The following is a 70,188-nucleotide window of genomic DNA, read 5'->3' as shown; positions in this document are numbered from 1 at the left end:
TACTTTTGGAGAAAATCAGCCACGTTTGCAAATTTCCCACCAGGAACGATGCAGATGGCCAGGGCGAGTGGCGTCAAACTGACCCCATTTTCCATGGGGAAAATGAAGTCATATCCCCAGGGTCTGGGTATCAATGAAAGGTGGCCTTTGGGGCTCCTAGGACTCGCAAGCTCCTAGTAGCTGGCAGATTTAGTTGTGGAGGAATCTAGCAGAGTGTAAAAATTTCTCACTGCGCACTGCCCTGTTGGCCAGGGCAAATGGCTGCAAAGAGAGGCCATTTTCCATGGGAAAAAGAAGTCACTGGCCCACGGTCTGCATATAAGATGAAAGGTGGCCTTTGGGGCTCTCAGGACGCGCAAGCTCCTAGTTCTGGCAGCTTTATTTTTGGAGGAATCTAGCAAAGTTTGCTAATTTCTCACTGGGCACTGCGCTGTTGGCTTGGGCAAAGCGCAGCAAAGAGAGGCCATTTTGCATGGAGAAAAAAAGTCCTTTCCCCAGGGTCTTGGTGTCAGATGAAAGTTGGCCTTTGGGGCCCTAAGGACTTCCAAGCTCCTAGTTGCTGGCAGCTTTAGTTGTGGAGGAATCCAGCAAAGTGTAAAACTTTATCACGGGGCTCTGCCCTGTTGGCCAGGGCAAATGGCTGCAAAGAGAGGCCATTATGCATGGGGAAAATCAAGTCATTGGCCCAGGGTCTGCGTATCACATGAAAGGTGCCATATGGGGCCCTAAGGATTTGCAGAGTCCTCGTTGCCGGCAGCTTTACTTTTGGAGAAAATCAGCCAAGTTTGAAAATTTCACACCGGGCTCGAGGCAGATCGCCAGGGCGAGTGGCCTCAAAATGCCCCCACTTTCCCTGGGGAAAATGAAGTCATGTCCCCAGCGACTGGGTGTCAGATGAAAGGTGGCCTTTGGGGCTCTAAGGACTTGCAAGCTCCTAGTTGCTGGCAGCTTTACTTGTGGAGGAATCCAGCAAAGCGTGAAACTTTCTCACTGGGCACTGCGCTGTTGGCTAGGGCAAATGGCTGCAAAGAGAGGCCTTTATGCATGGGGAAAATGAAGTCATTGGCCCAGGGTCTGGGTGTCAGATGAAAGGTGACCATGGGGCTCCAAGGACTTCCAGGGTCGTCGTTGCCAGCAGCTTTACTTTTGGAAAAAATCAGCCAAGTTTGAAAATTTCACACCGGGAACGATGCAGATGGCCAGGGCGAGTGGCCTCAAACTGACCCCACTTTACAAGGGGGAAATGAAGTCAGGTCCCCAAGCTCTGGGTATCAGATGAAGGCTGGCCTTTGGGGCTCTTAGGACTTGCAAGCTCCTAGTTGCTGGCAGCTTTAGTTGTGGTGAAATCCAGCAAAGTATGAAAATTTCTCACTGGGCACTGCCCTGTTGGTCAGGGCAAATGGCTGCAACTGGAGGCCATTTTCCATGGGAAACAGAAGTCCTTTCCCCAGGGTCTGGGTGTCAGATGAAAGATGGCCTTTGGGGCTCTAAGGACATCAGGGTACTACTTATTGGCAGCTTTAGATTTGGAGAAATCCAGCAAAGATTGCAAATTTCTTGCTGGGCAACACGCTATTGGTCAGGGCGAGAGGCCAGAAATGGAGCCCATTTTCCATGGGGAAAATGAAGGCATGTCTCCAGTGTCTGCGTATCAGATGAAAGGTGGCATCTGGGGCCCTAAGGAGATGCAGGGTCGTCGGTGCCAGCAGCTTTACTTTTGGAGAAAATCAGCCAAGTTTAAAAATTTCACACAGGGAATGAGGCACATGGCCAGGGCGAGTGGCCTCAAACTGACCCCATTTTCCAAGGGGAAAATGAAGTCATATCCCTAGGGTCTGGGTATCAGATGAAAGGTGGCCTTTGGGGCTGCTAGTACTCGCAAGCTCCTCGTTGCTGGCAGCTTTAGTTGTGGAGGAATCCAGCAAAGTTTGCAAATTTCTCACTGGGCACTGCGCTGTTGGCTAGCGCAAATGGCTGCAAAGAGAGGCCATTTTGCATGGGAAAAAGAAGTCATTCGCCCAGGGTCTGCGAATCAGATGAAATGTTGGCATCTGGGGCTCTAAGGACTTCCAGGGTCCTCATTGCCAGCAGCTTTACTTTTGGAGAAAATCAGCCAAGTTTGCAAATTTCACACCGGGAACGATGCAGATGGCCAGGGAGAGTGGCCTCAAACTGACCCCATTTTCCATGGGGAAAATGAAGTCATGTCCTCAGGGTCTGGGTGTCAGATGAAAGGTGGCCTTTGGGGCTCTAAGGACTTACAGGATCCTAGTTGCTGCCAGCTTTACTTTTAGAAAAATCCAGCAAAGTTTTGATAATTCTAGCTTGTCTCCCCTCTTTCTGCCAGGGTGAGTAGCTGCAAACGGAGGCCAGTTCCCATGGGTAAAAGAAGTCCTTTCCCCAGGGTCGGGGTGTCAGATGAAAGGTGGCCTTTGGGGCTCTAAGGACTTCCAGTGTGCTCGTTGCCAGCAGGTTTTCTTTTTGAGAAAATCAGCCAAGTTTGCAAATTTCACACCGGGCACGATGCAGATGGCCAGGGCTAGTGGCCTCAAACTGACCCCATTTTCCATGGGGAAAATGAAGTCCTTTCCCCAGGGTCTGGTTTTCAGATGAAAGGTGGCCTTTGGGGCTCTAAGGATTTGCAAGCTCCTCATTGCTGGCAGCTTTAGTTGTGGAGGAATCCCGCAAAGTGTAAAAATTTCTCACTGGGCACTGCCCTGTTGGCCAGGGCAAATGGCTGCAAAGAGAGGCCATTATGCATGGGGAAAATCAAGTCATTGGCCCAGGGTCTGCGTATCACATGAAAGGTGCCATATGGGGCCCTAAGGATTTGCAGAGTCCTCGTTGCCGGCAGCTTTACTTTTGGCGAAAATCAGCCAAGTTTGAAAATTTCACACCGGGCACGAGGCAGATCGCCAGGGCGAGTGGCCTCAAAATGCCCCCACTTTCCCTGGGGAAAATGAAGTCATGTCCCCAGCGACTGGGTGTCAGATGAAAGGTGGCCTTTGGGGCTCTAAGGACTTGCAAGCTCCTAGATTCTGGCAGATTTAGTTGTGGAGGAATCCAGCAAAGTGTAAAAATTTCTCACTGGGCACTGCCTGTTGGCCAGGGCAAATGGCTGCAAAGAGAGTTTTTTATGCATGGGAAAATGAAGTCCTTTCACCAGGGTCTGGGTGTCAGAAGAAAAGTGGCTATGGGGCTCTAAGGACTTCCAGGGTCCTCATTGCCAGCAGCTTTACTTTTGGAGAAAATCAGCCATGTTTGAAAATTTCACACCGGGAACAATGCAGATGGCCAGGGCGAGTGGCCTCAAACTGACCCCATTTTCCATGGGGAAAATGAAGTCATATCCCCAGGGTCTGGGTATCAATGAAAGGTGGCCTTTGGGGCTCCTAGGACTCGCAAGCTCCTAGTTGCTGGCAGCTTTAGTTGTGGAGCAATCCAGCAAAGTGTAAAAATTTCTCACTGGGCAGTGCCCTGTTGGCCAGGGCAAATGGCTGCAAATGGAGGCCATTTTCCATGGGAAACAGAAGTCCTTTCCCCAGGGTCTGGGGGTCAGATGAAAGGTGGCCTTTGGGGCTCTCAGGACTTGGAGGGTACTACTTATTGGCAGCTTTAGATTTGGAGAAATCCAGCAAAGATTGCAAATTTCTCACTCGGCAACACCCTATTGGCAGGGCGAGAGGCCAGAAATGGAGGCCATTTTCCATGGGGAAAATGAAGTCATTGGCCCAGCGTCTGCGTATCAGATGAAAGGTGGCATCTGGGGCCTTAAGGAGTTGCAGGGTCCTCGTTGACAGCAGCTTTAGTTTTGGAGAAAATCAGCCTAGGTTGAAAATTTCCCACCAGGAACGATGCAGATGGCCTGGGTGAGTGGCGTCAAATTGACCCCATTTTCCAAGGGGAAAATGAAGTCATATCCCCAGGGTCTGGGTATCAATGAAAGGTGGCCTTTGGGGCTCCTAGGACTCGCAAGCTCCTAGTTGCTGGCAGATTTAGTTGTGGAGGAATACAGCAAAGTTTGCAAATTTCTCACTGGGCACTGCGCTGTTGGCTAGGGCAAATGGCTGCAAAGAGAGGCCATTTTGCATGGGGTAAAGAAGTCCTTTCCCCAGGGTCTGGCTATCAGATGAAAGTTGGTATCTGGGGCTCTAAGGACGTGCATCATCCTAGTTGCTGGCAGCTTTTGTTTTGGAAGAATCCAGCAGAGTTTTCAAATGGCTGGCTTGGCACTGCCCTGCCTGCCAGGCCAAGTGGCCACAAATGAAGGCCATTTTCCATGGGAAAAATGTCCTTTACCCAGGGTCTCAGTACTATGTTCAAGGTGGCCTTTGAGGCTCTAAGTACTTACAGGATCCTAGTTGCTGCCAGCTTTACTTTTAGAAAAATCCAGCAAAGATTTGATAATTCTAGCTTGTCTCCCCTCTTTCTGCCAGGGTGAGTGGCTGCAAATGGAGGCCATTTCCCATGGGTAAAAGAAGTCCTTTCCCCAGGGTCTGCGTATCAGATGAAAGGTGGCCTTTGGGGCTCTAAGGACTTCCAGTGTGCTCGTTGCCAGCAGGTTTTCTTTTTGAGAAAATCAGCCAAGTTTGCAAATTTCACACCGGGAAGGATGCAGATGGCCAGGGCTAGTGGCCTCAAACTGACCCCATTTTCCATGGGGAAAATGAAGTCATGTCCCCAGGGTCTGGGTGTCAGATGAAAGGTGGCCTTTGGGGCTCCAAGGATTCGCAAGCTCTTTGTTGCTGGCAGCTTTAGTTGTGGAGGAATCCTGCAAAATTTGAAAATTTCCCACCGGGAACGATGCAGATGGCCAGGGCGAGTGGCCTCAAACTGACCCCATTTGCCATGGGGAAAATGAAGTCATGTCCCCAGGGTCTGGGTGTCAGATGAAAGCTGGCCTTTGGGGCTCTAAGGATTTGCAAGCTCCTCATTGCTGGCAGCTTTAATTGTGGAGGAATCCAGCAAAGTGTAAAAATTTCTCACTGGGCACTGCCCTGTTGGCCAGGGCAAATGGCTGCAAGTGGAGGCCATTTTCCATGGGAAACACAAGTCCTTTCCCCAGGGTCTGGGTGTCAGATGAAAGGTGGCCTTTGGGGCTCTAAGGACTTGCAGGATACTACTTATTGGCAGCTTTAGATTTGGAGAAATCCAGCAAAGATTGCAAATTTCTTACTGGGCAACACCCTATTGGCAGGGCGAGAGGCCAGAAATGGAGGCCATTTTCCATGGGGAAAATGAAGTCATTGGCCCAGCGTCTGCGTATCAGATGAAAGGTGGCATCTGGGGCCCTAAGGAGTTGCAGGGTCCTCGTTGACAGCAGCTTTACTTTTGGAGAAAATCAGCCACGTTTGCAAATTTCCCACCAGGAACGATGCAGATGGCCAGGGCGAGTGGCGTCAAACTGACCCCATTTTCCATGGGGAAAATGAAGTCATATCCCCAGGGTCTGGGTATCAATGAAAGGTGGCCTTTGGGGCTCCTAGGACTCGCAAGCTCCTAGTAGCTGGCAGATTTAGTTGTGGAGGAATCTAGCAGAGTGTAAAAATTTCTCACTGGGCACTGCCCTGTTGGCCAGGGCAAATGGCTGCAAAGAGAGGCCATTTTGCATGGGAAAAAGAAGTCACTGGCCCAAGGTCTGCATATAAGATGAAAGGTGGCCTTTGGGGCTCTAAGGACGCACAAGCTCCTAGTTCTGGCAGCTTTATTTTTGGAGGAATCTAGCAAAGTTTGCTAATTTCTCACTGGGCACTGCGCTGTTGGCTTGGGCAAAGCGCAGCAAAGAGAGGCCATTTTGCATGGAGAAAAAAAGTCCTTTCCCCAGGGTCTTGGTGTCAGATGAAAGTTGGCCTTTGGGGCCCTAAGGACTTCCAAGCTCCTAGTTGCTGGCAGCTTTAGTTGTGGAGGAATCCAGCAAAGTGTAAAACTTTATCACGGGGCTCTGCCCTGTTGGCCAGGGCAAATGGCTGCAAAGAGAGGCCATTATGCATGGGGAAAATCAAGTCATTGGCCCAGGGTCTGCGTATCACATGAAAGGTGCCATATGGGGCCCTAAGGATTTGCAGAGTCCTCGTTGCCGGCAGCTTTACTTTTGGAGAAAATCAGCCAAGTTTGAAAATTTCACACCGGGCACGAGGCAGATCGCCAGGGCGAGTGGCCTCAAAATGCCCCCACTTTCCCTGGGGAAAATGAAGTCATGTCCCCAGCGACTGGGTGTCAGATGAAAGGTGGCCTTTGGGGCTCTAAGGACTTGCAAGCTCCTAGATTCTGGCAGCTTTACTTGTGGAGGAATCCAGCAAAGCGTGAAACTTTCTCACTGGGCACTGCGCTGTTGGCTAGGGCAAATGGCTGCAAAGAGAGGCCTTTATGCATGGGGAAAATGAAGTCATTGGCCCAGGGTCTGGGTGTCAGATGAAAGGTGACCATGGGGCTCCAAGGACTTCCAGGGTCCTCGTTGCCAGCAGCTTTACTTTTGGAAAAAATCAGCCAAGTTTGAAAATTTCACACCGGGAACGATGCAGATGGCCAGGGCGAGTGGCCTCAAACTGACCCCAATTTACAAGGGGGAAATGAAGTCAGGTCCCCAAGCTCTGGGTATCAGATGAAGGCTGGCCTTTGGGGCTCTTAGGACTTGCAAGCTCCTAGTTGCTGGCAGCTTTAGTTGTGGTGAAATCCAGCAAAGTATGAAAATTTCTCACTGGGCACTGCCCTGTTGGTCAGGGCAAATGGCTGCAACTGGAGGCCATTTTCCATGGGAAACAGAAGTCCTTTCCCCAGGGTCTGGGTGTCAGATGAAAGATGGCCTTTGGGGCTCTAAGGACGTCAGGGTACTACTTATTGGCAGCTTTAGATTTGGAGAAATCCAGCAAAGATTGCAAATTTCTTGCTGGGCAACACGCTATTGGTCAGGGCGAGAGGCCAGAAATGGAGCCCATTTTCCATGGGGAAAATGAAGGCATGTCTCCAGTGTCTGCGTATCAGATGAAAGGTGGCATCTGGGGCCCTAAGGAGATGCAGGGTCGTCGGTGCCAGCAGCTTTACTTTTGGAGAAAATCAGCCAAGTTTAAAAATTTCACACAGGGAATGAGGCACATGGCCAGGGCGAGTGGCCTCAAACTGACCCCATTTTCCAAGGGGAAAATGAAGTCATATCCCTAGGGTCTGGGTATCAGATGAAAGGTGGCCTTTGGGGCTGCTAGTACTCGCAAGCTCCTCGTTGCTGGCAGCTTTAGTTGTGGAGGAATCCAGCAAAGTTTGCAAATTTCTCACTGGGCACTGCGCTGTTGGCTAGCGCAAATGGCTGCAAAGAGAGGCCATTTTGCATGGGAAAAAGAAGTCATTCGCCCAGGGTCTGTGAATCAGATGAAATGTTGCCTTTGCGGCTCTAAGGACTTCCAGGGTCCTCATTGCCAGCAGCTTTACTTTTGGAGAAAATCAGCCAAGTTTGAAAATTTCACACCGGGAACGATGCAGATGGCCAGGGCGAGTGGCCTCAAACTGACCCCATTTTCCATGGGGAAAATGAAGTCATGTCCTCAGGGTCTGGGTGTCAGATGAAAGGTGGCCTTTGGGGCTCTAAGGACTTGCAAGCTCCTCGTTGCCGGCAGCTTTAATTGTGGAGGAATCCAGCAATGTTTAAAAATTTCTCACTGCGCACTGCGCTGTTGGCCAGGGCAAATGGCTGCAAAGAGAGGCTATTTTGCATGGGAAAAAGAAGTCCTTTCCCCAGGGTCTGGGTGTCAGATGAAAGGTGGCCTTTGGGCCTCCAAGGACTCGCAAGCTCCTAGTTGCTGGCAGATTTAGTTGTGGAGGAATCCAGCAAAGTTTGCAAATTTCTCACTGGGCACTGCGCTGTTGGCTAGGGCAAATGGCTGCAAAGAGAGGCCATTTTGCATGGGGAAAAGAAGTCCTTTCCCCAGGGTCTGGCAATCAGATGAAAGTTGGCATCTGGGGCTCTAAGGACTTGCAAGCTCCTAGTTGCTGGCAGCTTTTGTTTTGGAAGAATCCAGAGAGTTTGCAAATGGCTGGCTTGGCACTGCCCTGCCTGCCAGGCCAAGTGGCCACAAATGAAGGCCATTTTCCATGGGAAAAATGTCCTTTACCCAGGGTCTCAGTACTATGTTCAAGGTGGCCTTTGAGGCTCTAAGTACTTACAGGATCCTAGTTGCTGCCAGCTTTACTTTTAGAAAAATCCAGCAAAGATTTGATAATTCTAGCTTGTCTCCCCTCTTTCTGCCAGGGTGAGTAGCTGCAAACGGAGGCCATTTCCCATGGGTAAAAGAAGTCCTTTCCCCAGGGTCGGGGTGTCAGATGAAAGGTGGCCTTTGGGGCTCTAAGGACTTCCAGTGTGCTCGTTGCCAGCAGGTTTTCTTTTTGAGAAAATCAGCCAAGTTTGCAAATTTCACACCGGGCACGATGCAGATGGCCAGGGCTAGTGGCCTCAAACTGACCCCATTTTCCATGGGGAAAATGAAGTCATGTCCCCAGGGTCTGGGTGTCAGATGAAAGGTGGCCTTTGGGGCTCCAAGGATTCGCAAGCTCCTTGTTGCTGGCAGCTTTAGTTGTGGAGGAATCCTGCAAAATTTGAAAATTTCCCACCGGGAACGATGCAGATGGCCAGGGCGAGTGGCCTCAAACTGACCCCATTTTTCATGGGGAAAAAGAAGTCCTTTCCCCAGGGTCTGGTTTTCAGATGAAAGGTGGCCTTTGGGGCTCTAAGGATTTGCAAGCTCCTCATTGCTGGCAGCTTTAGTTGTGGAGGAATCCAGCAAAGTGTAAAAATTTCTCACTGGGCACTGCCCTGTTGGCCAGGGCAAATGGCTGCAAAGAGAGGCCATTATGCATGGGGAAAATCAAGTCATTGGCCCAGGGTCTGCGTATCACATGAAAGGTGCCATATGGGGCCCTAAGGATTTGCAGAGTCCTCGTTGCCGGCAGCTTTACTTTTGGAGAAAATCAGCCAAGTTTGAAAATTTCACACTGGGCACGAGGCAGATCGCCAGGGCGAGTGGCCTCAAAATGCCCCCACTTTCCCTGGGGAAAATGAAGTCATGTCCCCAGCGACTGGGTGTCAGATGAAAGGTGGCCTTTGGGGCTCTAAGGACTTGCAAGCTCCTAGTTGCTGGCAGCTTTACTTGTGGAGGAATCCAGCAAAGCGTGAAACTTTCTCACTGGGCACTGCGCTGTTGGCTAGGGCAAATGGCTGCAAAGAGAGGCCTTTATGCATGGGGAAAATGAAGTCATTGGCCCAGGGTCTGGGTGTCAGATGAAAGGTGACCATGGGGCTCCAAGGACTTCCAGGGTCGTCGTTGCCAGCAGCTTTACTTTTGGAAAAAATCAGCCAAGTTTGAAAATTTCACACCGGGAACGATGCAGATGGCCAGGGCGAGTGGCCTCAAACTGACCCCACTTTACAAGGGGGAAATGAAGTCAGGTCCCCAAGCTCTGGGTATCAGATGAAGGCTGGCCTTTGGGGCTCTTAGGACTTGCAAGCTCCTAGTTGCTGGCAGCTTTAGTTGTGGTGAAATCCAGCAAAGTATGAAAATTTCTCACTGGGCACTGCCCTGTTGGTCAGGGCAAATGGCTGCAACTGGAGGCCATTTTCCATGGGAAACAGAAGTCCTTTCCCCAGGGTCTGGGTGTCAGATGAAAGGTGGCCTTTGGGGCTCTAAGGACGTCAGGGTACTACTTATTGGCAGCTTTAGATTTGGAGAAATCCAGCAAAGATTGCAAATTTCTTGCTGGGCAACACGCTATTGGTCAGGGCGAGAGGCCAGAAATGGAGCCCATTTTCCATGGGGAAAATGAAGGCATGTCTCCAGTGTCTGCGTATCAGATGAAAGGTGGCATCTGGGGCCCTAAGGAGATGCAGGGTCGTCAGTGCCAGCAGCTTTACTTTTGGAGAAAATCAGCCAAGTTTAAAAATTTCACACAGGGAATGAGGCACATGGCCAGGGCGAGTGGCCTCAAACTGACCCCATTTTCCAAGGGGAAAATGAAGTCATATCCCTAGGGTCTGGGTATCAGATGAAAGGTGGCCTTTGGGGCTGCTAGTACTCGCAAGCTCCTCGTTGCTGGCAGCTTTAGTTGTGGAGGAATCCAGCAAAGTTTGCAAATTTCTCACTGGGCACTGCGCTGTTGGCTAGCGCAAATGGCTGCAAAGAGAGGCCATTTTGCATGGGAAAAAGAAGTCATTCGCCCAGGGTCTGCGAATCAGATGAAATGTTGCCTTTGCGGCTCTAAGGACTTCCAGGGTCCTCATTGCCAGCAGCTTTACTTTTGGAGAAAATCAGCCAAGTTTGCAAATTTCACACCGGGAACGATGCAGATGGCCAGGGCGAGTGGCCTCAAACTGACCCCATTTTCCATGGGGAAAATGAAGTCATGTCCTCAGGGTCTGGGTGTCAGATGAAAGGTGGCCTTTGGGGCTCCTAGGACTTGCAAGCTCCTTGTTGCCGGCAGCTTTAATTGTGGAGGAATCCAGCAATGTTTAAAAATTTCTCACTGCGCACTGCGCTGTTGGCCAGGGCAAATGGCTGCAAAGAGAGGCCATTTTGCATGGGAAAAAGAAGTCCTTTCCCCAGGGTCTGGGTGTCAGATGAAAGGTGGCCTTTGGGGCTCCAAGGACTTCCAGGGTCCTAGTTGCCAACAGCGTTTGTTCTGCAGGAATCCAGCAATGTAAAAAATTTCTCACTTCGTACTGCGCTGTTGGCCAGGGCAAATGGCTGCAAAGAGAGGTTATTTTGCATGGGAAAAAGAAGTCCTTTCCCCAGGGTCTGGGTGTCAGATGAAAGGTGGCCTTTGGGGCTCCAAGGACTCGCAAGCTCCTAGTTGCTGGCAGATTTAGTTGTGGAGGAATCCAGCAAAGTTTGCAAATTTCTCACTGGGCACTGCGCTGTTGGCTAGGGCAAATGGCTGCAAAGAGAGGCCATTTTGCATGGGGAAAAGAAGTCCTTTCCCCAGTGTCGCTATAGGACACAAAGGAACACACGCTCACACCGTTCTCAAGGTGAACGAGAGCAAATGGCCGTTTATTTTCTGACTCCAACATTTATAATTTTCCAAAAGTGACAGTGGATTGGAGGGTGACAGTGGCACCTCTCCAATGCCACTGGTTAAACCAACAGTCCATCAACTCTCTCCTCCCCCATAGAGGAATGCAAAACAATAAGTTATTTACAGAAAGTGTGTGAGAAAATTCACTACAAGAATGTCAACATCAGAAGGCTTAGAGAATCTTAAAAACTCAGGGTGACATCTCACCCTTTTTCCATTTAAAAAGAAAAAGAAAAGTAAATGAACAATGTAAAAAGGAAAACATGAACAATGCTCAGTGTCCACTTGCGGATGAATCATCAGAGCGATCACTCCCGTCATCTGCATCTGAGTCATCACTCAATGATCTGCCCGCTTGATCCCTTTCAGGTTGGTCATGGTCTCCGTCTTGCTCATCGGCTGGGTTCTGCCTCTGCGGTCGCAGGTCAGGGCGAACACATTTCGAAGGTACCCAGCGTACCCCAGTATCTGTGGATACACAAGCATACCCGCGCCCCGAAGCGATAAGGTCGTAGGGACCTTCCCACTGTTTGGTGACTAAATTCCGCACCCGAACCTTCGCTCGAGGCTGATGTGCCTCGTCCGCAGCCTGCAATGAGAGATGGTGATTCAAAATGACAGGGTTATTCGAGTTCTGTGGCACAGTGAGATGATTGATTGTGTACAAAGCTTTTGCCAACCGACTGTGCGGGGTTTCACCCTGCATTCCCCGTTTTTGTTTTTGAAGAACCCGCTTCAGAGTACCATGAGCGCGTTCTACAATAGCTTGACCAGTTGGGGAATGAGGGATCCCGAACTTGTGCGAAACACCCCACAACCACAGGAACTGCCGCACCTTTTGGGATGCGTAAGCAGGACCATTGTCGGTTTTCACCGCAGAAGGTATGCCCAAAACGGCAAAGGCCTGCCTCCAGTGGGCAAGGACATCGCGGGCCTTCTCCCCAGTGTGAGCCGAAGCCCACATCGCAGAGGAGAACGTGTCCACAGTGACATGCACATACTTGAGCCGGCCAAACTCGGCAACCAGGGTGACATCGGTCTGCCAAAGCTCCAAGGCCCTAAGGCCTCTGGGGTTCACCCCTGCCGGCAAAGGCGGGGCAAGTGCATGGCAGTCATCACATGACTCAACAATGTCACGAGCCTCAGTTGGCGTCAGTTGAAACTGCTTCTGCAGGGTATGTGCATTTTGGTGGAAAAACCCATGCGATGCCTTGGCCTGCGCGAGTGTATCAGGCTGAGGCGCTACCCACGCTGGGTTAGCCAGCTTGTCAGCCCTCGCGTTACCTTCCACTATAAAGCCCGGCAAAGTGGTGTGACTCCTCACATGCAGAATATAGAATGGATGAACCCGGGCCTGAATGGCACACCACAAGGTCTTCAGTAAGTGAAACAAGGCAGGATTACTGACCTCCTTCAAGACCGAATGACCCAACCGCTGTGCGATATCAGCCACATAGGCGGAATCCGTGACCAAGTTGAAAGGCTCCTGAGAGAATCTTTCAAATGCCATGACAGCAGCCCTCAGTTCAACCAACTGGGCTGACCCATCCTGGCGGCCTTCCAGAACCTGCCACTCAGATCCATCCCTCCAGGTAACAATGGCCTTCCCAGTCCTCCCTGAACCATCAGTGAAGACAGTGGGTCCTTGCACGGGTTCCTGGCTATTTTTGGGCCGCAAAGAGATTTTTGTGGATTTTGCCATATGCAGTAGCCTATGGCTGGGCAGATGATAAGTGATCTGCCCGGAGAAATTTTCCAGAGCACTCTGCAGGGACACACTGTTTGCAAAGCTCCAGTCAAAATCCTCCCGTTGCACCGGGAGTATGATCTTTGCGGGATCCGCACCCATCAATTGCAAACACCGTTGCCGGCATTTGATTATCAAGCGAGCGATCAATTCAAACAACGCAGTTGCCGTCTTCTGCGGCTGATGGGGCAGGAAAACCCATTCCAAAATGTGCAAAGAATCAGACCAATTGTCACTCCACTGGCCAATGATACCTGTGGGATACGAATCTGGAGTGGTGACGAACACAGTGACATCAACGGAGGGATCAATGCGATAAACTTGGCAAGCCGAAACAGCTCGCTGAACCACCTCCAACGCCTTATGCGCCTCAGGGGTCAGTGTGCGAGGTGATTTTAGATCACCGTCTCCTTTCAACAAATCATACAGAGGAGACAGCTGCGCATCGGTTACTCCCAAATATGGACGCAACCAAGTGATGACACCCACCAATTTCTGAACATCATTCAGTGTCCTCACAGGATGCACAAATTGCACCTCCTGGTGACGGATGGTCCGTTCCAGAATTTTGACCCCCAAATACTTCCAAGGTGGTTGCTGTTGGACCTTCTCCGGAGCCACCTGCAGTCCCTGAGCATGCAAAGCATCAAGCAACCGAGGCTGAATCCTCAGCAGCTCATCCTGGGTGGACGCGGCCACCAAAATGTCGTCCATATAATGATACAGACGTGCATCAGGAAACTGCCTGCGAACTCCAGACAAGGCACGGGCCACATACCACTGGCATATGGCCGGAGAATTGCGCATGCCCTGAGGCAATGTCCTCCATTGATACCTCTGTGCAGGCTCAGCCTCGTTAATTGCTGGCACTGAGAAGGCAAACTTCGGTCTGTCATCGGGATGCAAAGGAATTGTAAAGAAACAATCCTTCAGATCCACAATGAGGACCGGCCAGTCTGCAGGAAGCATGGTAGGCGATGGCATGCCCGCCTGCAATGTTCCCATGCTTTCCATCACTGCATTAACCTTTCGGAGGTCTTGCAACAACCTCCATTTCCCAGACTTCTTTTTGATGCAGAAGACAGGGGTGTTCCAGGGGCTGGTGGAAGGCTCCAGATGACCCTGGTCCAACTGCTCCTGCACCAGATTCCGAAGGGCATTCAACTTCTCTTGAGGGAGGGGCCACTGCTTTTCCCATACAGGTTTGTCAACCAGCCACCGTATAGGAGGCGTCGGACACTCTGCGCCCTTCACTGCAGTGGCCCCCATCAAAAATCCGTCCCAATGCGCACCCCCCAAGCAGACAGAACATCCCTCCCCCAAAGGTTGGCAGGAGTAGAAGTAACATGAGGCCTAACCCAGGCCACCTGTCCCTCTGGGTTCGTGACCAACACAGGCCGTTGGCTCACATAACATTGCGCCGTCCCTCCCAGGCCAGCGACAGATGTCCCCACCGGATCCAAGGGCCACTCTGAGGGCCAGGTCACAAGGGAGAGAACCGTGACATCCGCACCGCTGTCGAGAAGCCCACGGACGCGGACTTCTGGCGGCGTTGCACCAGGAACAGACAGGGTGCACAGCATCTCGGGACGGTCCTTGGTCAGGACAGCAGTCCAGTGAACTTGAGGTGGCCCAGTGGAGCCAAAACCACCAGCTCCACGCGACTGATCAGCTGACCTGCAAACAGAGGACTTGAAAGGCACAAGTTGAGCAAGCCGCGTCCCTTTCGGGATTGTCACGGGGGGGGTGGGTGTGGAGACCATGGCACAAATCTGCCCCGTGAAATCTGCATCGATGAGCCCCAGGTGCACAATGATGCCCTGAAGGGTGGCACTAGACCTCCCCATAAGGAGAGCACTCATGCCCCCACCCAAGGGACCAAAGGCATCCAGGGGAACCTTGCATATCTGAGAAGACTCTAACACAACTGTTGCTGCGGTGCAGACATCCACTCCTGCTGATCCACGGGTGCTGGCTGCAAGCCGGCAAAGGAGACCTCCATCGGCACCGGGGTCTGGAGAGAAGCTTGTGTCCGCACGCGTCCCCCCTGCGCGCTCCGCTTGCCGTTTCCCGAGCCTGGCAAAGCTTGGCCATTAGCATGAACAGTCGCCTTGCACACATCAGACATATGATTCGGCCTACCACACCGACCACACAAGAACATGGGGAACTTCACCTTCTGCACTTTCTTCCCCTGCTTCTTGCCAGCCTGTGCACTCCCCCGCTGCGGCCGCTTGCCCTGCGGCGCCGCCCAAACCGGCTGCACAGTGGCAGCCACGGCAGCCAACTTCCGATCCTGGGGGACAATGTCCGCACAGGCCTCCGCCATCTCAGAGACAGTAGGATCACCAGGCAGAGCCACTATGACTTTCCTACAAGCAGCATTGCAATTGCACTTGATAAGGTTCGTAATCGTAACGCTCCTTGCCACAGGATCAGGCACCTGCCTCTCCACAGATGCAATCAGCCTTTCTGCAAACGTCATGAAAGGCTCGTCATCCCCCTGGACAATGGTCGGGAACGGCTGCCTCGGAGCAGCCATTTCCAGGGTCTGAACAATTGCAGCCATGCCCAGCGAGTGGCATTGTTTAAGCACAAGGGGATCAAATCCAACCTGCCCTTGAACATTCTCATAAGGCCCTGTTCCCAGCAGCATGTCAGCGACAACCAAACGCCTGGGGTCCTGCGGACCCAGCGTAGCATTCCGCAACACCGCGTGGGCCGCCAACCGAGCCCACTTGGTCTCAAAAACACCATACTGCACAGGGTCAAAAAGAGAACGTGCCACACGACGGAGATCGTAAGGCGTGAGCCTGTCTGAATCAACCCTCCGGAGAGTCCGCATAACCTCAGCGGACCCCAAACCATGCTGAGCAACTGCCTCACGGAGCTCCTTCTCCAGCTTATACGAAAGGGGTTCATAGGTGTTATGAGCAACACCCCCGAGCACAGGGAAAACCTGAGGATCCCCTGGCAAAGCCACCGCACCTGACGCTCCCTGGTCCTCAGGCCCAACAGGGGCAAAAGACGAAAGTCGCCTGGGAGCCAGGCCAACACCACTTGGCCCTGGGCCCCCCGCAGCACCGGCAGAGCCAAAAGAGCCCGCCCCGCGACCCTGCAGGTGCCGCGAGGAAACAGGCTCATTCATCTTGTCAGTCTTGATTTTCGCCTCTGGCCAAAAACGTTCGGGATGCCTGGGACGCACGGTCACCTGACAGGCAGGAAGCGTCCACAAGTTCGACGAGGAAGTGCCGTGGCCCCAGGCACCCACCGGCCTCCCGCTGGCCGTGTCAACAGGTGCGCTAAAGGTAAACACCCCAGCGCCCTGTCGTGTTACAGCTCCAGCAGGGGGCGCCCCGGTGGACGCAGGTACCGTCCCGGCCCGCAAATCCGGCGCGGGCCGGGACGAGACCGGCGCGGGGCCCCCGGCCCCCGACACAGGGGAGGGACGGGACGCCGAAAGAGACGCAGTCCGCACAGCTGCGTCGCTGCGGGATGGCACCAGGGAGCCCGGCAAGCCCCCTATGAGGGTCCGTCCCAAACCACAAGACTGCCCAGCGGGTACCGCCCCCACCGAGCAGAGAGGGGCGGGCTGCCCGCCCACCGGAGCGGGGCCGGACAGAACGCCGACCGACGCCCCGCCCCCGGCTGCGTCCACCGACTGCACACGCCCAGCGGGCTGCGCCGGCCCAGGGGCAGGTGACATCCCGCCCCCGGGTGCTTCCACCGACTGCGCATGCCCAGCAGGCTGCGCAGGTCCAGGGACGGGCGAAGTCGCCCCCCCCGCCGATGAGCCCGGCCCGGAGGTGGGCGACCCCGCCCCCGCCGTGGCCAGGGGGAACTTCGTGGAAACACCGCAATTCGGACACCAGGTCGTCACCGAACCAGACTCAAGCCGAGGCGGAGGCTGGCCCTCAAGAACCGGAAAGGCACAAAGAAAAGGCAACCCGTCCCCCACCCCACCGCCCATGCCGGGCGAAGCAGGACGAGGACGGCCCGCCGAATCCACAGAGCCCGCAGAAACCCACGGGGCTCCGCCCCCCAGCACACCGTCCGGAGGCGGGGAGGGGGACTCCACATCAGACAAAAATTCAAACTCCCCCTCCTCCACGTCCGAGGCAGAAGAGCTTCCCTGGGAGCTCCGAGGGGTACAAGAGCCAGACCTCTCCCAAAGCTCCACACATTTCTTCCACTGCACCAGCAGCGGTCCCGCATCTAGCGTGCAATCGTCAAAAAGGGCCTCCATGAGGCAGGTCCCCACACGAGACCACTCCTCCCTGGAGAACACCCTCTCAGGACCCGAAAGAAACCCTCGCTCCCGGGCCCACAGAAACAACCTCTCAAAGTCATCCCAGGAAACAGAAATCTGTTTCCACTCCAGGACCCCCCTCCAAAGATCCAAAAGGAGGAGATCCTCCTCAAAACCCACAGCGCTCGCCATTACCCCAAGAACCGCAGGCAAAGCACCAAAGAGAGGGGGGGGGAAAACCTCACCGCAATCTGCTGCAATACACACGTCAGGGTCACCAAATGTCGCTATAGGACACAAAGGAACACACGCTCACACCGTTCTCAAGGTGAACGAGAGAAAAGGACCGTTTATTTTCTGACTCCAACATTTATAATTTTCCAAAAGTGACAGTGGATTGGAGGGTGACAGTGGCACCTCTCCAATGCCACTGGTTAAACCAACAGTCCATCAACTCTCTCCTCCCCCATAGAGGAATGCAAAACAATAAGTTATTTACAGAAAGTGTGTGAGAAAATTCACTACAAGAATGTCAACATCAGAAGGCTTAGAGAATCTTAAAAACTCAGGGTGACACCCCAGGGTCTGGCAATCAGATGAAAGTTGGCATCTGGGGCTCTAAGGACTTGCAAGCTCCTAGTTGCTGGCAGCTTTTGTTTTGGAAGAATCCAGAGAGTTTGCAAATTGCTCGCTTGGCACTGCCCTGCCTGCCAGGCCAAGTGGCCACAAATGAAGGCCATTTTCCATGGGAAAAATGTCCTTTACCCAGGGTCTCAGTACTATGTTCAAGGTGGCCTTTGAGGCTCTAAGTACTTACAGGATCCTAGTTGCTGCCAGCTTTACTTTTAGAAAAATCCAGCAAAGATTTGATAATTCTAGCTTGTCTCCCCTCTTTCTGCCAGGGTGAGTAGCTGCAAACGGAGGCCATTTCCCATGGGTAAAAGAAGTCCTTTCCCCAGGGTCGGGGTGTCAGATGAAAGGTGGCCTTTGGGGCTCTAAGGACTTCCAGTGTGCTCGTTGCCAGCAGGTTTTCTTTTTGAGAAAATCAGCCAAGTTTGCAAATTTCACACCTGGCACGATGCAGATGGCCAGGGCTAGTGGCCTCAAACTGACCCCATTTTCCATGGGGAAAATGAAGTCATGTCCCCAGGGTCTGGGTGTCAGATGAAAGGTGGCCTTTGGGGCTCCAAGGATTCGCAAGCTCCTTGTTGCTGGCAGCTTTAGTTGTGGAGGAATCCTGCAAAATTTGAAAATTTCCCACCGGGAACGATGCAGATGGCCAGGGCGAGTGGCCTCAAACTGACCCCATTTTTCATGGGGAAAAAGAAGTCCTTTCCCCAGGGTCTGGGTGTCAGATGAAAGGTGGCCTTTGGGGCTCTAAGGATTTGCAAGCTCCTCATTGCTGGCAGCTTTAGTTGTGGAGGAATCCAGCAAAGTGTAAAAATTTCTCACTGGGCACTGCCCTGTTGGCCAGGGCAAATGGCTGCAAAGAGAGGCCATTATGCATGGGGAAAATCAAGTCATTGGCCCAGGGTCTGCGTATCACATGAAAGGTGCCATATGGGGCCCTAAGGATTTGCAGAGTCCTCGTTGCCGGCAGCTTTACTTTTGGAGAAAATCAGCCAAGTTTAAAAATTTCACACCGGGCACGAGGCAGATCGCCAGGGCGAGTGGCCTCAAAATGCCCCCACTTTCCCTGGGGAAAATGAAGTCATGTCCCCAGCGACTGGGTGTCAGATGAAAGGTGGCCTTTGGGGCTCTAAGGACTTGCAAGCTCCTAGTTGCTGGCAGCTTTACTTGTGGAGGAATCCAGCAAAGCGTGAAACTTTCTCACTGGGCACTGCGCTGTTGGCTAGGGCAAATGGCTGCAAAGAGAGGCCTTTATGCATGGGGAAAATGAAGTCATTGGCCCAGGGTCTGGGTGTCAGATGAAAGGTGACCATGGGGCTCCAAGGACTTCCAGGGTCCTCGTTGCCAGCAGCTTTACTTTTGGAGAAAATCAGCCAAGTTTGAAAATTTCACACCGGGAACGATGCAGATGGCCAGGGCGAGTGGCCTCAAACTGACCCCACTTTACAAGGGGGAAATGAAGTCAGGTCCCCAAGCTCTGGGTATCAGATGAAGGCTGGCCTTTGGGGCTCTTAGGACTTGCAAGCTCCTAGTTGCTGGCAGCTTTAGTTGTGGTGAAATCCAGCAAAGTATGAAAATTTCTCACTGGGCACTGCCCTGTTGGTCAGGGCAAATGGCTGCAACTGGAGGCCATTTTCCATGGGAAACAGAAGTCCTTTCCCCAGGGTCTGGGTGTCAGATGAAAGGTGGCCTTTGGGGCTCTAAGGACGTCAGGGTACTACTTATTGGCAGCTTTAGATTTGGAGAAATCCAGCAAAGATTGCAAATTTCTTGCTGGGCAACACGCTATTGGTCAGGGCGAGAGGCCAGAAATGGAGCCCATTTTCCATGGGGAAAATGAAGGCATGTCTCCAGTGTCTGCGTATCAGATGAAAGGTGGCATCTGGGGCCCTAAGGAGATGCAGGGTCGTCGGTGCCAGCAGCTTTACTTTTGGAGAAAATCAGCCAAGTTTAAAAATTTCACACAGGGAATGAGGCACATGGCCAGGGCGAGTGGCCTCAAACTGACCCCATTTTCCAAGGGGAAAATGAAGTCATATCCCTAGGGTCTGGGTATCAGATGAAAGGTGGCCTTTGGGGCTGCTAGTACTCGCAAGCTCCTCGTTGCTGGCAGCTTTAGTTGTGGAGGAATCCAGCAAAGTTTGCAAATTTCTCACTGGGCACTGCGCTGTTGGCTAGCGCAAATGGCTGCAAAGAGAGGCCATTTTGCATGGGAAAAAGAAGTCATTCGCCCAGGGTCTGCGAATCAGATGAAATGTTGCCTTTGCGGCTCTAAGGACTTCCAGGGTCCTAGTTGCCAACAGCGTTTGTTCTGCAGGAATCCAGCAATGTAAAAAATTTCTCACTTCGTACTGCGCTGTTGGCCAGGGCAAATGGCTGCAAAGAGAGGTTATTTTGCATGGGAAAAAGAAGTCCTTTCCCCAGGGTCTGGGTGTCAGATGAAAGGTGGCCTTTGGGGCTCCAAGGACTCGCAAGCTCCTAGTTGCTGGCAGATTTAGTTGTGGAGGAATCCAGCAAAGTTTGCAAATTTCTCACTGGGCACTGCGCTGTTGGCTAGGGCAAATGGCTGCAAAGAGAGGCCATTTTGCATGGGGAAAAGAAGTCCTTTCCCCGGGGTCTGGCAATCAGATGAAAGTTGGCATCTGGGGCTCTAAGGACTTGCAAGCTCCTAGTTGCTGGCAGCTTTTGTTTTGGAAGAATCCAGAGAGTTTGCAAATGGCTGGCTTGGCACTGCCCTGCCTGCCAGGCCAAGTGGCCACAAATGAAGGCCATTTTCCATGGGAAAAATGTCCTTTACCCAGGGTCTCAGTACTATGTTCAAGGTGGCCTTTGAGGCTCTAAGTACTTACAGGATCCTAGTTGCTGCCAGCTTTACTTTTAGAAAAATCCAGCAAAGACTTGATAATTCTAGCTTGTCTCCCCTCTTTCTGCCAGGGTGAGTAGCTGCAAACGGAGGCCATTTCCCATGGGTAAAAGAAGTCCTTTCCCCAGGGTCGGGGTGTCAGATGAAAGGTGGCCTTTGGGGCTCTAAGGACTTCCAGTGTGCTCGTTGCCAGCAGGTTTTCTTTTTGAGAAAATCAGCCAAGTTTGCAAATTTCACACCGGGCACGATGCAGATGGCCAGGGCTAGTGGCCTCAAACTGACCCCATTTTCCATGGGGAAAATGAAGTCATGTCCCCAGGGTCTGGGTGTCAGATGAAAGGTGGCCTTTGGGGCTCCAAGGATTCGCAAGCTCCTTGTTGCTGGCAGCTTTAGTTGTGGAGGAATCCTGCAAAATTTGAAAATTTCCCACCGGGAACGATGCAGATGGCCAGGGCGAGTGGCCTCAAACTGACCCCATTTTTCATGGGGAAAAAGAAGTCCTTTCCCCAGGGTCTGGTTTTCAGATGAAAGGTGGCCTTTGGGGCTCTAAGGATTTGCAAGCTCCTCATTGCTGGCAGCTTTAGTTGTGGAGGAATCCAGCAAAGTGTAAAAATTTCTCACTGGGCACTGCCCTGTTGGCCAGGGCAAATGGCTGCAAAGAGAGGCCATTATGCATGGGGAAAATCAAGTCATTGGCCCAGGGTCTGCGTATCACATGAAAGGTGCCATATGGGGCCCTAAGGATTTGCAGAGTCCTCGTTGCCGGCAGCTTTACTTTTGGAGAAAATCAGCCAAGTTTGAAAATTTCACACCGGGCACGAGGCAGATCGCCAGGGCGAGTGGCCTCAAAATGCCCCCACTTTCCCTGGGGAAAATGAAGTCATGTCCCCAGCGACTGGGTGTCAGATGAAAGGTGGCCTTTGGGGCTCTAAGGACTTGCAAGCTCCTAGTTGCTGGCAGCTTTACTTGTGGAGGAATCCAGCAAAGCGTGAAACTTTCTCACTGGGCACTGCGCTGTTGGCTAGGGCAAATGGCTGCAAAGAGAGGCCTTTATGCATGGGGAAAATGAAGTCATTGGCCCAGGGTCTGGGTGTCAGATGAAAGGTGACCATGGGGCTCCAAGGACTTCCAGGGTCCTCGTTGCCAGCAGCTTTACTTTTGGAAAAAATCAGCCAAGTTTGAAAATTTCACACCGGGAACGATGCAGATGGCCAGGGCGAGTGGCCTCAAACTGACCCCAATTTACAAGGGGGAAATGAAGTCAGGTCCCCAAGCTCTGGGTATCAGATGAAGGCTGGCCTTTGGGGCTCTTAGGACTTGCAAGCTCCTAGTTGCTGGCAGCTTTAGTTGTGGTGAAATCCAGCAAAGTATGAAAATTTCTCACTGGGCACTGCCCTGTTGGTCAGGGCAAATGGCTGCAACTGGAGGCCATTTTCCATGGGAAACAGAAGTCCTTTCCCCAGGGTCTGGGTGTCAGATGAAAGGTGGCCTTTGGGGCTCTAAGGACGTCAGGGTACTACTTATTGGCAGCTTTAGATTTGGAGAAATCCAGCAAAGATTGCAAATTTCTTGCTGGGCAACACGCTATTGGTCAGGGCGAGAGGCCAGAAATGGAGCCCATTTTCCATGGGGAAAATGAAGGCATGTCTCCAGTGTCTGCGTATCAGATGAAAGGTGGCATCTGGGGCCCTAAGGAGATGCAGGGTCGTCGGTGCCAGCAGCTTTACTTTTGGAGAAAATCAGCCAAGTATAAAAATTTCACACAGGGAATGAGGCACATGGCCAGGGCGAGTGGCCTCAAACTGACCCCATTTTCCAAGGGGAAAATGAAGTCATATCCCTAGGGTCTGGGTATCAGATGAAAGGTGGCCTTTGGGGCTGCTAGTACTCGCAAGCTCCTCGTTGCTGGCAGCTTTAGTTGTGGAGGAATCCAGCAAAGTTTGCAAATTTCTCACTGGGCACTGCGCTGTTGGCTAGCGCAAATGGCTGCAAAGAGAGGCCATTTTGCATGGGAAAAAGAAGTCATTCGCCCAGGGTCTGCGAATCAGATGAAATGTTGCCTTTGCGGCTCTAAGGACTTCCAGGGTCCTCATTGCCAGCAGCTTTACTTTTGGAGAAAATCAGCCAAGTTTGCAAATTTCACACCGGGAACGATGCAGATGGCCAGGGCGAGTGGCCTCAAACTGACCCCATTTTCCATGGGGAAAATGAAGTCATGTCCTCAGGGTCTGGGTGTCAGATGAAAGGTGGCCTTTGGGGCTCTAAGGACTTGCAAGCTCCTTGTTGCCGGCAGCTTTAATTGTGGAGGAATCCAGCAATGTTTAAAAATTTCTCACTGCGCACTGCGCTGTTGGCCAGGGCAAATGGCTGCAAAGAGAGGCCATTTTGCATGGGAAAAAGAAGTCCTTTCCCCAGGGTCTGGGTGTCAGATGAAAGGTGGCCTTTGGGGCTCCAAGGACTTCCAGGGTCCTAGTTGCCAACAGCGTTTGTTCTGCAGGAATCCAGCAATGTAAAAAATTTCTCACTTCGTACTGCGCTGTTGGCCAGGGCAAATGGCTGCAAAGAGAGGTTATTATGCATGGGAAAAAGAAGTCCTTTCACCAGGGTCTGGGTGTCAGAAGAAAGGTGGCCTTTGGGGCTCCAAGGACTCGCAAGCTCCTAGTTGCTGGCAGATTTAGTTGTGGAGGAATCCAGCAAAGTTTGCAAATTTCTCACTGGGCACTGCGCTGTTGGCTAGGGCAAATGGCTGCAAAGAGAGGCCATTTTGCATGGGGAAAAGAAGTCCTTTCCCCAGGGTCTGGCAATCAGATGAAAGTTGGCATCTGGGGCTCTAAGGACTTGCAAGCTCCTAGTTGCTGGCAGCTTTTGTTTTGGAAGAATCCAGAGAGTTTGCAAATTGCTCGCTTGGCACTGCCCTGCCTGCCAGGCCAAGTGGCCAAAAATGAAGGCCATTTTCCATGGGAAAAATGTCCTTTACCCAGGGTCTCAGTACTATGTTCAAGGTGGCCTTTGAGGCTCTAAGTACTTACAGGATCCTAGTTGCTGCCAGCTTTACTTTTAGAAAAATCCAGCAAAGATTTGATAATTCTAGCTTGTCTCCCCTCTTTCTGCCAGGGTGAGTAGCTGCAAACGGAGGCCATTTCCCATGGGTAAAAGAAGTCCTTTCCCCAGGGTCGGGGTGTCAGATGAAAGGTGGCCTTTGGGGCTCTAAGGACTTCCAGTGTGCTCGTTGCCAGCAGGTTTTCTTTTTGAGAAAATCAGCCAAGTTTGCAAATTTCACACCGGGCACGATGCAGATGGCCAGGGCTAGTGGCCTCAAACTGACCCCATTTTCCATGGGGAAAATGAAGTCATGTCCCCAGGGTCTGGGTGTCAGATGAAAGGTGGCCTTTGGGGCTCCAAGGATTCGCAAGCTCCTTGTTGCTGGCAGCTTTAGTTGTGGAGGAATCCTGCAAAATTTGAAAATTTCCCACCGGGAACGATGCAGATGGCCAGGGCGAGTGGCCTCAAACTGACCCCATTTTTCATGGGGAAAAAGAAGTCCTTTCCCCAGGGTCTGGTTTTCAGATGAAAGGTGGCCTTTGGGGCTCTAAGGATTTGCAAGCTCCTCATTGCTGGCAGCTTTAGTTGTGGAGGAATCCAGCAAAGTGTAAAAATTTCTCACTGGGCACTGCCCTGTTGGCCAGGGCAAATGGCTGCAAAGAGAGGCCATTATGCATGGGGAAAATCAAGTCATTGGCCCAGGGTCTGCGTATCACATGAAAGGTGCCATATGGGGCCCTAAGGATTTGCAGAGTCCTCGTTGCCGGCAGCTTTACTTTTGGAGAAAATCAGCCAAGTTTGAAAATTTCACACCGGGCACGAGGCAGATCGCCAGGGCGAGTGGCCTCAAAATGCCCCCACTTTCCCTGGGGAAAATGAAGTCATGTCCCCAGCGACTGGGTGTCAGATGAAAGGTGGCCTTTGGGGCTCTAAGGACTTGCAAGCTCCTAGATTCTGGCAGATTTAGTTGTGGAGGAATCCAGCAAAATTTGAAAATTTCCCACCGGGAACGATGCAGATGGCCAGGGCAAGTGGCCTCAAACTGACCCCAATTTTCCTGGGGAAAATGAAGTCATTGGCCCAGGGTCTGGCTGTCAGATGAAAGGTGGCCTTTGGTGCGGCTGCGCGGATGGCTGGAGTCCCGGCACTCCACAGCCCAGCTCGCAGTCCAGGTGCTTGCCCGACTCTGGGTCAGGTCCGCACTTGTGGATCCGCAGTCCACGGGAGGGCGAAAGCCACGAATGCGCGCGAGAAGAAAGGGAGGACTCAGGTAGCCGAGGGAAGTCAGATTTATTCGTCTGACAAGGCGGGTGCAGGACGGGGAGGGATAACCTGGGAGTGCCTGAGCTACCCGAGCCACAGAAAACTAGAGTGCAACAACTTATAAAGACAGGGGGCGGGTAGGGGTGTACACTTACAGCAACGAATAGGAACATCAATACTTAGATACATAATACAAGTGACAGGTTGAACCAACGAATCAAAGAAAAATTGAGGAGGGGCCCCAGCTCCTGCCCAATCACCCAACGCCCAGGAGAGAAGAATCTAGAAGAAAGGGATGGGCCGCTGGGTGACAGACAAGGGCCTGGGGCGGGGGAGAACTTGGATACATTGCGGGACCATGGCAACCTAGGTGGAGCAAATGGATTGACAGGAAACTGCCCAAGGCAGGGACAAACCACCGCCGCTCAGGGCAGGGGAGAACTGGGATGAACCAAAAACAGAACACCACATCTCCCCCTTTTTTGTTTAAAAAAAAGAGGAGAGGGGTGGGACAACAAAACCTTTTGGGCAACAAACTTAGTCTCTTAGAGAAACGGCTTCGGGATCAATTTCTTCGGAGGCGTCAGGGTCTTCGGGATCAGAATTTGCATCTGATCGAAAAGACGTGTCTTCCCACGAGTTCTCTTCAGGGAAATTGGTGGACTGAAGATGGAGGACTTCCGGTGGATGGGCTAACTTAAAGATGAGTCTCTGGACGCAGCCCCAAAGGATGGCTCCCGAAATCAAAATAACGATTAAAGTGAAACACACATACACAACGGATTTCAAAACAGACGCGACCCAGCCCGACAATCCCCACCCTGAAAACAGGTCCCCCAGCCAGTCTGCAGTTTGTTGTTTGATGTTTGAAATTAGTCCATGCATCTTGTCGATGGCGACTCTCGCATCTTCGGCTCGAGAGGACAAGTTCATGCAGCAAAGGCCCTCAAATTCTTCGCACTTATGGTTGTGGAGCAGCAACAGAAAATCTATTGCTGCCCTATTTTGCAAAGTCGCCTGCCGAGTCATTTTCTCATCATATAGGAGGTCTGACAGGGCGGCTGAAGTAAAGTTGGCTTGCTTCTCCACCCAACACTCTAGGCGGGCCAATTCGCCTAGAGATTTTGCGATAGACACCCACGGCAAAAAGATGGTGAGTGCTACGATTTTTGGCTTAGCCCAATGTTCAATGACTGAGTCACAGTCAGGATCAAGATCTTTTAGGTCTCTTTTCGCGCGGGCCGAATCAGAGGTCGAATTCAGGCTGTGACTCTTGTTTCTCCAATCATAAATTTGGGTGATGTTGGGGGTCAACAGCGACAGCCGACCAAATGCGCAAGGGCCTCCTATGTGGTGAGAGGGGATGCCTGCCCAAGCTCGGTCTCCGCAAATGAAAAAAATGCCCCTGGGGAGGGCCAACGGCTTCCCGCCCGGGGTGGAGGAGAGTGGGACCTTAATGGGTCTTTTGCACCACCGGGCGGCCTGATACCTGGGGTCAGATGGGTTCAGGACCGTGTACCCTTTCTCCCCGGGACGGGGGGTAAACCGAAACTGGATACAGACGGGAGCAACTGCGGAACCGAGCAAATGGAGCTCCTGGGGTTCGGAGTCTAAAGGAATAAGACCTCGGACTCCGTCTCTCCAGGCACTCCAAAAAGTTGCGATGGCATCGCGGGTGGTGGACAACGAAAAAGCGTAATTAAAAGGAGGGGGTAATTCCGAAGGGGGGAGAGGGATCCCCACAAGGCAGGACGACATCGGGTCCTTTGCTGCGCCGGTGTCCAGGCAGATGTGATCTTGCCCTAGGGCCTCCGCAAGAGTGCGCCAGACATTCGCTTTTGGCTGGGGGACGATCCACGCGTAGGTGACGAACTGCGCGGACCATAAGGTGGATGCAAGCAGGAGAAGGTGATTTCGGGTCCGGCCCATGTCTGCAAAAGAACTAAAAACACAGGAAGTCAGGCACAACAAGAGGTTAAAAGCAAGGGGATTCTGGGCCAAACAGGTAACGTATCTCAGGAAGGATGACAAGGAGGTCAGGGGGTCTCTTCTTCCGCCTCCAATGCGCCACCTGGACTTGCTCGACTGTTGTCTTGTGTTTCACCCCCTTTGGTACGTAAGGCCGTACCCATTTGGAGGGGACCCACTTGGGGCCTGAGGGAGTAGAAACACAGGCGTATCCTCTCCCCCAGGTCACAAGGTTGAAGGGCCCCTCTGTCTTCCAGGTCTCCGGATCCTTGACAAGGACCGGAGGCCTGGATTCAGGCTGCAGCTGGTTGTGTTTTCCAAAGTGCCTTACCATCGGAGGATTTAGGTTCTCGAACGAGCAGTTCAGGAAGTTGAGGGTGAACATTGCTCGTGCGAGACGGATGTGGGGGGGCTCAACCTTCATTGCCGCTTTCTGATGTTCGAGAACCTTTTTCAGGCTCTGGTGGGCCCTCTCCACCATGGCTTGGCCTGTCGGGGAATAGGGGATGCCGGTCTTATGCTCTATTCCCCATTGCTGCAGGAACTGGCGCAATTCCTTGGACGTGTACGCTGGCCCATTGTCAGTTTTAATGAGTTTGGGGATGCCCAGGACGGCGAATGCTTGAAGCAAGTGCTTCTCACAATCCGCCGCCCTCTCACCTGTGTGGGCGGAGGCGTAGATAGCACCGGAAAAGGTATCAATCGAAACATGCACAAAGCTCAACCGGCCGAAGGCGGGGATGTGTGTGACATCCATTTGCCACACCTCACAACTCGACAGACCACGAGGGTTTGTCCCCAGGCCCATAGATGGCATCTGGTGGGACTGACACTGGGGACATGTTGCCACAATCGCCCTGGCCTGTTCGCGGGTGAGGTGGAACTGGCGAACCAGGCCAGGAGCGTTCTGGTGGAACTGCTGGTGGCTAAGTTTGGCCTGCCCGAAAAGATCAGGGAGCGGGGCTACTTGAACAGGAGAGGCAAGAGCGTCTGCACGCCTATTGCCTTCCGCAATGTACCCCGGCAAATCCGTGTGGGACCGGACATGCATCACGTAAAAGGGTTGCTCTCGGTGGGAGACTAGAGTGACAAGTTTCGAGAGCAACTCGAAAAGTCGGATGTTTGAGACATCTTGGAGGATGGCACCTTCTGCTCTGGATACTACACCAGCAACATACGCTGAATCTGTGACCAGATTAAAAGGCTCGGAAAACCTCTCAAACGCCCTGACGACTGCATCTAACTCAGCTACCTGTGGTGAACCTTCAACCACTGTAATGTCTGCCTCCCACCGCTGAGTTTGAGGATCCCGCCAAGTCATCACTGACTTGTGGGATGCTCCAGATGCGTCTGTAAAAACTGTCAAGGCGTCAAGGGGAACTCTGCTTTGAACTGACTTGATTGTTAATGTAAATTCTTGATTGAACAATTTGTGGTCCGGCCGATTAACTGAAATTTGGCCGGTGTAACTATCCAGGGCTAATTGAAGCATTTCATTAGTTTCCAAAACGTTCTCAAACATCCTCATTTTGAGGTGGCCCGAATCAAATTTTATAGGGACGTGAATGCATTCCAGGTCCACACCTGCCAGCTCCCTGATCCGTGATCTTGCCTTCCGGATCAGGTCCGCCACCAGCTCAAGTGGCTGTGTCATTCTTTTGGACCTGTGATGGCTGAGGAACACCCACTCTATTATCAGGAGGGGGTCCCCCGAGCCCTGGTCCTTGCTCTTTTTGATGTTACTGTCCCATTGAAAGAGCAGCCCATGGAGGTGTGGCAATTTCCCCAACACTATGAATCGAAAGGGCAGGCCCGGTTGGTAACGATGGGCCTGCCTGGCCGCAATTGAACTTTGAATCTTTTCCAGCGCTGCCCGGGCCTCCGGGGTAAGGGTCCTGGGAGAACAGAGCTCCTCTCCCCCTTTCAACAAATTGAAAAGGGGGGCTAGGTCTTCGGTGGGGATGCCTAGCCAAGGCCTTACCCAATTTAATGACCCGCACAGCTGATGGACATCAGCCAAACTCTTGATATTTGTCTTAATTGCCAATTTTTGAGGAACAATGGTCCTCTTTGTGATCTCAAGGCCAAGGTACTTCCAAGGCGGCATCCGTTGAATTTTGTCTTGCGCCAATTCAAACCCTGCAGCAACCAACGCATTGGTTGTCAGGTCAAGAGCATGGGCTAGCAAGTCATCGGTCGGCGCACAAATCAGAATGTCATCCATATAATGATGAATGACGACGTTTTCCACCGCTGCACGGATCGGGGACAGCAGAGAAGCGACATACCACTGGCAGATCACAGGGCTGCATTTCATGCCCTGCGGAAGAACTGTCCAGTGGTAGCGCTTGCCTGGGGCTTCACGGTTGATGGAGGGAACCGTGAAGGCAAAACGTGGCGCGTCTTCCGGGTGTAGGGGAATTTGAAAGAAACAGTCTTTAATATCAACGATGGCCAGATTCCAATTTTGGGGGAGCATTGTTGGGGAGGGCATCCCTGGTTGAAGAGACCCCATATCTTTTATGATGGCATTGATTTGCCGGAGGTCGTGCAAGAGTCGCTACTTATCTTTGTTTGGCTTTTTGATCACGAAAACGGGGGAGTTCCATGGCGACATGGACTCCACCAGATGGCCTTTACGCACTTGTTCTTGCACGAGCTCATTGAGCGCCGCTAATTTTTGTTTATTGAGCGGCCACTGCGCCACCTGAACTGGTGTATCAGAAAGCCAATTCAGTTTCCAGGTGGGGCGCTCACCAGTGGCCGCCGCCCGAAAAACCTGGGGAGCCGCAGGTAGGTCAATTCTGGCTCCCCACTGGGCTAAAAGGTCTCTTCCCCACAGGGGCTCTGTGTAATCTAAGACAAATGGACGGACTGAGGCCAATTGTCCGTCAGGCCCCGTAATTTGTACAATGCTCTTTGATTGTTTCGCTAATTGAAGACCCCCTACACCTCGGATCTGCCCAGGAGCGTTTTGCAGATCCCAATGTGACGGCCACTCCCGAGAGGGAATGACCGTGACATCTGCCCCTGTGTCTAGCAGGCCGCACATTGCGACTCTCTCTCCTCCTTTAGAAAGTTGACACATTATTTTCGGCTTCTCTCGCCCGAGGGCTTGAGCCCAGGCCACCGAGTACTGCTGTGATGACTCAGGCTGAGCGCTTGATGAAGATGCTGTACTCGGGCTCAGCTCTGACACTCGGATGGCCTGTGCGATGACTTGCCCTTTGGGCATGAAAAGAGGAGGGCTGACACAGTGCAGCAGGAGTGGAAACTGCTCCGAGCCCGCCGATAGCAGACCCGGAACAATTTCTACTCCCGGTGGAGTCGTCTTTGTGTCTCCGAGTACGATATACTTGCAGCGCACCCGCTCCCAATCCTCCGGGCACTCCGGAAGTACAGCAACCTGATGAAAATCGGCGGAACGAAGATGGAGTGGCTCCGCGAGCTGCAGCCTGCAGGAGGAAACACAAGACAAGGTAGTTAATTCTGTCTGAGTTGGGCGAAAAGTCAAGTCCGGTGATGGTGGAGGCTGACTCCCTTCATTCCCCCCTTCTCCCCTAGGTGTTATGGTGCCAGGGTCTGCCTCCTTATTTTTGTCCTGGCGCAGGGGGGCACTGCGCTGGAAAATTAGTTTTTTTGAGGCGGCCTTTCTGGGGCCCCTTGCTGTGCCTTCTTGAATTCGTAAAACTGTTTCTTCAGTGGACACTGAGGCATCCAGTGCCCAACCTTGCCGCACAGATGGCAAGGTGCAGCTGTTTGGTTGGGAGCAGAGGCTGATGGTGGAGTTGGCCCCTTGAGGGCAGGACAACAGTCGGCAGGTGGAGTGGTCTCTTCAGCGGCAGCAGCGACGTGACGGGGAGGCGTCCTTTGGCGGTGGATGACGGCGGGAGGCGCTCCAGCGGGTGATGGAACTAAAACTTTTTTCCCACACACTTCCAGCATTTCACGTAGCGTGGGAGACGGCTCCAGGGGAAGGCTGTTGATGGCCTCGCGGCAGGCCGGGTTCGCGTTTAGAAACGCTACTTGCTTTAATAGTTCGGCCCGCACACTCTCGCCTTCCACTTGGCTGTTGATCGATTTCCGGAGTCGCTCAACAAACTCTAAGAATGGTTCTTCTGCGCCCTGAAACACTTGAGAGTATGGGATCTGAGGCGCTGCCGCCCGCAACCCCAGGAACGCTTTCTCTGCTGCTCGAGCAGTCTGCTGTAGTGCCTCCAAGGGGATGGCCCTCGCCTGGGAGTAGCCATCCGCCCAGTTCCCGGTCCCTAGAAGATGGTCTACTGAGAGCACTTCTCCCGACGTGCTAAGGCCAGAGCTCGGGCTGTCCCATAGGGACGGGAGCACCTTCAGGACTTCTTTTCTCCATGCTCCCTCCCAAAGCACCTGCTCGGTGGGGTTGAGGAGGCAGGAGAAAACTCTGCGAAGATTGGCCGGTGTTACTGCCGACTCCGACAGAGCTGCCTGAAGGAGTCCCCGAAAATACTCAGAGTCCCGCCCGAACTCTTTCTGGGCCTTGCACAGCTCCTTCATAGAGGAGTGGGAGAAGGGGACCCACTGCGCCAGCGTCGCACCCTCCCCCACAGGATGGAAAGCGACCGGGGCGGCTGACGGGACAACAGCCGGCTCCGTTCTCCGGCATCCCACGCCTCCTCCCCCCCCCCCCACGGAACCGTGGGAAACGGAAGGGGAGGCGTGGGAACCGGAAGTGGGAGAGGAGGAGGCGTGGCGTGGGAACTGGGTGGGAGGATCTACAACAGACTGCACGCCCTCATGGGAGGAGCTTGCCGACTCCAAAAGGAAGGCAGGAGGCGGAGGGAGGAGAGGAGAAGGGGGAGGAGTTGAGGGAGGAGACGGAGGCGGAGGAAGGGGAGGGGAAGAAGAGGGAGGGGCGGGAGCAGGGAAGGGAGATTTATGGGAAGAAGAAAGGGGGTTTCCCGCCACAACCATGCGGTCTCCGCCATCTTGTGGCTTAGTGGAGCCATTTTGATGGGGAGACTGAAAACGAACTTTGGACTTAACAGGGGTAGTGGGGGTAGGAGCGGAGGGTACTGGGTTAGGCTCCCCAGGAGACTGGCCAGGTCTTCTGGGGCGAGGAGTCCGAGCTGGGGGGAGCCCAGGGAATGGTGGACACCTGGCGCGGGGCTGGTGCGGGCTGCTCTCCTCCGGGACTCGGAGCGGGAAAGAGGGTTGCGGGAACGAGGGACAGGGGCAGAGGGACAGGGAGAACTGGGGCAGAACTGGGGATCCGGTGGCTGCCTTTTAGAATCAAATTTAGATTTTTGAGCAGACATTAAAAGAGAAATCCAATATAAGTGTCTCTCCAGCGAACGCTCCCCGGTCTGGATACCCTTTAGTAATTTAGATTGGACTCTCTTTAGAAAACTGGGGTCCAGAACCGCGGCTGGAGAAACGTCTGGAAAACTGGAGGTCAGCCACCGAATTAAGCATTTTATTTCTTTCTTATTAACTTTAGACTTCCCTCCCCCCAGGGATCCCACAACTTGGTAATAAATCCCTTTTTGAGTTGCGGACAGTTTAGCACCCATCCCGCGAAAATGGAAATTGGGGAAATCCGCAACTCAACTCAACCCAAATACTGCAGGGAAAGTTAAAGGAACCGAAATGAAAAGAGAAAAAGGGGAACCCAACCCGGCCCTTGCTCTAGAAAGAGAAGGAAAGAAAAGACGAAGAAAAGAGCAAGGTGGTGATGCCGCAAACGGCCCCAAGAAACTCACCCTGCCGGTGGGTCCAACGAAAGCTGCAGTACAGGGGAGGTCTCACGCGCAGGACAGTTCCTTGAGGTGCTGCAAGGAGGTGCTGTCCTTATCCCCCAGGAGCACCGCTCCTCTAAAACGAGGGCGTGCTGCACTAAGGGGCGGCTTGTCGCCCAGCAGGAAATTTATAATCCAAATTCGCAAGGCAGCAGGCTCCGGTCCCAGCCGACAGCTCTCCAGGGGGACTCCCCAGGTGACTCCTCGAAGCTGTGCTGGAACGGCGGCGTCCTATGGCTGCCCCACGTTGGGAGCCAAGCCTACGGCTGCGCGGATGGCTGGAGTCCCGGCACTCCACAGCCCAGCTCGCAGTCCAGGTGCTTGCCCGACTCTGGGTCAGGTCCGCACCTGTGGATCCGCAGTCCACGGGAGGGCGAAAGCCACGAATGCGCGCGAGAAGAAAGGGAGGACTCAGGTAGCCGAGGGAAGTCAGATTTATTCGTCTGACAAGGCGGGTGCAGGACGGGGAGGGATAACCTGGGAGTGCCTGAGCTACCCGAGCCACAGAAAACTAGAGTGCAACAACTTATAAAGACAGGGGGCGGGTAGGGGTGTACACTTACAGCAACGAATAGGAACATCAATACTTAGATACATAATACAAGTGACAGGTTGAACCAACGAATCAAAGAAAAATTGAGGAGGGGCCCCAGCTCCTGCCCAATCACCCAACGCCCAGGAGAGAAGAATCTAGAAGAAAGGGATGGGCCGCTGGGTGACAGACAAGGGCCTGGGGCGGGGGAGAACTTGGATACATTGCGGGACCATGGCAACCTAGGTGGACCAAATGGATTGACAGGAAACTGCCCAATGCAGGGACAAACCACCGCCGCTCAGGGCAGGGCAGAACTGGGATGAACCAAAAACAGAACACCACACTTTGGGGCTCTAAGGACTTGCAAGCTCCTAGTTGCTGGCAGCTTTGGTTGTGGAGGAATCCAGCAAAGTGTAAAAATTTCTCACTGGGCACTGCCTGTTGGCCAGGGCAAATGGCTGCAAAGAGAGTTTTTTATGCATGAGAAAATGAAGTCCTTTCACCAGGGTCTGGGTGTCAGAAGAAAAGTGGCTATGGGGCTCTAAGGACTTCCAGGGTCCTCATTGCCAGCAGCTTTACTTTTGGAGAAAATCAGCCATGTTTGAAAATTTCACACCAGGAACAATGCAGATGGCCAGGGCGAGTGGCCTCAAACTGACTCCATTTTCCATGGGGAAAATGAAGTCATATCCCCAGGGTCTGGGTATCAATGAAAGGTGGCCTTTGGGGCTCCTAGGACTCGCAAGCTCCTAGTTGCTGGCAGCTTTAGTTGTGGAGCAATCCAGCAAAGTGTAAAAATTTCTCACTGGGCACTGCCCTGTTGGCCAGGGCAAATGGCTGCAAATGGAGGCCATTTTCCATGGGAAAAACAAGTCCTTTCCCCAGGGTCTGGGTGTCAGATGAAAGGTGGCCTTTGGGGCTCTCAGGACTTGGAGGGTACTACTTATTGGCAGCTTGAGATTTGGAGAAATCCAGCAAAGATTGCAAATTTCTTACTGGGCAACACTCTATTGGCAGGGCGAGAGGCCAGAAATGGAGGCCATTTTCCATGGGGAAAATGAAGTCATTGGCCCAGGGTCTGCGTATCAGATGAAAGGTGGCATCTGGGGCCCTAAGGAGTTGCAGGGTCCTCATTGCCAGCAGCTTTACTTTTGGAGAAAATCAGCCACGTTTGCAAATTTCCCACCAGGAACGATGCAGATGGCCAGGGCGAGTGGCGTCAAACTGACCCCATTTTCCATGGGGAAAATGAAGTCATATCCCCAGGGTCTGGGTATCAATGAAAGGTGGCCTTTGGGGCTCCTAGGACTCGCAAGCTCCTAGTAGCTGGCAGATTTAGTTGTGGAGGAATCTAGCAGAGTGTAAAAATTTCTCACTGGGCACTGCCCTGTTGGCCAGGGCAAATGGCTGCAAAGAGAGGCCATTTTGCATGGGAAAAAGAAGTCACTGGCCCAAGGTCTGCATATAAGATGAAAGGTGGCCTTTGGGGCTCTAAGGATTCGCAAGCTCCTAGTTCTGGCAGCTTTATTTTTGGAGGAATCTAGCAAAGTCTGCTAATTTCTCACTGGGCACTGCGCTGTTGGCTTGGGCAAAGCGCAGCAAAGAGAGGCCATTTTGCATGGAGAAAAAAAGTCCTTTCCCCAGGGTCTTGGTGTCCGATGAAAGTTGGCCTTTGGGGCCCTAAGGACTTCCAAGCTCCTAGTTGCTGGCAGCTTTAGTTGTGGAGGAATCCAGCAAAGTGTAAAACTTTATCACGGGGCTCTGCCCTGTTGGCCAGGGCAAATGGCTGCAAAGAGAGGCCATTATGCATGGGGAAAATCAAGTCATTGGCCCAGGGTCTGCGTATCACATGAAAGGTGCCATATGGGGCCCTAAGGATTTGCAGAGTCCTCGTTGCCAGCAGCTTTACTTTTGGAGAAAATCAGCCAAGTTTGAAAATTTCACACCGGGCACGAGGCAGATCGCCAGGGCGAGTGGCCTCAAAATGCCCCCACTTTCCCTGGGGAAAATGAAGTCATGTCCCCAGGGTCTGGGTGTCAGATGAAAGGTGGCCTTTGGGGCTCCTAGGACTCGCAAGCTCCTAGATTCTGGCAGATTTAGTTGTGGAGGAATCCAGCAAAATTTGAAAATTTCCCACCGGGACGATGCAGATGGGCAGGGTGAGTGGCCTCAAACTGACCCGAATTTCCCTTGGGAAAAAGAAGTCCTTTCCCCAAGGTCTGGGTGTCAGTTGAAAGGTGGCCTTTGGGACTCTAAGGACATGCAAGCTCCTAGTTGCTGGCAGCTTTAGTTGTGGAGAAATACAGCAAAGTATGAAAATTTCTCACTGGGAACTGAACTGTTGGCCTGGGCAAATGGCTGCCAAGAGAGGTTATTATGCATGGGAAAAAGAAGTCCTTTCACCAGGGTCTGGGTGTCAGAAGAAAGGTGGCCTTTGGGGATCCAAGAACTTCCAGGGTCCTAATTACCAGCAGCTTTACTTTTGGAGAAAATCAGCTAAATTTTCAAATTTCATACCCGGAACGATGCAGATGGCCAGGGCGAGTGGCCTCAAACTGACCCCAATTTTCCTGGGGAAAATGAAGTCATGTCCCCAGGGTCTGGCAATCAGATGAAAGTTGGCATCTGGGGCTCTAAGGACTTGCAAGCTCCTAGTTGCTGGCAGCTTTTGTTTTGGAAGAATCCAGAGAGTTTGCAAATTGCTCGCTTGGCACTGCCCTGCCTGCCAGGCCAAGTGGCCACAAATGAAGGCCATTTTCCATGGGAAAAATGTCCTTTACCCAGGGTCTCAGTACTATGTTCAAGGTGGCCTTTGAGGCTCTAAGTACTTACAGGATCCTAGTTGCTGCCAGCTTTACTTTTAGAAAAATCCAGCAAAGATTTGATAATTCTAGCTTGTCTCCCCTCTTTCTGCCAGGGTGAGTAGCTGCAAACGGAGGCCATTTCCCATGGGTAAAAGAAGTCCTTTCCCCAGAGTCTGGCTATCAGATGAAAGTTGGTATCTGGGGCTCTAAGGACGTGCATCGTCCTAGTTGCTGGCAGCTTTTGTTTTGGAAGAATCCAGCAGAGTTTTCAAATGGCTGGCTTGGCACTGCCCTGCCTGCCAGGCCAAGTGGCCACAAATGAAGGCCATTTTCCATGGGAAAAATGTCCTTTACCCAGGGTCTCAGTACTATGTTCAAGGTGGCCTTTGAGGCTCTAAGTACTTACAGGATCCTAGTTGCTGCCAGCTTTACTTTTAGAAAAATCCAGCAAAGATTTGATAATTCTAGCTTGTCTCCCCTCTTTCTGCCAGGGTGAGTAGCTGCAAACGGAGGCCATTTCCCATGGGTAAAAGAAGTCCTTTCCCCAGGGTCGGGGTGTCAGATGAAAGGTGGCCTTTGGGGCTCCAAGGATTCGCAAGCTCCTTGTTGCTGGCAGCTTTAGTTGTGGAGGAATCCTGCAAAATTTGAAAATTTCACACCGGGAACGATGCAGATGGCCAGGGCTAGTGGCCTCAAACTGACCCCATTTTCCATGGGGAAAATGAAGTCATGTCCCCAGGGTCTGGGTGTCAGATGAAAGCTGGCCTTTGGGGCTCCTAGGACTTGCAAGCTCCTCATTGCTGGCAGCTTTAGTTGTGGAGGAATCCAGCAAAGTGTAAAAATTTCTCACTGGGCACTGCCCTATTGGCCAGGGCAAATGGCTGCAAATGGAGGCCATTTTCCATGGGAAACACAAGTCCTTTCCCCAGGGTCTGGGTGTCAGATGAAAGGTGGCCTTTGTGGCTCTAAGGACTTGCAGGGTACTACTTATTGGCAGCTTTAGATTTGGAGAAATCCAGCAAAGATTGCAAATTTCTTACTGGGCAACACCCTATTGGCAGGGTGAGAGGCCAGAAATGGAGGCCATTTTCCATGGGAAAAATGAAGTCATTGGCCCAGGGTCTGCGTATCAGATGAAAGGTGGCATCTGGGGCCCTAAGGAGTTGCAGGGTCCTCATTGCCAGCAGCTTTACTTTTGGAGAAAATCAGACACGTTTGCAAATTTCCCACCAGGAACGATGCAGATGGCCAGGGCGAGTGGCGTCAAACTGACCCCATTTTCCATGGGGAAAATGAAGTCATATCCCCAGGGTCTGGGTATCAATGAAAGGTGGCCTTTGGGGCTCCTAGGACTCGCAAGCTCCTAGTAGCTGGCAGATTTAGTTGTGGAGGAATCTAGCAGAGTGTAAAAATTTCTCACTGCGCACTGCCCTGTTGGCCAGGGCAAATGGCTGCAAAGAGAGGCCATTTTGCATGGGAAAAAGAAGTCACAGGCCCAAGGTCTGCATGTAAGATGAAAGGTGGCCTTTGGGGCTCTAAGGACGCGCAAGCTCCTAGTTCTGGCAGCTTTATTTTTGGAGGAATCTAGCAAAGTTTGCTAATTTCTCACTGGGCACTGTGCTGTTGGCTTGGGCAAAGCGCAGCAAAGAGAGACCATTTTGCATGGAGAAAAAAAGTCCTTTCCCCAGGGTCTTGGTGTCAGATGAAAGTTGGCCTTTGGGGCCCTAAGGACTTCCAAGCTCCTAGTTGCTGGCAGCTTTAGTTGTGGAGGAATCCAGCAAAGTGTAAAACTTTATCACGGGGCTCTGCCCTGTTGGCCAGGGCAAATGGCTGCAAAGAGAGGCCATTATGCATGGGGAAAATCAAGTCATTGGCCCAGGGTCTGCGTATCACATGAAAGGTGCCATATGGGGCCCTAAGGATTTGCAGAGTCCTCGTTGCCGGCAGCTTTACTTTTGGAGAAAATCAGCCAAGTTTGAAAATTTCACACCGGGCACGAGGCAGATCGCCAGGGCGAGTGGCCTCAAAATGCCCCCACTTTCCCTGGGGAAAATGAAGTCATGTCCCCAGGGTCTGGGTGTCAGATGAAAGGTGGCCTTTGGGGCTCCTAGGACTCGCAAGCTCCTAGATTCTGGCAGATTTAGTTGTGGAGGAATCCAGCAAAATTTGAAAATTTCCCACCGGGAACGATGCAGATGGCCAGGGCGAGTGGCCTCAAACTGACCCGAATTTCCCTTGGGAAAAAGAAGTCCTTTCCCCAAGGTCTGGGTGTCAGTTGAAAGGTGGCCTTTGGGACTCTAAGGACATGCAAGCTCCTAGTTGCTGGCAGCTTTAGTTGTGGAGAAATACAGCAAAGTATGAAAATTTCTCACTGGGAACTGAACTGTTGGCCAGGGCAAATGGCTGCCAAGAGAGGTTATTATGCATGGAAAAAGAAGTCCTTTCACCAGGGTCTGGGTGTCAGATGAAAGGTGGCCTTTGGGGATCCAAGAACTTCCAGGGTCCTAATTACCAGCAGCTTTACTTTTGGAGAAAATCAGCTAAATTTTCAAATTTCATACCCGGAACGATGCAGATGGCCAGGGCGAGTGGCCTCAAACTGACCCCAATTTCCTGGGGAAAATGAAGTCCTTTCCCCAGGGTCTGGGTGTCAGATGAAAGTTGGCATCTGGGGCTCTAAGGACTTGCAAGCTCCTAGTTGCTGGCAGCTTTTGTTTTGGAAGAATCCAGAGAGTTTGCAAATGGCTGGCTTGGCATTGCCCTGCCTGCCAGGCCAAGTGGCCACAAATGAAGGCCATTTTCCATGGGAAAAATGTCCTTTACCCAGGGTCTCAGTACTATGTTCAAGGTGGCCTTTGAGGCTCTAAGTACTTACAGGATCCTAGTTGCTGCCAGCTTTACTTTTAGAAAAATCCAGCAAAGATTTGATAATTCTAGCTTGTCTCCCCTCTTTCTGCCAGGGTGAGTAGCTGCAAACGGAGGCCATTTCCCATGGGTAAAAGAAGTCCTTTCCCCAGGGTCGGGGTGTCAGATGAAAGGTGGCCTTTGGGGCTCTAAGGACTTCCAGTGTGCTCGTTGCCAGCAGGTTTTCTTTTTGAGAAAATCAGCCAAGTTTGCAAATTTCACACCGGGCACGATGCAGATGGCCAGGGCTAGTGGCCTCAAACTGACCCCATTTTCCATGGGGAAAATGAAGTCATGTCCCCAGGGTCTGGGTGTCAGATGAAAGGTGGCCTTTGGGGCTCCAAGGATTTGCAAGCTTCTTGTTGCTGGCAGCTTTAGTTGTGGAGGAATCCTGCAAAATTTGAAAATTTCCCACCGGGAACGATGCAGATGGCCAGGGCGAGTGGCCTCAAACTGACCCCATTTTTCATGGGGAAAAAGAAGTCCTTTCCCCAGGGTCTGGTTTTCAGATGAAAGGTGGCCTTTGGGGCCCTAAGGATTTACAAGCTCCTCATTGCTGGCAGCTTTAGTTGAGGAGGAATCCAGCAAAGTGTAAAAATTTCTCACTGGGCACTGCCCTGTTGGCCATGGCAAATGGCTGCAAAATGAGGCCATTATGCATGGGGAAAATCAAGTCATTGGCCCAGGGTCTGCGTATCACATGAAAGGTGCCATATGGGGCCCTAAGGATTTGCAGAGTCCTCGTTGCCGGCAGCTTTACTTTTGGAGAAAATCAGCCAAGTTTGAAAATTTCACACCGGGCACGAGGCAGATCGCCAGGGCGAGTGGCCTCAAAATGCCCCCACTTTCCCTGGGGAAAATGAAGTCATGTCCCCAGCGACTGGGTGTCAGATGAAAGGTGGCCTTTGGGGCTCTAAGGACTTGCAAGCTCCTAGATTCTGGCAGCTTTACTTGTGGAGGAATCCAGCAAAGCGTGAAACTTTCTCACTGGGCACTGCGCTGTTGGCTAGGGCAAAAGGCTGCAAAGAGAGGCCTTTATGCATGGGGAAAATGAAGTCATTGGCCCAGGGTCTGGGTGTCAGATGAAAGGTGACCATGGGGCTCCAAGGACTTCCAGGGTCCTCGTTGCCCGCAGCGTTACTTTTGGAAAAAATCAGCCAAGTTTGAAAATTTCCCACCGGGAACGATGCAGATGGCCAGGGCGAGTGGCCTCAAACTGACCCCAATTTACAAGGGGGAAATGAAGTCAGGTCCCCAAGCTCTGGGTATCAGATGAAGGCTGGCCTTTGGGGCTCTTAGGACTTGCAAGCTCCTAGTTGCTGGCAGCTTTAGTTGTGGTGAAATCCAGCAAAGTATGAAAATTTCTCACTGGGCACTGCCCTGTTGGCCAGGGCAAATGGCTGCAACTGGAGGCCATTTTCCATGGGAAAAACAAGTCCTTTCCCCAGGGTCTGGGTGTCAGATGAAAGGTGGCCTTTGGGGCTCTAAGGACGTCAGGGTACTACTTATTGGCAGCTTTAGATTTGGAGAAATCCAGCAAAGATTGCAAATTTCTTGCTGGGCAACACGCTATTGGTCAGGGCGAGAGGCCAGAAATGGAGCCCATTTTCCATGGGGAAAATGAAGGCATGTCTCCAGGGTCTGCGTATCAGATGAAAGGTGGCATCTGGGGCCCTAAGGAGTTGCAGGGTCCTCATTGCCAGCAGCTTTACTTTTGGAGAAAATCAGACACGTTTGCAAATTTCCCACCAGGAACGATGCAGATGGCCAGGGCGAGTGGCGTCAAACTGACCCCATTTTCCATGGGGAAAATGAAGTCATATCCCCAGGGTCTGGGTATCAATGAAAGGTGGCCTTTGGGGCTCCTAGGACTCGCAAGCTCCTAGTAGCTGGCAGATTTAGTTGTGGAGGAATCTAGCAGAGTGTAAAAATTTCTCACTGCGCACTGCCCTGTTGGCCAGGGCAAATGGCTGCAAAGAGAGGCCATTTTGCATGGGAAAAAGAAGTCACAGGCCCAAGGTCTGCATGTAAGATGAAAGGTGGCCTTTGGGGCTCTAAGGACGCGCAAGCTCCTAGTTCTGGCAGCTTTATTTTTGGAGGAATCTAGCAAAGTTTGCTAATTTCTCACTGGGCACTGTGCTGTTGGCTTGGGCAAAGCGCAGCAAAGAGAGACCATTTTGCATGGAGAAAAAAAGTCCTTTCCCCAGGGTCTTGGTGTCAGATGAAAGTTGGCCTTTGGGGCCCTAAGGACTTCCAAGCTCCTAGTTGCTGGCAGCTTTAGTTGTGGAGGAATCCAGCAAAGTGTAAAACTTTATCACGGGGCTCTGCCCTGTTGGCCAGGGCAAATGGCTGCAAAGAGAGGCCATTATGCATGGGGAAAATCAAGTCATTGGCCCAGGGTCTGCGTATCACATGAAAGGTGCCATATGGGGCCCTAAGGATTTGCAGAGTCCTCGTTGCCGGCAGCTTTACTTTTGGAGAAAATCAGCCAAGTTTGAAAATTTCACACCGGGCACGAGGCAGATCGCCAGGGCGAGTGGCCTCAAAATGCCCCCACTTTCCCTGGGGAAAATGAAGTCATGTCCCCAGGGTCTGGGTGTCAGATGAAAGGTGGCCTTTGGGGCTCCTAGGACTCGCAAGCTCCTAGATTCTGGCAGATTTAGTTGTGGAGGAATCCAGCAAAATTTGAAAATTTCCCACCGGGAACGATGCAGATGGCCAGGGCGAGTGGCCTCAAACTGACCCGAATTTCCCTTGGGAAAAAGAAGTCCTTTCCCCAAGGTCTGGGTGTCAGTTGAAAGGTGGCCTTTGGGACTCTAAGGACATGCAAGCTCCTAGTTGCTGGCAGCTTTAGTTGTGGAGAAATACAGCAAAGTATGAAAATTTCTCACTGGGAACTGAACTGTTGGCCAGGGCAAATGGCTGCCAAGAGAGGTTATTATGCATGGAAAAAGAAGTCCTTTCACCAGGGTCTGGGTGTCAGATGAAAGGTGGCCTTTGGGGATCCAAGAACTTCCAGGGTCCTAATTACCAGCAGCTTTACTTTTGGAGAAAATCAGCTAAATTTTCAAATTTCATACCCGGAACGATGCAGATGGCCAGGGCGAGTGGCCTCAAACTGACCCCAATTTCCTGGGGAAAATGAAGTCCTTTCCCCAGGGTCTGGGTGTCAGATGAAAGTTGGCATCTGGGGCTCTAAGGACTTGCAAGCTCCTAGTTGCTGGCAGCTTTTGTTTTGGAAGAATCCAGAGAGTTTGCAAATGGCTGGCTTGGCATTGCCCTGCCTGCCAGGCCAAGTGGCCACAAATGAAGGCCATTTTCCATGGGAAAAATGTCCTTTACCCAGGGTCTCAGTACTATGTTCAAGGTGGCCTTTGAGGCTCTAAGTACTTACAGGATCCTAGTTGCTGCCAGCTTTACTTTTAGAAAAATCCAGCAAAGATTTGATAATTCTAGCTTGTCTCCCCTCTTTCTGCCAGGGTGAGTAGCTGCAAACGGAGGCCATTTCCCATGGGTAAAAGAAGTCCTTTCCCCAGGGTCGGGGTGTCAGATGAAAGGTGGCCTTTGGGGCTCTAAGGACTTCCAGTGTGCTCGTTGCCAGCAGGTTTTCTTTTTGAGAAAATCAGCCAAGTTTGCAAATTTCACACCGGGCACGATGCAGATGGCCAGGGCTAGTGGCCTCAAACTGACCCCATTTTCCATGGGGAAAATGAAGTCATGTCCCCAGGGTCTGGGTGTCAGATGAAAGGTGGCCTTTGGGGCTCCAAGGATTTGCAAGCTTCTTGTTGCTGGCAGCTTTAGTTGTGGAGGAATCCTGCAAAATTTGAAAATTTCCCACCGGGAACGATGCAGATGGCCAGGGCGAGTGGCCTCAAACTGACCCCATTTTTCATGGGGAAAAAGAAGTCCTTTCCCCAGGGTCTGGTTTTCAGATGAAAGCTGGCCTTTGGGGCCCTAAGGATTTACAAGCTCCTCATTGCTGGCAGCTTTAGTTGAGGAGGAATCCAGCAAAGTGTAAAAATTTCTCACTGGGCACTGCCCTGTTGGCCATGGCAAATGGCTGCAAAATGAGGCCATTATGCATGGGGAAAATCAAGTCATTGGCCCAGGGTCTGCGTATCACATGAAAGGTGCCATATGGGGCCCTAAGGATTTGCAGAGTCCTCGTTGCCGGCAGCTTTACTTTTGGAGAAAATCAGCCAAGTTTGAAAATTTCACACCGGGCACGAGGCAGATCGCCAGGGCGAGTGGCCTCAAAATGCCCCCACTTTCCCTGGGGAAAATGAAGTCATGTCCCCAGCGACTGGGTGTCAGATGAAAGGTGGCCTTTGGGGCTCTAAGGACTTGCAAGCTCCTAGATTCTGGCAGCTTTACTTGTGGAGGAATCCAGCAAAGCGTGAAACTTTCTCACTGGGCACTGCGCTGTTGGCTAGGGCAAAAGGCTGCAAAGAGAGGCCTTTATGCATGGGGAAAATGAAGTCATTGGCCCAGGGTCTGGGTGTCAGATGAAAGGTGACCATGGGGCTCCAAGGACTTCCAGGGTCCTCGTTGCCCGCAGCGTTACTTTTGGAAAAAATCAGCCAAGTTTGAAAATTTCCCACCGGGAACGATGCAGATGGCCAGGGCGAGTGGCCTCAAACTGACCCCAATTTACAAGGGGGAAATGAAGTCAGGTCCCCAAGCTCTGGGTATCAGATGAAGGCTGGCCTTTGGGGCTCTTAGGACTTGCAAGCTCCTAGTTGCTGGCAGCTTTAGTTGTGGTGAAATCCAGCAAAGTATGAAAATTTCTCACTGGGCACTGCCCTGTTGGCCAGGGCAAATGGCTGCAACTGGAGGCCATTTTCCATGGGAAAAACAAGTCCTTTCCCCAGGGTCTGGGTGTCAGATGAAAGGTGGCCTTTGGGGCTCTAAGGACGTCAGGGTACTACTTATTGGCAGCTTTAGATTTGGAGAAATCCAGCAAAGATTGCAAATTTCTTGCTGGGCAACACGCTATTGGTCAGGGCGAGAGGCCAGAAATGGAGCCCATTTTCCATGGGGAAAATGAAGGCATGTCTCCAGGGTCTGCGTATCAGATGAAAGGTGGCATCTGGGGCCCTAAGGAGTTGCAGGGTCCTCATTGCCAGCAGCTTTACTTTTGGAGAAAATCAGACACGTTTGCAAATTTCCCACCAGGAACGATGCAGATGGCCAGGGCGAGTGGCGTCAAACTGACCCCATTTTCCATGGGGAAAATGAAGTCATATCCCCAGGGTCTGGGTATCAATGAAAGGTGGCCTTTGGGGCTCCTAGGACTCGCAAGCTCCTAGTAGCTGGCAGATTTAGTTGTGGAGGAATCTAGCAGAGTGTAAAAATTTCTCACTGCGCACTGCCCTGTTGGCCAGGGCAAATGGCTGCAAAGAGAGGCCATTTTGCATGGGAAAAAGAAGTCACAGGCCCAAGGTCTGCATGTAAGATGAAAGGTGGCCTTTGGGGCTCTAAGGACGCGCAAGCTCCTAGTTCTGGCAGCTTTATTTTTGGAGGAATCTAGCAAAGTTTGCTAATTTCTCACTGGGCACTGTGCTGTTGGCTTGGGCAAAGCGCAGCAAAGAGAGACCATTTTGCATGGAGAAAAAAAGTCCTTTCCCCAGGGTCTTGGTGTCAGATGAAAGTTGGCCTTTGGGGCCCTAAGGACTTCCAAGCTCCTAGTTGCTGGCAGCTTTAGTTGTGGAGGAATCCAGCAAAGTGTAAAACTTTATCACGGGGCTCTGCCCTGTTGGCCAGGGCAAATGGCTGCAAAGAGAGGCCATTATGCATGGGGAAAATCAAGTCATTGGCCCAGGGTCTGCGTATCACATGAAAGGTGCCATATGGGGCCCTAAGGATTTGCAGAGTCCTCGTTGCCGGCAGCTTTACTTTTGGAGAAAATCAGCCAAGTTTGAAAATTTCACACCGGGCACGAGGCAGATCGCCAGGGCGAGTGGCCTCAAAATGCCCCCACTTTCCCTGGGGAAAATGAAGTCATGTCCCCAGGGTCTGGGTGTCAGATGAAAGGTGGCCTTTGGGGCTCCTAGGACTCGCAAGCTCCTAGATTCTGGCAGATTTAGTTGTGGAGGAATCCAGCAAAATTTGAAAATTTCCCACCGGGAACGATGCAGATGGCCAGGGCGAGTGGCCTCAAACTGACCCGAATTTCCCTTGGGAAAAAGAAGTCCTTTCCCCAAGGTCTGGGTGTCAGTTGAAAGGTGGCCTTTGGGACTCTAAGGACATGCAAGCTCCTAGTTGCTGGCAGCTTTAGTTGTGGAGAAATACAGCAAAGTATGAAAATTTCTCACTGGGAACTGAACTGTTGGCCAGGGCAAATGGCTGCCAAGAGAGGTTATTATGCATGGAAAAAGAAGTCCTTTCACCAGGGTCTGGGTGTCAGATGAAAGGTGGCCTTTGGGGATCCAAGAACTTCCAGGGTCCTAATTACCAGCAGCTTTACTTTTGGAGAAAATCAGCTAAATTTTCAAATTTCATACCCGGAACGATGCAGATGGCCAGGGCGAGTGGCCTCAAACTGACCCCAATTTCCTGGGGAAAATGAAGTCCTTTCCCCAGGGTCTGGGTGTCAGATGAAAGTTGGCATCTGGGGCTCTAAGGACTTGCAAGCTCCTAGTTGCTGGCAGCTTTTGTTTTGGAAGAATCCAGAGAGTTTGCAAATGGCTGGCTTGGCATTGCCCTGCCTGCCAGGCCAAGTGGCCACAAATGAAGGCCATTTTCCATGGGAAAAATGTCCTTTACCCAGGGTCTCAGTACTATGTTCAAGGTGGCCTTTGAGGCTCTAAGTACTTACAGGATCCTAGTTGCTGCCAGCTTTACTTTTAGAAAAATCCAGCAAAGATTTGATAATTCTAGCTTGTCTCCCCTCTTTCTGCCAGGGTGAGTAGCTGCAAACGGAGGCCATTTCCCATGGGTAAAAGAAGTCCTTTCCCCAGGGTCGGGGTGTCAGATGAAAGGTGGCCTTTGGGGCTCTAAGGACTTCCAGTGTGCTCGTTGCCAGCAGGTTTTCTTTTTGAGAAAATCAGCCAAGTTTGCAAATTTCACACCGGGCACGATGCAGATGGCCAGGGCTAGTGGCCTCAAACTGACCCCATTTTCCATGGGGAAAATGAAGTCATGTCCCCAGGGTCTGGGTGTCAGATGAAAGGTGGCCTTTGGGGCTCCAAGGATTTGCAAGCTTCTTGTTGCTGGCAGCTTTAGTTGTGGAGGAATCCTGCAAAATTTGAAAATTTCCCACCGGGAACGATGCAGATGGCCAGGGCGAGTGGCCTCAAACTGACCCCATTTTTCATGGGGAAAAAGAAGTCCTTTCCCCAGGGTCTGGTTTTCAGATGAAAGCTGGCCTTTGGGGCCCTAAGGATTTACAAGCTCCTCATTGCTGGCAGCTTTAGTTGAGGAGGAATCCAGCAAAGTGTAAAAATTTCTCACTGGGCACTGCCCTGTTGGCCATGGCAAATGGCTGCAAAATGAGGCCATTATGCATGGGGAAAATCAAGTCATTGGCCCAGGGTCTGCGTATCACATGAAAGGTGCCATATGGGGCCCTAAGGATTTGCAGAGTCCTCGTTGCCGGCAGCTTTACTTTTGGAGAAAATCAGCCAAGTTTGAAAATTTCACACCGGGCACGAGGCAGATCGCCAGGGCGAGTGGCCTCAAAATGCCCCCACTTTCCCTGGGGAAAATGAAGTCATGTCCCCAGCGACTGGGTGTCAGATGAAAGGTGGCCTTTGGGGCTCTAAGGACTTGCAAGCTCCTAGATTCTGGCAGCTTTACTTGTGGAGGAATCCAGCAAAGCGTGAAACTTTCTCACTGGGCACTGCGCTGTTGGCTAGGGCAAAAGGCTGCAAAGAGAGGCCTTTATGCATGGGGAAAATGAAGTCATTGGCCCAGGGTCTGGGTGTCAGATGAAAGGTGACCATGGGGCTCCAAGGACTTCCAGGGTCCTCGTTGCCCGCAGCGTTACTTTTGGAAAAAATCAGCCAAGTTTGAAAATTTCCCACCGGGAACGATGCAGATGGCCAGGGCGAGTGGCCTCAAACTGACCCCAATTTACAAGGGGGAAATGAAGTCAGGTCCCCAAGCTCTGGGTATCAGATGAAGGCTGGCCTTTGGGGCTCTTAGGACTTGCAAGCTCCTAGTTGCTGGCAGCTTTAGTTGTGGTGAAATCCAGCAAAGTATGAAAATTTCTCACTGGGCACTGCCCTGTTGGCCAGGGCAAATGGCTGCAACTGGAGGCCATTTTCCATGGGAAAAACAAGTCCTTTCCCCAGGGTCTGGGTGTCAGATGAAAGGTGGCCTTTGGGGCTCTAAGGACGTCAGGGTACTACTTATTGGCAGCTTTAGATTTGGAGAAATCCAGCAAAGATTGCAAATTTCTTGCTGGGCAACACGCTATTGGTCAGGGCGAGAGGCCAGAAATGGAGCCCATTTTCCATGGGGAAAATGAAGGCATGTCTCCAGGGTCTGCGTATCAGATGAAAGGTGGCATCTGGGGCCCTAAGGAGTTGCAGGGTCCTCATTGCCAGCAGCTTTACTTTTGGAGAAAATCAGACACGTTTGCAAATTTCCCACCAGGAACGATGCAGATGGCCAGGGCGAGTGGCGTCAAACTGACCCCATTTTCCATGGGGAAAATGAAGTCATATCCCCAGGGTCTGGGTATCAATGAAAGGTGGCCTTTGGGGCTCCTAGGACTCGCAAGCTCCTAGTAGCTGGCAGATTTAGTTGTGGAGGAATCTAGCAGAGTGTAAAAATTTCTCACTGCGCACTGCCCTGTTGGCCAGGGCAAATGGCTGCAAAGAGAGGCCATTTTGCATGGGAAAAAGAAGTCACAGGCCCAAGGTCTGCATGTAAGATGAAAGGTGGCCTTTGGGGCTCTAAGGACGCGCAAGCTCCTAGTTCTGGCAGCTTTATTTTTGGAGGAATCTAGCAAAGTTTGCTAATTTCTCACTGGGCACTGTGCTGTTGGCTTGGGCAAAGCGCAGCAAAGAGAGACCATTTTGCATGGAGAAAAAAAGTCCTTTCCCCAGGGTCTTGGTGTCAGATGAAAGTTGGCCTTTGGGGCCCTAAGGACTTCCAAGCTCCTAGTTGCTGGCAGCTTTAGTTGTGGAGGAATCCAGCAAAGTGTAAAACTTTATCACGGGGCTCTGCCCTGTTGGCCAGGGCAAATGGCTGCAAAGAGAGGCCATTATGCATGGGGAAAATCAAGTCATTGGCCCAGGGTCTGCGTATCACATGAAAGGTGCCATATGGGGCCCTAAGGATTTGCAGAGTCCTCGTTGCCGGCAGCTTTACTTTTGGAGAAAATCAGCCAAGTTTGAAAATTTCACACCGGGCACGAGGCAGATCGCCAGGGCGAGTGGCCTCAAAATGCCCCCACTTTCCCTGGGGAAAATGAAGTCATGTCCCCAGGGTCTGGGTGTCAGATGAAAGGTGGCCTTTGGGGCTCCTAGGACTCGCAAGCTCCTAGATTCTGGCAGATTTAGTTGTGGAGGAATCCAGCAAAATTTGAAAATTTCCCACCGGGAACGATGCAGATGGCCAGGGCGAGTGGCCTCAAACTGACCCGAATTTCCCTTGGGAAAAAGAAGTCCTTTCCCCAAGGTCTGGGTGTCAGTTGAAAGGTGGCCTTTGGGACTCTAAGGACATGCAAGCTCCTAGTTGCTGGCAGCTTTAGTTGTGGAGAAATACAGCAAAGTATGAAAATTTCTCACTGGGAACTGAACTGTTGGCCAGGGCAAATGGCTGCCAAGAGAGGTTATTATGCATGGAAAAAGAAGTCCTTTCACCAGGGTCTGGGTGTCAGATGAAAGGTGGCCTTTGGGGATCCAAGAACTTCCAGCGTCCTAATTACCAGCAGCTTTACTTTTGGAGAAAATCAGCTAAATTTTCAAATTTCATACCCGGAACGATGCAGATGGCCAGGGCGAGTGGCCTCAAACTGACCCCAATTTCCTGGGGAAAATGAAGTCCTTTCCCCAGGGTCTGGGTGTCAGATGAAAGTTGGCATATGGGGCTCTAAGGACTTGCAAGCTCCTAGTTGCTGGCAGCTTTTGTTTTGGAAGAATCCAGAGAGTTTGCAAATGGCTGGCTTGGCATTGCCCTGCCTGCCAGGCCAAGTGGCCACAAATGAAGGCCATTTTCCATGGGAAAAATGTCCTTTACCCAGGGTCTCAGTACTATGTTCAAGGTGGCCTTTGAGGCTCTAAGTACTTACAGGATCCTAGTTGCTGCCAGCTTTACTTTTAGAAAAATCCAGCAAAGATTTGATAATTCTAGCTTGTCTCCCCTCTTTCTGCCAGGGTGAGTAGCTGCAAACGGAGGCCATTTCCCATGGGTAAAAGAAGTCCTTTCCCCAGGGTCTGGGTGTCAGATGAAAGGTGGCCTTTGGGGCTCTAAGGACTTCCAGTGTGCTCGTTGCCAGCAGGTTTTCTTTTTGAGAAAATCAGCCAAGTTTGCAAATTTCACACCGGGCACGATGCAGATGGCCAGGGCTAGTGGCCTCAAACTGACCCCATTTTCCATGGGGAAAATGAAGTCATGTCCCCAGGGTCTGGGTGTCAGATGAAAGGTGGCCTTTGGGGCTCCAAGGATTTGCAAGCTTCTTGTTGCTGGCAGCTTTAGTTGTGGAGGAATCCTGCAAAATTTGAAAATTTCCCACCGGGAACGATGCAGATGGCCAGGGCGAGTGGCCTCAAACTGACCCCATTTTTCATGGGGAAAAAGAAGTCCTTTCCCCAGGGTCTGGTTTTCAGATGAAAGCTGGCCTTTGGGGCCCTAAGGATTTACAAGCTCCTCATTGCTGGCAGCTTTAGTTGAGGAGGAATCCAGCAAAGTGTAAAAATTTCTCACTGGGCACTGCCCTGTTGGCCATGGCAAATGGCTGCAAAATGAGGCCATTATGCATGGGGAAAATCAAGTCATTGGCCCAGGGTCTGCGTATCACATGAAAGGTGCCATATGGGGCCCTAAGGATTTGCAGAGTCCTCGTTGCCGGCAGCTTTACTTTTGGAGAAAATCAGCCAAGTTTGAAAATTTCACACCGGGCACGAGGCAGATCGCCAGGGCGAGTGGCCTCAAAATGCCCCCACTTTCCCTGGGGAAAATGAAGTCATGTCCCCAGCGACTGGGTGTCAGATGAAAGGTGGCCTTTGGGGCTCTAAGGACTTGCAAGCTCCTAGATTCTGGCAGCTTTACTTGTGGAGGAATCCAGCAAAGCGTGAAACTTTCTCACTGGGCACTGCGCTGTTGGCTAGGGCAAAAGGCTGCAAAGAGAGGCCTTTATGCATGGGGAAAATGAAGTCATTGGCCCAGGGTCTGGGTGTCAGATGAAAGGTGACCATGGGGCTCCAAGGACTTCCAGGGTCCTCGTTGCCCGCAGCGTTACTTTTGGAAAAAATCAGCCAAGTTTGAAAATTTCCCACCGGGAACGATGCAGATGGCCAGGGCGAGTGGCCTCAAACTGACCCCAATTTACAAGGGGGAAATGAAGTCAGGTCCCCAAGCTCTGGGTATCAGATGAAGGCTGGCCTTTGGGGCTCTTAGGACTTGCAAGCTCCTAGTTGCTGGCAGCTTTAGTTGTGGTGAAATCCAGCAAAGTATGAAAATTTCTCACTGGGCACTGCCCTGTTGGCCAGGGCAAATGGCTGCAACTGGAGGCCATTTTCCATGGGAAAAACAAGTCCTTTCCCCAGGGTCTGGGTGTCAGATGAAAGGTGGCCTTTGGGGCTCTAAGGACGTCAGGGTACTACTTATTGGCAGCTTTAGATTTGGAGAAATCCAGCAAAGATTGCAAATTTCTTGCTGGGCAACACGCTATTGGTCAGGGCGAGAGGCCAGAAATGGAGCCCATTTTCCATGGGGAAAATGAAGGCATGTCTCCAGGGTCTGCGTATCAGATGAAAGGTGGCATCTGGGGCCCTAAGGAGTTGCAGGGTCCTCATTGCCAGCAGCTTTACTTTTGGAGAAAATCAGACACGTTTGCAAATTTCCCACCAGGAACGATGCAGATGGCCAGGGCGAGTGGCGTCAAACTGACCCCATTTTCCATGGGGAAAATGAAGTCATATCCCCAGGGTCTGGGTATCAATGAAAGGTGGCCTTTGGGGCTCCTAGGACTCGCAAGCTCCTAGTAGCTGGCAGATTTAGTTGTGGAGGAATCTAGCAGAGTGTAAAAATTTCTCACTGCGCACTGCCCTGTTGGCCAGGGCAAATGGCTGCAAGGAGAGGCCATTTTGCATGGGAAAAAGAAGTCACAGGCCCAAGGTCTGCATGTAAGATGAAAGGTGGCCTTTGGGGCTCTAAGGACGCGCAAGCTCCTAGTTCTGGCAGCTTTATTTTTGGAGGAATCTAGCAAAGTTTGCTAATTTCTCACTGGGCACTGTGCTGTTGGCTTGGGCAAAGCGCAGCAAAGAGAGACCATTTTGCATGGAGAAAAAAAGTCCTTTCCCCAGGGTCTTGGTGTCAGATGAAAGTTGGCCTTTGGGGCCCTAAGGACTTCCAAGCTCCTAGTTGCTGGCAGCTTTAGTTGTGGAGGAATCCAGCAAAGTGTAAAACTTTATCACGGGGCTCTGCCCTGTTGGCCAGGGCAAATGGCTGCAAAGAGAGGCCATTATGCATGGGGAAAATCAAGTCATTGGCCCAGGGTCTGCGTATCACATGAAAGGTGCCATATGGGGCCCTAAGGATTTGCAGAGTCCTCGTTGCCGGCAGCTTTACTTTTGGAGAAAATCAGCCAAGTTTGAAAATTTCACACCGGGCACGAGGCAGATCGCCAGGGCGAGTGGCCTCAAAATGCCCCCACTTTCCCTGGGGAAAATGAAGTCATGTCCCCAGGGTCTGGGTGTCAGATGAAAGGTGGCCTTTGGGGCTCCTAGGACTCGCAAGCTCCTAGATTCTGGCAGATTTAGTTGTGGAGGAATCCAGCAAAATTTGAAAATTTCCCACCGGGAACGATGCAGATGGCCAGGGCGAGTGGCCTCAAACTGACCCGAATTTCCCTTGGGAAAAAGAAGTCCTTTCCCCAAGGTCTGGGTGTCAGTTGAAAGGTGGCCTTTGGGACTCTAAGGACATGCAAGCTCCTAGTTGCTGGCAGCTTTAGTTGTGGAGAAATACAGCAAAGTATGAAAATTTCTCACTGGGAACTGAACTGTTGGCCAGGGCAAATGGCTGCCAAGAGAGGTTATTATGCATGGAAAAAGAAGTCCTTTCACCAGGGTCTGGGTGTCAGATGAAAGGTGGCCTTTGGGGATCCAAGAACTTCCAGGGTCCTAATTACCAGCAGCTTTACTTTTGGAGAAAATCAGCTAAATTTTCAAATTTCATACCCGGAACGATGCAGATGGCCAGGGCGAGTGGCCTCAAACTGACCCCAATTTCCTGGGGAAAATGAAGTCCTTTCCCCAGGGTCTGGGTGTCAGATGAAAGTTGGCATCTGGGGCTCTAAGGACTTGCAAGCTCCTAGTTGCTGGCAGCTTTTGTTTTGGAAGAATCCAGAGAGTTTGCAAATGGCTGGCTTGGCATTGCCCTGCCTGCCAGGCCAAGTGGCCACAAATGAAGGCCATTTTCCATGGGAAAAATGTCCTTTACCCAGGGTCTCAGTACTATGTTCAAGGTGGCCTTTGAGGCTCTAAGTACTTACAGGATCCTAGTTGCTGCCAGCTTTACTTTTAGAAAAATCCAGCAAAGATTTGATAATTCTAGCTTGTCTCCCCTCTTTCTGCCAGGGTGAGTAGCTGCAAACGGAGGCCATTTCCCATGGGTAAAAGAAGTCCTTTCCCCAGGGTCGGGGTGTCAGATGAAAGGTGGCCTTTGGGGCTCTAAGGACTTCCAGTGTGCTCGTTGCCAGCAGGTTTTCTTTTTGAGAAAATCAGCCAAGTTTGCAAATTTCACACCGGGCACGATGCAGATGGCCAGGGCTAGTGGCCTCAAACTGACCCCATTTTCCATGGGGAAAATGAAGTCATGTCCCCAGGGTCTGGGTGTCAGATGAAAGGTGGCCTTTGGGGCTCCAAGGATTTGCAAGCTTCTTGTTGCTGGCAGCTTTAGTTGTGGAGGAATCCTGCAAAATTTGAAAATTTCCCACCGGGAACGATGCAGATGGCCAGGGCGAGTGGCCTCAAACTGACCCCATTTTTCATGGGGAAAAAGAAGTCCTTTCCCCAGGGTCTGGTTTTCAGATGAAAGCTGGCCTTTGGGGCCCTAAGGATTTACAAGCTCCTCATTGCTGGCAGCTTTAGTTGAGGAGGAATCCAGCAAAGTGTAAAAATTTCTCACTGGGCACTGCCCTGTTGGCCATGGCAAATGGCTGCAAAATGAGGCCATTATGCATGGGGAAAATCAAGTCATTGGCCCAGGGTCTGCGTATCACATGAAAGGTGCCATATGGGGCCCTAAGGATTTGCAGAGTCCTCGTTGCCGGCAGCTTTACTTTTGGAGAAAATCAGCCAAGTTTGAAAATTTCACACCGGGCACGAGGCAGATCGCCAGGGCGAGTGGCCTCAAAATGCCCCCACTTTCCCTGGGGAAAATGAAGTCATGTCCCCAGCGACTGGGTGTCAGATGAAAGGTGGCCTTTGGGGCTCTAAGGACTTGCAAGCTCCTAGATTCTGGCAGCTTTACTTGTGGAGGAATCCAGCAAAGCGTGAAACTTTCTCACTGGGCACTGCGCTGTTGGCTAGGGCAAAAGGCTGCAAAGAGAGGCCTTTATGCATGGGGAAAATGAAGTCATTGGCCCAGGGTCTGGGTGTCAGATGAAAGGTGACCATGGGGCTCCAAGGACTTCCAGGGTCCTCGTTGCCCGCAGCGTTACTTTTGGAAAAAATCAGCCAAGTTTGAAAATTTCCCACCGGGAACGATGCAGATGGCCAGGGCGAGTGGCCTCAAACTGACCCCAATTTACAAGGGGGAAATGAAGTCAGGTCCCCAAGCTCTGGGTATCAGATGAAGGCTGGCCTTTGGGGCTCTTAGGACTTGCAAGCTCCTAGTTGCTGGCAGCTTTAGTTGTGGTGAAATCCAGCAAAGTATGAAAATTTCTCACTGGGCACTGCCCTGTTGGCCAGGGCAAATGGCTGCAACTGGAGGCCATTTTCCATGGGAAAAACAAGTCCTTTCCCCAGGGTCTGGGTGTCAGATGAAAGGTGGCCTTTGGGGCTCTAAGGACGTCAGGGTACTACTTATTGGCAGCTTTAGATTTGGAGAAATCCAGCAAAGATTGCAAATTTCTTGCTGGGCAACACGCTATTGGTCAGGGCGAGAGGCCAGAAATGGAGCCCATTTTCCATGGGGAAAATGAAGGCATGTCTCCAGTGTCTGCGTATCAGATGAAAGGTGGCATCTGGGGCCCTAAGGAGATGCAGGGTCGTCGGTGCCAGCAGCTTTACTTTTGGAGAAAATCAGCCAAGTTTAAAAATTTCACACAGGGACTGAGGCACATGGCCAGGGCGAGTGGCCTCAAACTGACCCCATTTTCCAAGGGGAAAATGAAGTCATATCCCTAGGGTCTGGGTATCAGATGAAAGGTGGCCTTTGGGGCTGCTAGTACTCGCAAGCTCCTCGTTGCTGGCAGCTTTAGTTGTGGAGGAATCCAGCAAAGTTTGCAAATTTCTCACTGGGCACTGCGCTGTTGGCTAGCGCAAATGGCTGCAAAGAGAGGCCATTTTGCATGGGAAAAAGAAGTCATTCGCCCAGGGTCTGCGAATCAGATGAAATGTTGCCTTTGCGGCTCTAAGGACTTCCAGGGTCCTCATTGCCAGCAGCTTTACTTTTGGAGAAAATCAGCCAAGTTTGCAAATTTCACACCGGGAACGATGCAGATGGCCAGGGCGAGTGGCCTCAAACTGACCCCATTTTCCATGGGGAAAATGAAGTCATGTCCTCAGGGTCTGGGTGTCAGATGAAAGGTGGCCTTTGGGGCTCTAAGGACTTACAGGATCCTAGTTGCTGCCAGCTTTACTTTTAGAAAAATCCAGCAAAGATTTGATAATTCTAGCTTGTCTCCCCTCTTTCTGCCAGGGTGAGTAGCTGCAAACGGAGGCCATTTCCCATGGGTAAAAGAAGTCCTTTCCCCAGGGTCGGGGTGTCAGATGAAAGGTGGCCTTTGGGGCTCTAAGGACTTCCAGTGTGCTCGTTGCCAGCAGGTTTTCTTTTTGAGAAAATCAGCCAAGTTTGCAAATTTCACACCGGGCACGATGCAGATGGCCAGGGCTAGTGGCCTCAAACTGACCCTATTTTCCATGGGGAAAATGAAGTCATGTCCCCAGGGTCTGGGTGTCAGATGAAAGGTGGCCTTTGGCGTTCCAAGGATTCGCAAGCTCCTTGTTGCTGGCAGCTTTAGTTGTGGAGGAATCCTGCAAAATTTGAAAATTTCCCACCGGGAACGATGCAGATGGCCAGGGCGAGTAGCCTCAAACTGACCCCATTTTTCATGGGGAAAAAGAAGTCCTTTCCCCAGGGTCTGGTTTTCAGATGAAAGCTGGCCTTTGGGGCTCTAAGGATTTGCAAGCTCCTCATTGCTGGCAGCTTTAGTTGTGGAGGAATCCAGCAAAGTGTAAAAATTTCTCACTGGGCACTGCCCTGTTGGCCAGGGCAAATGGCTGCAAAGAGAGGCCATTATGCATGGGGAAAATCAAGTCATTGGCCCAGGGTCTGCGTATCACATGAAAGGTGCCATATGGGGCCCTAAGGATTTGCAGAGTCCTCGTTGCCGGCAGCTTTACTTTTGGAGAAAATCAGCCAAGTTTGAAAATTTCACACCGGGCACGAGGCAGATCGCCAGGGCGAGTGGCCTCAAAATGCCCCCACTTTCCCTGGGGAAAATGAAGTCATGTCCCCAGCGACTGGGTGTCAGATGAAAGGTGGCCTTTGGGGCTCTAAGGACTTGCAAGCTCCTAGATTCTGGCAGATTTAGTTGTGGAGGAATCCAGCAAAATTTGAAAATTTCCCACCGGGAACGATGCAGATGGCTAGGGCAAGTGGCCTCAAACTGACCCCAATTTTCCTGGGGAAAATGAAGTCATGTCCCCAGGGTCTGGGTGTCAGATGAAAGGTGGCCTTTGGGGCTCTAAGGACTTGCAAGCTCCTAGTTGCTGGCAGCTTTAGTTGTGGAGGAATACAGCAAAGTGTAAAAATTTCTCACTGGGCACTGCCTGTTGGCCAGGGCAAATGGCTGCAAAGACAGTTTTTTATGCATGGGAAAATGAAGTCCTTTCACCAGGGTCTGGGTGTCAGAAGAAAAGTGGCTATGGGGCTCTAAGGACTTCCAGGGTCCTCATTGCCAGCAGCTTTACTTTTGGAGAAAATCAGCCATGTTTGAAAATTTCCCACCGGGAACAATGCAGATGGCCAGGGCGAGTGGCCTCAAACTGACCCCATTTTCCATGGGGAAAAAGAAGTCATATCCCCAGGGTCTGGGTATCAATGAAAGGTGGCCTTTGGGGCTCCTAGGACTCGCAAGCTCCTAGTTGCTGGCAGCTTTAGTTGTGGAGCAATCCAGCAAAGTGTAAAAATTTCTCACTGGGCAGTGCCCTGTTGGCCAGGGCAAATGGCTGCAAATGGAGGCCATTTTCCATGGGAAAAACAAGTCCTTTCCCCAGGGTCTGGGGGTCAGATGAAAGGTGGCCTTTGGGGCTCTCAGGACTTGGAGGGTACTACTTATTGGCAGCTTTAGATTTGGAGAAATCCAGCAAAGATTGCAAATTTCTCACTGGGCAACACCCTATTGGCAGGGTGAGAGGCCAGAAATGGAGGCCATTTTCCATGGGGAAAATGAAGTCATTGGCCCAGCGTCTGCGTATCAGATGAAAGGTGGCATCTGGGGCCTTAAGGAGTTGCAGGGTCCTCGTTGACAGCAGCTTTAGTTTTGGAGAAAATCAGCCTAGGTTGAAAATTTCCCACCAGGAACGATGCAGATGGCCTGGGTGAGTGGCGTCAAATTGACCCCATTTTCCAAGGGGAAAATGAAGTCATATCCCCAGGGTCTGGGTATCAATGAAAGGTGGCCTTTGGGGCTCCTAGGACTCGCAAGCTCCTAGTTGCTGGCAGATTTAGTTGTGGAGGAATACAGCAAAGTTTGCAAATTTCTCACTGGGCACTGCGCTGTTGGCTAGGGCAAATGGCTGCAAAGAGAGGCAATTTTGCATGGGGTAAAGAAGTCCTTTCCCCAGGGTCTGGCTATCAGATGAAATTTGGTATCTGGGGCTCTAAGGACGTGCATCGTCCTAGTTGCTGGCAGCTTTTGTTTTGGAAGAATCCAGCAGAGTTTTCAAATGGCTGGCTTGGCACTGCCCTGCCTGCCAGGCCAAGTGGCCACAAATGAAGGCCATTTTCCATGGGAAAAATGTCCTTTACCCAGGGTCTCAGTACTATGTTCAAGGTGGCCTTTGAGGCTCTAAGTACTTACAGGATCCTAGTTGCTGCCAGCTTTACTTTTAGAAAAATCCAGCAAAGATTTGATAATTCTAGCTTGTCTCCCCTCTTTCTGCCAGGGTGAGTGGCTGCAAATGGAGGCCATTTCCCATGGGTAAAAGAAGTCCTTTCCCCAGGGTCTGCGTATCAGATGAAAGGTTGCCTTTGGGGCTCTAAGGACTTCCAGTGTGCTCGTTGCCAGCAGGTTTTCTTTTTGAGAAAATCAGCCAAGTTTGCAAATTTCACACCGGGAACGATGCAGATGGCCAGGGCTAGTGGCCTCAAACTGACCCCATTTTCCATGGGGAAAATGAAGTCATGTCGCCAGGGTCTGGGTGTCAGATGAAAGGTGGCCTTTGGGGCTCCAAGGATTCGCAAGCTCCTTGTTGCTGGCAGCTTTAGTTGTGGAGGAATCCTGCAAAATTTAAAAATTTCCCACCGGGAACGATGCAGATGGCCAGGGCGAGTGGCCTCAAACTGACCCCATTTGCCATGGGGAAAATGAAGTCATGTCCCCAGGGTCTGGGTGTCAGATGAAAGCTGGCCTTTGGGGCTCCTAGGACTTGCAAGCTCCTCATTGCTGGCAGCTTTAGTTGTGGAGGAATCCAGCAAAGTGTAAAAATTTCTCACTGGGCACTGCCCTGTTGGTCAGGGCAAATGGCTGCAACTGGAGGCCATTTTCCATGGGAAACACAAGTCCTTTCCCCAGGGTCTGGGTGTCAGATGAAAGGTGGCCTTTGGGGCTCTAAGGACTTGCAGGGTACTACTTATTGGCAGCTTTAGATTTGGAGAAATCCAGCAAAGATTGCAAATTTCTTACTGGGCAACACCCTATTGGCAGGGCGAGAGGCCAGAAATGGAGCCCATTTTCCATGGGGAAAATGAAGTCATTGGCCCAGGGTCTGCGTATCAGATGAAAGGTGGCATCTGGGGCCCTAAGGAGTTGCAGGGTCCTCATTGCCAGCAGCTTTACTTTTGGAGAAAATCAGCCACGTTTACAAATTTCCCACCAGGAACGATGCAGATGGCCAGGGCGAGTGGTGTCAAACTGACCCCATTTTCCATGGGGAAAATGAAGTCATATCCCCAGGGTCTGGGTATCAATGAAAGGTGGCCTTTGGGGCTCCTAGGACTCGCAAGCTCCTAGTAGCTGGCAGATTTAGTTGTGGAGGAATCTAGCAGAGTGTAAAAATTTCTCACTGGGCACTGCCCTGTTGTCCAGGGCAAATGGCTGCAAAGAGAGGCCATTTTGCATGGGAAAAAGAAGTCACTGGCCCAAGGTCTGCATATAAGATGAAAGGTGGCCTTTGGGGCTCTAAGGACGCGCAAGCTCCTAGTTCTGGCAGCTTTATTTTTGGAGGAATCTAGCAAAGTCTGCTAATTTCTCACTGGGCACTGCGCTGTTGGCTTGGGCAAAGCGCAGCAAAGAAAGGCCATTTTGCATGGAGAAAAAAAGTCCTTTCCCCAGGGTCTTGGTGTCAGATGAAAGTTGGCCTTTGGGGCCCTAAGGACTTCCAAGCTCCTAGTTGCTGGCAGCTTTAGTTGTGGAGGAATCCAGCAAAGTGTAAAACTTTATCACGGGGCTCTGCCCTGCTGGCCAGGGCAAATGGCTGCAAAGAGAGGCCATTATGCATGGGGAAAATCAAGTCATTGGCCCAGGGTCTGCGTATCACATGAAAGGTGCCATATGGGGCCCTAAGGATTTGCAGAGTCCTCGTTGCCAGCAGCTTTACTTTTGGAGAAAATCAGCCAAGTTTGAAAATTTCACACCGGGCACGAGGCAGATCGCCAGGGCGAGTGGCCTCAAAATGCCCCCACTTTCCCTGGGGAAAATGAAGTCATGTCCCCAGGGTCTGGGTGTCAGATGAAAGGTGGCCTTTGGGGCTCCTAGGACTCGCAAGCTCCTAGATTCTGGCAGATTTAGTTGTGGAGGAATCCAGCAAAATTTGAAAATTTCCCACCGGGACGATGCAGATGGGCAGGGTGAGTGGCCTCAAACTGACCCGAATTTCCCTTGGGAAAAAGAAGTCCTTTCCCCAAGGTCTGGGTGTCAGTTGAAAGGTGGCCTTTGGGACTCTAAGGACATGCAAGCTCCTAGTTGCTGGCAGCTTTAGTTGTGGAGAAATACAGCAAAGTATGAAAATTTCTCACTGGGAACTGAACTGTTGGCCTGGGCAAATGGCTGCCAAGAGAGGTTATTATGCATGGGAAAAAGAAGTCCTTTCACCAGGGTCTGGGTGTCAGAAGAAAGGTGGCCTTTGGGGATCCAAGAACTTCCAGGGTCCTAATTACCAGCAGCTTTACTTTTGGAGAAAATCAGCTAAATTTTCAAATTTCATACCCGGAACGATGCAGATGGCCAGGGCGAGTGGCCTCAAACTGACCCCAATTTTCCTGGGGAAAATGAAGTCATGTCCCCAGGGTCTGGCAATCAGATGAAAGTTGGCATCTGGGGCTCTAAGGACTTGCAAGCTCCTAGTTGCTGGCAGCTTTTGTTTTGGAAGAATCCAGAGAGTTTGCAAATTGCTCGCTTGGCACTGCCCTGCCTGCCAGGCCAAGTGGCCACAAATGAAGGCCATTTTCCATGGGAAAAATGTCCTTTACCCAGGGTCTCAGTACTATGTTCAAGGTGGCCTTTGAGGCTCTAAGTACTTACAGGATCCTAGTTGCTGCCAGCTTTACTTTTAGAAAAATCCAGCAAAGATTTGATAATTCTAGCTTGTCTCCCCTCTTTCTGCCAGGGTGAGTAGCTGCAAACGGAGGCCATTTCCCATGGGTAAAAGAAGTCCTTTCCCCAGAGTCTGGCTATCAGATCAATGTTGGTATCTGGGGCTCTAAGGACGTGCATCGTCCTAGTTGCTGGCAGCTTTTGTTTTGGAAGAATCCAGCAGAGTTTTCAAATGGCTGGCTTGGCACTGCCCTGCCTGCCAGGCCAAGTGGCCACAAATGAAGGCCATTTTCCATGGGAAAAATGTCCTTTACCCAGGGTCTCAGTACTATGTTCAAGGTGGCCTTTGAGGCTCTAAGTACTTACAGGATCCTAGTTGCTGCCAGCTTTACTTTTAGAAAAATCCAGCAAAGATTTGATAATTCTAGCTTGTCTCCCCTCTTTCTGCCAGGGTGAGTAGCTGCAAACGGAGGCCATTTCCCATGGGTAAAAGAAGTCCTTTCCCCAGGGTCGGGGTGTCAGATGAAAGGTGGCCTTTGGGGCTCCAAGGATTCGCAAGCTCCTTGTTGCTGGCAGCTTTAGTTGTGGAGGAATCCTCCAAAATTTGAAAATTTCCCACCGGGAACGATGCAGATGGCCAGGGCGAGTGGCCTCAAACTGAGCCCATTTGCCATGGGGAAAATGAAGTCATGTCCCCAGGGTCTGGGTGTCAGATGAAAGCTGGCCTTTGGGGCTCCTAGGACTTGCAAGCTCCTCATTGCTGGCAGCTTTAGTTGTGGAGGAATCCAGCAAAGTGTAAAAATTTCTCACTGGGCACTGCCCTATTGGCCAGGGCAAATGGCTGCAAGTGGAGGCCATTTTCCATGGGAAACACAAGTCCTTTCCCCAGGGTCTGGGTGTCAGATGAAAGGTGGCCTTTGGGGCTCTAAGGACTTGGAGGGTACTACTTATTGGCAGCTTGAGATTTGGAGAAATCCAGCAAAGATTGCAAATTTCTTACTGGGCAACACCCTATTGGCAGGGTGAGAGGCCAGAAATGGAGGCCATTTTCCATGGGGAAAATGAAGTCATTGGCCCAGCGTCTGCGTATCAGATGAAAGGTGGCATCTGGGGCCCTAAGGAGTTGCAGGGTCCTCATTGCCAGCAGCTTTACTTTTGGAGAAAATCAGACACGTTTGCAAATTTCCCACCAGGAACGATGCAGATGGCCAGGGCGAGTGGCGTCAAACTGACCCCATTTTCCATGGGGAAAATGAAGTCATATCCCCAGGGTCTGGGTATCAATGAAAGGTGGCCTTTGGGGCTCCTAGGACTCGCAAGCTCCTAGTAGCTGGCAGATTTAGTTGTGGAGGAATCTAGCAGAGTGTAAAAATTTCTCACTGCGCACTGCCCTGTTGGCCAGGGCAAATGGCTGCAAAGAGAGGCCATTTTGCATGGGAAAAAGAAGTCACAGGCCCAAGGTCTGCATGTAAGATGAAAGGTGGCCTTTGGGGCTCTAAGGACGCGCAAGCTCCTAGTTCTGGCAGCTTTATTTTTGGAGGAATCTAGCAAAGTTTGCTAATTTCTCACTGGGCACTGTGCTGTTGGCTTGGGCAAAGCGCAGCAAAGAGAGACCATTTTGCATGGAGAAAAAAAGTCCTTTCCCCAGGGTCTTGGTGTCAGATGAAAGTTGGCCTTTGGGGCCCTAAGGACTTCCAAGCTCCTAGTTGCTGGCAGCTTTAGTTGTGGAGGAATCCAGCAAAGTGTAAAACTTTATCACGGGGCTCTGCCCTGTTGGCCAGGGCAAATGGCTGCAAAGAGAGGCCATTATGCATGGGGAAAATCAAGTCATTGGCCCAGGGTCTGCGTATCACATGAAAGGTGCCATATGGGGCCCTAAGGATTTGCAGAGTCCTCGTTGCCGGCAGCTTTACTTTTGGAGAAAATCAGCCAAGTTTGAAAATTTCACACCGGGCACGAGGCAGATCGCCAGGGCGAGTGGCCTCAAAATGCCCCCACTTTCCCTGGGGAAAATGAAGTCATGTCCCCAGGGTCTGGGTGTCCGATGAAAGGTGGCCTTTGGGGCTCTAAGGACTTGCAAGCTCCTAGTTGCTGGCAGCTTTACTTGTGGAGGAATCCAGCAAAGCGTGAAACTTTCTCACTGGGCACTGCGCTGTTGGCTAGGGCAAATGGCTGCAAAGAGAGGCCTTTATGCATGGGGAAAATGAAGTCATTGGCCCAGGGTCTGGGTGTCAGATGAAAGGTGACCATGGGGCTCCAAGGACTTCCAGGGTCCTCGTTGCCAGCAGCTTTACTTTTGGAAAAAATCAGCCAAGTTTGAAAATTTCACACCGGGAACGATGCAGATGGCCAGGGCGAGTGGCCTCAAACTGACCCCAATTTACAAGGGGGAAATGAAGTCAGGTCCCCAAGCTCTGGGTATCAGATGAAGGCTGGCCTTTGGGGCTCTTAGGACTTGCAAGCTCCTAGTTGCTGGCAGCTTTAGTTGTGGTGAAATCCAGCAAAGTATGAAAATTTCTCACTGGGCACTGCCCTGTTGGTCAGGGCAAATGGCTGCAACTGGAGGCCATTTTCCATGGGAAACAGAAGTCCTTTCCCCAGGGTCTGGGTGTCAGATGAAAGATGGCCTTTGGTGCTCTAAGGACGTCAGGGTACTACTTATTGGCAGCTTTAGATTTGGAGAAATCCAGCAAAGATTGCAAATTTCTTGCTGGGCAACACGCTATTGGTCAGGGCGAGAGGCCAGAAATGGAGCCCATTTTCCATGGGGAAAATGAAGGCATGTCTCCAGTGTCTGCGTATCAGATGCAAGGTGGCATCTGGGACCCTAAGGAGATGCAGGGTCGTCGGTGCCAGCAGCTTTACTTTTGGAGAAAATCAGCCAAGTTTAAAAATTTCACACAGGGAATGAGGCACATGGCCAGGGCGAGTGGCCTCAAACTGACCCCATTTTCCAAGGGGAAAATGAAGTCATATCCCTAGAGTCTGGGTATCAGATGAAAGGTGGCCTTTGGGGCTGCTAGTACTCGCAAGCTCCTCGTTGCTGGCAGCTTTAGTTGTGGAGGAATCCAGCAAAGTTTGCAAATTTCTCACTGGGCACTGCGCTGTTGGCTAGCGCAAATGGCTGCAAAGAGAGGCCATTTTGCATGGGAAAAAGAAGTCATTCGCCCAGGGTCTGCGAATCAGATGAAATGTTGCCTTTGCGGCTCTAAGGACTTCCAGGGTCCTCATTGCCAGCAGCTTTACTTTTGGGGAAAATCAGCCAAGTTTGCAAATTTCACACCGGGAACGATGCAGATGGCCAGGGCGAGTGGCCTCAAACTGACCCCATTTTCCATGGGGAAAATGAAGTCATGTCCTCAGGGTCTGGGTGTCAGATGAAAGGTGGTCTTTGGGGCTCTAAGGACTTGCAAGCTCCTTGTTGCCGGCAGCTTTAATTGTGGAGGAATCCAGCAATGTTTAAAAATTTTTCACTGCGCACTGCGCTGTTGGCCAGGGCAAATGGCTGCAAAGAGAGGCCATTTTGCATGGGAAAAAGAAGTCCTTTCCCCAGGGTCTGGGTGTCAGATGAAAGGTGGCCTTTGGGGCTCCAAGGACTTCCAGGGTCCTAGTTGCCAACAGCGTTTGTTCTGCAGGAATCCAGCAATGTAAAAAATTTCTCACTTCGTACTGCGCTGTTGGCCAGGGCAAATGGCTGCAAAGAGAGGTTATTTTGCATGGGAAAAAGAAGTCCTTTCCCCAGGGTCTGGGTGTCAGATGAAAGGTGGCCTTTGGGGCTCCAAGGACTCGCAAGCTCCTAGTTGCTGGCAGATTTAGTTGTGGAGGAATCCAGCAAAGTTTGCAAATTTCTCACTGGGCACTGCGCTGTTGGCTAGGGCAAATGGCTGCAAAGAGAGGTCATTTTGCATGGGGAAAAGAAGTCCTTTCCCCAGGGTCTGGCAATCAGATGAAAGTTGGCATCTGGGGCTCTAAGGACTTGCAAGCTCCTAGCTGCTGGCAGCTTTTGTTTTGGAAGATTCCAGCAGAGTTTGCAAATTGCTCGCTTGGCACTGCCCTGCCTGCCAGGCCAAGTGGCCACAAATGAAGGCCATTTTCCATGGGAAAAATGTCCTTTACCCAGGGTCTCAGTACTATGTTCAAGGTGGCCTTTGAGGCTCTAAGTACTTACAGGATCCTAGTTGCTGCCAGCTTTACTTTTAGAAAAATCCAGCAAAGATTTGATAATTCTAGCTTGTCTCCCCTCTTTCTGCCAGGGTGAGTAGCTGCAAACGGAGGCCATTTCCCATGGGTAAAAGAAGTCCTTTCCCCAGGGTCGGTGTGTCAGATGAAAGGTGGCCTTTGGGGCTCTAAGGACTTCCAGTGTGCTCGTTGCCAGCAGGTTTTCTTTTTGAGAAAATCAGCCAAGTTTGCAAATTTCACACCGGGCACGATGCAGATGGCCAGGGCTAGTGGCCTCAAACTGACCCCATTTTCCATGGGGAAAATGAAGTCATGTCCCCAGGGTCTGGGTGTCAGATGAAAGGTGGCCTTTGGGGCTCCAAGGATTCGCAAGCTCCTTGTTGCTGGCAGCTTTAGTTGTGGAGGAATCCTGCAAAATTTGAAAATTTCCCACCGGGAACGATGCAGATGGCCAGGGCGAGTGGCCTCAAACTGACCCCATTTTTCATGGGGAAAAAGAAGTCCTTTCCCCAGGGTCTGGTTTTCAGATGAAAGGTGGCCTTTGGGGCTCTAAGGATTTGCAAGCTCCTCATTGCTGGCAGCTTTAGTTGTGGAGGAATCCAGCAAAGTGTAAAAATTTCTCACTGGGCAGTGCCCTGTTGGCCAGGGCAAATGGCTGCAAAGAGAGGCCATTATGCATGGGGAAAATCAAGTCATTGGCCCAGGGTCTGCGTATCACATGAAAGGTGCCATATGGGGCCCTAAGGATTTGCAGAGTCCTCGTTGCCGGCAGCTTTACTTTTGGAGAAAATCAGCCAAGTTTGAAAATTTCACACCGGGCACGAGGCAGATCGCCAGGGCGAGTGGCCTCAAAATGCCCCCACTTTCCCTGGGGAAAATGAAGTCATGTCCCCAGCGACTGGGTGTCAGATGAAAGGTGGCCTTTGGGGCTCTAAGGACTTGCAAGCTCCTAGTTGCTGGCAGCTTTACTTGTGGAGGAATCCAGCAAAGCGTGAAACTTTCTCACTGGGCACTGCGCTGTTGGCTAGGGCAAATGGCTGCAAAGAGAGGCCTTTATGCATGGGGAAAATGAAGTCATTGGCCCAGGGTCTGGGTGTCAGATGAAAGGTGACCATGGGGCTCCAAGGACTTCCAGGGTCCTCGTTGCCAGCAGCTTTACTTTTGGAAAAAATCAGCCAAGTTTGAAAATTTCACACCGGGAACGATGCAGATGGCCAGGGCGAGTGGCCTCAAACTGACCCCACTTTACAAGGGGGAAATGAAGTCAGGTCCCCAAGCTCTGGGTATCAGATGAAGGCTGGCCTTTGGGGCTCTTAGGACTTGCAAGCTCCTAGTTGCTGGCAGCTTTAGTTGTGGTGAAATCCAGCAAAGTATGAAAATTTCTCACTGGGCACTGCCCTGTTGGTCAGGGCAAATGGCTGCAACTGGAGGCCATTTTCCATGGGAAACAGAAGTCCTTTCCCCAGGGTCTGGGTGTCAGATGAAAGGTGGCCTTTGGGGCTCTAAGGACGTCAGGGTACTACTTATTGGCAGCTTTAGATTTGGAGAAATCCAGCAAAGATTGCAAATTTCTTGCTGGGCAACACGCTATTGGTCAGGGCGAGAGGCCAGAAATGGAGCCCATTTTCCATGGGGAAAATGAAGGCATGTCTCCAGTGTCTGCGTATCAGATGAAAGGTGGCATCTGGGGCCCTAAGGAGATGCAGGGTCGTCGGTGCCAGCAGCTTTACTTTTGGAGAAAATCAGCCAAGTTTAAAAATTTCACACAGGGAATGAGGCACATGGCCAGGGCGAGTGGCCTCAAACTGACCCCATTTTCCAAGGGGAAAATGAAGTCACATCCCTAGGGTCTGGGTATCAGATGAAAGGTGGCCTTTGGGGCTGCTAGTACTCGCAAGCTCCTCGTTGCTGGCAGCTTTAGTTGTGGAGGAATCCAGCAAAGTTTGCAAATTTCTCACTGGGCACTGCGCTGTTGGCTAGCGCAAATGGCTGCAAAGAGAGGCCATTTTGCATGGGAAAAAGAAGTCATTCGCCCAGGGTCTGCGAATCAGATGAAATGTTGCCTTTGCGGCTCTAAGGACTTCCAGGGTCCTCATTGCCAGCAGCTTTACTTTTGGAGAAAATCAGCCAAGTTTAAAAATTTCACACCGGGAACGATGCAGATGGCCAGGGCGAGTGGCCTCAAACTGACCCCATTTTCCATGGGGAAAATAAAGTCATGTCCTCAGGGTCTGGGTGTCAGATGAAAGGTGGCCTTTGGGGCTCTAAGGACTTGCAAGCTCCTTGTTGCCGGCAGCTTTAATTGTGGAGGAATCCAGCAATGTTTAAAAATTTCTCACTGCGCACTGCGCTGTTGGCCAGGGCAAATGGCTGCAAAGAGAGGCCATTTTGCATGGGAAAAAGAAGTCCTTTCCCCAGGGTCTGGGTGTCAGATGAAAGGTGGCCTTTGGGGCTCCAAGGACTTCCAGGGTCCTAGTTGCCAACAGCGTTTGTTCTGCAGGAATCCAGCAATGTAAAAAATTTCTCACTTCGTACTGCGCTGTTGGCCAGGGCAAATGGCTGCAAAGAGAGGTTATTTTGCATGGGAAAAAGAAGTCCTTTCCCCAGGGTCTGGGTGTCAGATGAAAGGTGGCCTTTGGGGCTCCAAGGACTCGCAAGCTCCTAGTTGCTGGCAGATTTAGTTGTGGAGGAATCCAGCAAAGTTTGCAAATTTCTCACTGGGCACTGCGCTGTTGGCTAGGGCAAATGGCTGCAAAGAGAGGCCATTTTGCATGGGGAAAAGAAGTCCTTTCCCCAGGGTCTGGCAATCAGATGAAAGTTGGCATCTGGGGCTCTAAGGACTTGCAAGCTCCTAGCTGCTGGCAGCTTTTGTTTTGGAAGAATCCAGAGAGTTTGCAAATTGCTCGCTTGGCACTGCCCTGCCTGCCAGGCCAAGTGGCCACAAATGAAGGCCATTTTCCATGGGAAAAATGTCCTTTACCCAGGGTCTCAGTACTATGTTCAAGGTGGCCTTTGAGGCTCTAAGTACTTACAGGATCCTAGTTGCTGCCAGCTTTACTTTTAGAAAAATCCAGCAAAGATTTGATAATTCTAGCTTGTCTCCCCTCTTTCTGCCAGGGTGAGTAGCTGCAAACGGAGGCCATTTCCCATGGGTAAAAGAAGTCCTTTCCCCAGGGTCGGGGTGTCAGATGAAAGGTGGCCTTTGGGGCTCTAAGGACTTCCAGTGTGCTCGTTGCCAGCAGGTTTTCTTTTTGAGAAAATCAGCCAAGTTTGCAAATTTCACACCGGGCACGATGCAGATGGCCAGGGCTAGTGGCCTCAAACTGACCCCATTTTCCATGGGGAAAATGAAGTCATGTCCCCAGGGTCTGGGTGTCAGATGAAAGGTGGCCTTTGGGGCTCCAAGGATTCGCAAGCTCCTTGTTGCTGGCAGCTTTAGTTGTGGAGGAATCCTGCAAAATTTGAAAATTTCCCACCGGGAACGATGCAGATGGCCAGGGCGAGTGGCCTCAAACTGACCCCATTTTTCATGGGGAAAAAGAAGTCCTTTCCCCAGGGTCTGGTTTTCAGATGAAAGCTGGCCTTTGGGGCTCTAAGGATTTGCAAGCTCCTCATTGCTGGCAGCTTTAGTTGTGGAGGAATCCAGCAAAGTGTAAAAATTTCTCACTGGGCACTGCCCTGTTGGCCAGGGCAAATGGCTGCAAAGAGAGGCCATTATGCATGGGGAAAATCAAGTCATTGGCCCAGGGTCTGCGTATCACATGAAAGGTGCCATATGGGGCCCTAAGGATTTGCAGAGTCCTCGTTGCCGGCAGCTTTACTTTTGGAGAAAATCAGCCAAGTTTGAAAATTTCACACCGGGCACGAGGCAGATCGCCAGGGCGAGTGGCCTCAAAATGCCCCCACTTTCCCTGGGGAAAATGAAGTCATGTCCCCAGCGACTGGGTGTCAGATGAAAGGTGGCCTTTGGGGCTCTAAGGACTTGCAAGCTCCTAGTTGCTGGCAGCTTTACTTGTGGAGGAATCCAGCAAAGCGTGAAACTTTCTCACTGGGCACTGCGCTGTTGGCTAGGGCAAATGGCTGCAAAGAGAGGCCTTTATGCATGGGGAAAATGAAGTCATTGGCCCAGGGTCTGGGTGTCAGATGAAAGGTGACCATGGGGCTCCAAGGACTTCCAGGGTCCTCGTTGCCAGCAGCTTTACTTTTGGAAAAAATCAGCCAAGTTTGAAAATTTCACACCGGGAACGATGCAGATGGCCAGGGCGAGTGGCCTCAAACTGACCCCACTTTACAAGGGGGAAATGAAGTCAGGTCCCCAAGCTCTGGGTATCAGATGAAGGCTGGCCTTTGGGGCTCTTAGGACTTGCAAGCTCCTAGTTGCTGGCAGCTTTAGTTGTGGTGAAATCCAGCAAAGTATGAAAATTTCTCACTGGGCACTGCCCTGTTGGTCAGGGCAAATGGCTGCAACTGGAGGCCATTTTCCATGGGAAACAGAAGTCCTTTCCCCAGGGTCTGGGTGTCAGATGAAAGGTGGCCTTTGGGGCTCTAAGGACGTCAGGGTACTACTTATTGGCAGCTTTAGATTTGGAGAAATCCAGCAAAGATTGCAAATTTCTTGCTGGGCAACACGCTATTGGTCAGTGCGAGAGGCCAGAAATGGAGCCCATTTTCCATGGGGAAAATGAAGTCATGTCTCCAGTGTCTGCGTATCAGATGAAAGGTGGCATCTGGGGCCCTAAGGAGATGCAGGGTCGTCGGTGCCAGCAGCTTTACTTTTGGAGAAAATCAGCCAAGTTTAAAAATTTCACACAGGGAATGAGGCACATGGCCAGGGCGAGTGGCCTCAAACTGACCCCATTTTCCAAGGGGAAAATGAAGTCATATCCCTAGGGTCTGGGTATCAGATGAAAGGTGGCCTTTGGGGCTGCTAGTACTCGCAAGCTCCTCGTTGCTGGCAGCTTTAGTTGTGGAGGAATCCAGCAAAGTTTGCAAATTTCTCACTGGGCACTGCGCTGTTGGCTAGCGCAAATGGCTGCAAAGAGAGGCCATTTTGCATGGGAAAAAGAAGTCATTCGCCCAGGGTCTGCGAATCAGATGAAATGTTGCCTTTGCGGCTCTAAGGACTTCCAGGGTCCTCATTGCCAGCAGCTTTACTTTTGGAGAAAATCAGCCAAGTTTAAAAATTTCACACCGGGAACGATGCAGATGGCCAGGGCGAGTGGCCTCAAACTGACCCCATTTTCCATGGGGAAAATGAAGTCATGTCCTCAGGGTCTGGGTGTCAGATGAAAGGTGGCCTTTGGGGCTCTAAGGACTTGCAAGCTCCTTGTTGCCGGCAGCTTTAATTGTGGAGGAATCCAGCAATGTTTAAAAATTTCTCACTGCGCACTGCGCTGTTGGCCAGGGCAAATGGCTGCAAAGAGAGGCCATTTTCCATGGGAAAAAGAAGTCCTTTCCCCAGGGTCTGGGTGTCAGATGAAAGGTGGCCTTTGGGGCTCCAAGGACTCGCAAGCTCCTAGTTGCTGGCAGATTTAGTTGTGGAGGAATCCAGCAAAGTTTGCAAATTTCTCACTGGGCACTGCGCTGTTGGCTAGGGCAAATGGCTGCAAAGAGAGGCCATTTTGCATGGGGAAAAGAAGTCCTTTCCCCAGGGTCTGGCAATCAGATGAAAGTTGGCATCTGGGGCTCTAAGGACTTGCAAGCTCCTAGCTGCTGGCAGCTTTTGTTTTGGAAGAATCCAGAGAGTTTGCAAATTGCTCGCTTGGCACTGCCCTGCCTGCCAGGCCAAGTGGCCACAAATGAAGGCCATTTTCCATGGGAAAAATGTCCTTTACCCAGGGTCTCAGTACTATGTTCAAGGTGGCCTTTGAGGCTCTAAGTACTTACAGGATCCTAGTTGCTGCCAGCTTTACTTTTAGAAAAATCCAGCAAAGATTTGATAATTCTAGCTTGTCTCCCCTCTTTCTGCCAGGGTGAGTAGCTGCAAACGGAGGCCATTTCCCATGGGTAAAAGAAGTCCTTTCCCCAGGGTCGGGGTGTCAGATGAAAGGTGGCCTTTGGGGCTCTAAGGACTTCCAGTGT

This window comes from Molothrus aeneus, chromosome 21 (genome assembly GCF_037042795.1).
Source record: "Molothrus aeneus isolate 106 chromosome 21, BPBGC_Maene_1.0, whole genome shotgun sequence".
Lineage (NCBI taxonomy): Eukaryota > Metazoa > Chordata > Aves > Passeriformes > Icteridae > Molothrus > Molothrus aeneus.
The sequence above is the reverse complement of the archived record's forward strand: the minus strand, read 5'-3'. Positions refer to the sequence as shown.